The following is a 72,089-nucleotide window of genomic DNA, read 5'->3' as shown; positions in this document are numbered from 1 at the left end:
GTAAAATGGTTTAATAAATATAATACTATGTTCCGTTCCTCTAAATCTTTAATATGTTTACATTTGTTATATAGTTCACATGCATAGTTTTCTCTATTCAAATTTTTTAACTCTCTTAATTCTTTTTCTTGTATAAATCTCATATTTTCTATCATCCTCTCTTTAAAATTTTCCGTTTGTTCTTTGATTTTTATTACATTCTCTCCGTTATTAGAAATTCTCTTATCCAATTGTTTTATAGATTGTTCTATTAACTTTTGTTTTTCGTTGTTATTGTCCATTTCTTTTTGTATCAAATTTAGTTCGTTGTTTGTTTTCATCTGACTATCATGTAAGTGTTTAACATTTTCATTGGTTATTAATTTAAATTCCTCCAGTTTGTTGTCTTGTTGTTGTGTCACTTCGTTTATTTTTTCTTGAACAATTGTTTCATTATTTATTATTTTCTTTTTTAATTCTTCATTGTCACTCCTCAATTTACTTAAATTAATATTCATACATTCAAGTCGTTCAGTTATCACTTTTTAACCTTCCATAAATTTCTTTAGATTTTCTTCATTTCTGTTGTTAATTTCTTCTAAAATTCTTTGATATTTTTCTTCATTTATTTTCCGATTTTCTTCATTTATTTTTCTATTTTCTTCCATAAATTTAATCATCATCTCCTCTATAGATGTACCTTTACTTGCTTGTTCTTCCTCTTTTTTGTCTTTAGATGTCGATGCTACATTAGTTGTCGAAGGTTTCGGCATTGTTTCCTCACCTGTGTCCCCGATGTTGTGGTTCTACTCAAAGATCTTTCTTCCCTCTCTGTTTCGTCAGTTCTTGATAAAGTTCTTCCCCTAATTTTTCCTTTCTGACATCGTTATTTATTTATTTATATTTTAGTTTTAATTAATATAGTTTTTTTTTACACTAAGGATAACGATATTTATTAAATTGTCTTTTGAATTGTTTTTGTTCGGATTGTATTATCAAATTGTCTTTTGAATTGTCCCACGCCGTTGCCAATTTGTGTTGATAACGATTGTCAGTGAAGTATTTATAAGATAACGTTCGTTCTCAGGGTTCACTTGTGTGAGTTCAGTTCAAAAAACAAATTTATTTAAGATTAAAAAAATGATAATAATTTAATAAATTATTTAATTAATTACTTAATAAGGGTTTAATTTTATATCATGTGTCAAGAATAGATGTTGTGTTAAATCGGACTGAATATACTAAATATTGAATAGTCTAATTGACAAAAAAAAATTAAATTAAATTTTCAAATTCAAATTGATAATGAACAGTAAACAAACATCAAAGACTTATCATAATTAATTTGTTTTGTCTCTATCTCGCTCTGACTGGCCGTCTCTTTCTATCTTGGCTTCAATGTCCGAATCCTCTAACTCATCTGTTAAATTCTCGGTGTTTCCTCACTCTCACACTAGATGTCAATTTAAATCAATCGTTTAAATTTTCTTCTTCCGGGTTTTTCTTTATTCTGTTTACTGTTTCTAAGGTTAATGTTTTAAAGGTTCACTTCGAATTTTTAGACAATTTTATTCACTTGGTTAATTATTTTTTTAGAGTTCTAGTTTTTTTTTTTAATAATTCAAATTCAGTTTAGTTATTTCTTCTTCTTACTCTTGGTATCGGGTTATGTTTTTTCTTTAGTAGCTTTTCATTGTCGAACACGTTCACAACAAAACGATGCTTCTTCTTCTACGGTTCAACTCTAATTGTTAATGTTATTTTTTAGCGTCGGTTCTTCAAATTTTTCATCAAATGCATAACGACTTAGCTACTGGCAATCGTGGATTATTCCCAAAATAGTTAAAATTCAAGTTATATAAGGTACTATTGAAATTTTATTACTTTCCAGTGATATTACGGCATAGATTACTATTGATTAAGTGAAAGATCACATTAATAAGTCTTTTGAAAGAAGTTATATCGATAATTACATGAACAAAAATAAATTTTCAACTGACAGGTAAAAACGTAGTCATGCTTTTAAAGTTTTAACGATTCCTATCAGATACTCGTATCAGTCTGAATTACTACAATATAAATTATATTTTAAATCGCCCATCCAATATAGTGACTTTAATATTAATTTTAATAAGTAATAATTATGAAGTTGAGGTTGATTACAATGTTGGTTTCTTAAATTTTGACTGTAAGTACTTTTCATACATTTTTATATTTTCAATTTTAATATTAACTTATAAGATTTTTAAATTGTTTTGAATTTTTTTATTATATATTTCATTTCTTGTAGTTTATCTCTGAAGATGGGTTTTTAACCTAGGATACTTAACCAATAAAATATCGTCATTTACATAATCCGGGCTTCTGAGACCCGTTATATAAAATCACGTGTAGTCAGAACAGAAACAAAGTTATTGAAGTAAAACTTTATTTATTTATACATATGTACGTTACAAACGTGAGGTTAAATATGAAAGTGAACATTATTGTTAAAAAAACATTTTTGTTTATTGTGTTTAGGGATTAGAGAAGCATTTAGTGCACATTCTAATACTATGCTTATTACAGATATTATTTTTACAAGTAATACATAACCTATGGTACATAACTAAAGTATATATAACCATTGTGCTTTTACGCTCAATACTTGCGGGACATACTGAGCATCTTTTTCTCTTAATTGTTGCACTTGTGTGAGTGGCTGGCGGACCACATATATCAATAAATCTGCTCATACACTCCCGGACAGTACGCCGTAGGTTAGGGTTAGCAGATCTTCTCTGCATATGTGGTATCACTAGTTCCTTCGCTAAATCTTTCAAAAACATTCTGCGTTTGTGAGTCACTCCTATGTTGTAGTTTGGATGTTCCTTCGTAAAGACTGTATATGCATTGAGTGCTGCAACATCAATTATGTTGAAGAAAAATGTCATGGGCCATCGTTTACTTTGCCTCTTGCACGTGTATGTCGACACCATTTGATCCATGATGTCAACACTGCCCTTTGTTTTATTATAATGAGAGAAGATTTCAGGCTTCCTCTTAGCGTCGTCATTGATAGGTGAGTCGTGGTGCATGGTGCTTATTAAAATTACGCATTTGTTCTTTTTACTTGCGTAACATACCATGGATACGTTATTTTGAAAACAAAACAATGAAGAGTAGACTACGCGATCTTTTGAGGCTTTCATTTCTTTCGGAATGTCACGCTTATTCTGACGTAATGATAAGTAGTAGTGACAGATAAGTTGCTAGCGGGACACTAGTGAAGAAATTGTCTATCGTGAGATTGCGACCAGAATTATGAATGCCACGCACAAGAGTTTGTACTACTTCAAGCCCCAGGTTCTTATGTGGGGATTCTCCGGGCTGGCGACCAACATAAACTAAACCATCCAAAGCATAACCAGACGTAGATTCACACATCCAAAATATTTTAAGTCCATATTTTGCCGGTTTACTTGGCATATATTGAACGAATGTGCATCTATCTCTAAACCCAACGAGTTTTCATCAATAGTTACATTAGTATCAGGTATGAAGCAGGTTTTGCATTGCGGAATTAATAAATCCCAAATGTAGGACACCATTGCTAACTTATCGGTTTCCAAACGCGCTTTCCGGGTTCTCTTGTCGTCAAATCTGACGAATCCTCGTATTTCTTCAAAGCGAAATATGGACATTGTGGCTCGGTATACAGGATTGGCAAATTCATCACAAAAAAATTCTCTCGCATGAATAAGTAAACCACAGAATGCAAGAAATTCATCAACATCTTAAAAAATCCATGATTTAGAGGTATAATTTAATAATAAAGACTAAAAAGGCCTCTTCTTCTCTAAATAATATATTTATTATATTTTATCTACATGGTACCGGTTTCAACATGTTCACATATCATCATCAGCCAAATCTACAAAGCATCAGATCACAGAAGAAGAACAATAAAATGAAATATATATATTTTTTAAAAATATCTGAAAATATATAACTTACAGTCGTAAAAAAGGGTCACAGCGTAGGGACATACAAAATCACAAGTAAAATGAAAGTAAAACTGTAAAACTCTACAATAAAATAAACAAATTAAAACTTTTTATAAATTAAGAAGAACATTAATGAAAGCATACTCGATACAACTGACAACTAGTTCTCGATTTCGAGCGGAAAAACTTTATTTTATCGCAAACAGGTTATAAATATGAATTATAATTAAAACGAAAAAGAGTCGGAACTTAAAATTACGAAAATCTAATGTTTCAAGAAGGCGTACAAAGGCTTTTAAAAAAAGTTTCTATTTGATCATTCAGCAAGCGAAAATCTTTTTTATGCTTAACTTTATCGAATTCAAAACCCTCCAAAAAATCCATTCTTACACCCTTATCGCATTTGTGAAGGAGTTTCACATTTTCAAAGTTAATGTTATGTTCGGTCTCACTCATATGCTTAAATACAGGGTGCCCATTATGTATGGAATATAGTATATATCTTGGTAGATATCAACTTTACAAAAAAACATTTTATACAAAAGTAGTTTAATATTTTAGTTGCCATAATAAGACATCATTCAATTGTTTTTATTTCAGAAAACAAATGAGCAACGAATAACACTTGAAGTTTTTTAAATGGCAATGTACCCTTTCGTTAGGCTCATTTGACAGAGATTTTTTTTCTCTTTACGATGACGTAAAATTTTAGAACCCTTATATCAGAAAATGTTTTAAAAAAATGTAAAAACTTTAACTAATAACATTAATCTAGATATCCGAGATCGTCAAGTACCTCGAATTATTGGAGATGTACACTAATTTTTCGTTTATTGGTATGTAAATTTAATTTACGGTAATAATTCGAGGTACTTGACGATCTCCGATATCTAGATTAATGTTATTGATTAATTTTTATTAATAAACAATTTTTCATTTTTTTCCAAAATTTTTTGATGTAAGGGTACAAAATTTTTACGCCATCGTAAAGAGAAAAGTAATCTCTATAAAATGACATTTAAAAAAATTTAAGTATTATTCGTTACTCATTCGTTTTCTGAATTAAAAACAATTGAATACAGTCTTGTTATGGCAAATAAAATATTAAACAACTTTTGTATAAAATGTTTTTTTATAAAGTTGATACCTACCAAGATATATGCTATATTTCATACATAATGGGCACCCTGTATATTGGAAGTATTCCTGGTTTTGTGTACATATATTCTTTTATGTAGCTTCCTACCGGTCTGACCTATGTAAACAGCGGCACAATCACAACATCCGATAGAATAAACACCACTACAGTCTAAAATGTCTTCTTTCTGTTTATGATTGGCCAATATATCGCTTATCTGTCCATTAGACTTGAAACCAACATAAACACCGTATGATTGTAGAATAGACTTAGGGCCGGTTGTACAATATGCCGATGAACTTCCCGATAGCGTTATCTGGCCGATAAGTTAGTTTGTACTGTATTACAATGTACGGATATTTTTGTCGGGGAGATTATCGACAGGATAACTTATCGGGTACTCAGAGGTGCCGATAAGACGGTTATCCGCCAGATATGTATGATTATCAAGGTTTTTATATAACAACATTGACAAACCTTGTCTGTCGTGAAAAAGTTTGGTTAGTTTGTTATTATGGAAGGGAAAAAAAATAAACGTGCTACTAATTATATACAAGAGGAGTGTTGGCGATTAATTGAAATAGTAGAAAATCTAGCTAATATTATAGAAAATAAAAAAACAGATGCGGTTACTTGGAAAGAGAAGGTATGTAAGCTTTATTAACCAATATATTATCACTTGGTAGTTATTTATCACATATCTTGTATTTTAGAAAGCGGCGTGGCAAAAGATTTGTCAAACTTTTAATTCAACCGGCACGACAAACCGTACCTGGGAACAGCTTCGCAGTAAATACGAAACATTAAAAAAAGAGGCTCGTCAAGCCGTTGCGAAATACCGCACTGATGTGATGGGTACTGGTGGAGGACCATGTGAAGAAAAGTTAAACCCGTTACGTGAAAGAATTAGAAATTTGATAAAACTAAGCTGCGATGGAACACCATCACAATTTGATAGTGATTGTTTAGGTTAATTATTTACCAATTTTATAATATATGTGTTTAACTCTGTTTATGAGAAATGCATGTTTAATCTTAACTGTTAATTCTTTTATATCAGATGTCCAAGATGAACTGCAGAGCACAAGTTCCACAGACAAACGTTTAAAGCGTGATGAAGCTTTTATAAGCCCTAGCACATCCGTTATAATAGGTATTTTTATTTGAAATATTACTGTAGAACTTACATAACGCTATGATCATTTCTTTTAGATACAGAACAAATTGAAACTAAAAACCCATCAATTTATCCACACCCCAATACGCAAGGTAATTTTTAATGTTTTTGCATATGTAGATATTGTTAAATAATAATAATAATTAAATAATAATTATTTCTAGTTATAGATGCAGATGACATTGTGGAAGGAAGTAATAATTGGAGTCATTACTCTCCTGCCCAATTAAAAAAGGCCAAACATCCGGCTTTGCAAACCAGAAAAGGAAAAAGACCTAGTAAAAAGATGAATCTTTCTGCTGCTGGGCAAAAATTCAGCCTTGGCTAGACGCTAAAGCTGATCTAACAAATTTAAAACTGAAATTATTACAAGAAGAATTCAATGTCAAACAACAACGCGAAAAAGAACTGCATGAACAACAATGTCAAATTAACAAACAACTAATAGAAATAAATAACTTGACTATTAAAAAAACTTTACTAGATATAGAAAATATTTTGAATGTTTAAAGTAAATTATTTCACCTTTATCGTTCAAAATTCGTTGAAATAATAATAATAATATGATTCTCTAATACCACAGGTTTTAATTCATTCATTCATAACAATCGTGAAAAGTATTGAATAAACTCAGAACGCGCTGTGTAATTATTATTGTCTGGATTGCCACCATAAGCGTATCCATCTGGAACGTTTCCTTCTTGAATGCCTTCTAAAATGTTATTACGTATTTGTGGATCTAATGGCGGCTCATCTTCGCCATTTAATATAGCGAAGTTATGTAATACGGCACAAGCAACATTTATCGCTTGTACCCTTCCATAATTTAATTTCACTCCTAACGATAATATGGGAAATCGTCGTTTCCATACACCGTAGCTACGTTCAACAGAATTTCTTGTGCGAAGCAAAGCCTCTTGAAATAAATTTTCTTGTGGTAACGTAGGGTTTGGCAACGGCGTAATTAAGTAACGTGCTAATCTGTAGCCACTGTCACCCAATAATACTTTATTTTGGAAGTCGCCTCGCTCAAACCTGGCTTTTATGACAGAAGAATTGAAAATGATTTGATCGTGGCTTGAACCAGGCCATCGAGCCACTATGTCTCTTATACATAGATTGGCATCGCAAATTGTTTGCACATTAAACGAATAATATCCTTTCCTATTTCTAAAATTTTCCGCATGATCACCACCTAAAAATACATAGTACTTACTGACACATTAAAAGCAAATAGCAATAATTCATACCAGGTGACTGAATCTTGATATGTGTGCAATCAATTGTTCCTATAACCTTAGGAAATCTTGCAATTGCATAACATTCCTCACATATTCTATCTATTTCCTGGTGATCTTGCGGAAAGTAAATAAATTCGTTTTTGAGACTGGAAATTGCTTCAGAAACCTTCCTTATAATTCTACTTGCGGTTGACTTGTGTATACCACAAAAATCTCCGACAACAATGAGCCCACTCCCGGTAGCAAAAAAACGAAGCGTCAGTAACAACTGATTTAAAGGGGTTACAGCTGCATTTCTATAATACACAAAAAATATAGTACTTATAAACTTTGGTATTGAATTCAGTTATAGATTTTCTACCAATTTCTCCTTACCTGTCTGTGGGAGTTTCCAACCTATCCACAATTCGACCTAATAGGTACATAACACTTTTTTTTTGTTAACCGAAACCGTTTAAAAAATCCGTTTCATCCCACTGCGCCATGTGGTTAGGTCGTTCTTTAATTTCTTTTTCTTTTCTTTTATTTAAAAACACATTAACTAAAAATTCGTTTTCGGACTCACTGCTGATACTAGTATCGTACAAATTAAACATTTTTCGATATTTTTCAAAACGCTAATTGCACAATTTACACAATTGTTATTATTGTCAAAATCAGTTCAAATTTCAAAGAAAGACGTTAGCGTTACCAATGTACGGATCAAATTACTAGATCTGGGAAAAAGTACTACCAACAAAGTCTTTAGCCGATGGCAATCCTCCCGACAAAAACAGTTTGTACAACAGCGAATATCTTTATCCTCCCGATAAGTTTATCGGCCGGATAGTTATCAGACAGATTTATCGGTATATTGTACAACCGGCCCTTAATCTTGCAGTTGATCTTATTGTATGTTAGTGATCTAAAACTGTCAAATCTGTCTTTATCATAATTATAAAGAGGATCTTGCTTAATGATGTTTTTGAACAGTAGTCAGCTTGATTACACCACTAATATCACCAATATAAAATTCAGTAAAAATGAAATCGAATTACTTAACAAGGGTCATAAATTTGCTATTCAATCTCAACCTAACGTTCATTTGACTGCAATAGAGATAGATTGTGCAATTAATAAGCTACCCAATCGCAACAACATTAAAAATGACATTATTCCTATTTTAAAGAAACATGAAAAATCAATTCATAATAATCAGAAAGGCCCTAACCATAATATACATTATAAATTACATAATACTATAAAATCAATAAAACAGAAGTTATCAGATAATAATGCATTATACATAAAAGCCGACAAAAATGCCGATACTGTCATCGTTGATAGAGATGAATATTACAATAAAACGATCTCCTTTCTAAATGATAACGGTTATAAGGAAGTTAAAAAAGACATTATTAAAAAAACACAAGGATACTTTGAATAAACTAAGCCAAAATATATATTTTCTTACTCCTATGAACTCCTACATACCTCAATTATATTCACTCATTAAACTTCATAAAGACAAACTACCCATAAGACCTATAACTGCATGTTACAATTCACCCACTTCTAAAATTACTTCGTTCATCTACAATATTTTTAAACAAATTGATTTTCAACCTAAATAGTATACTATAAAAAAACTCAATACAACTAATCAAAAAATTAAAACATACTAACCCCAATAATAGTATCATATTATCGTTTGATGTTGTTGATCTCTATACTAACGTTGACACCAATTACACCTTAGACATTGTGGAAGATATTTTTTATACTCATTTTAAAGATAAAATCACAACATCACACCTAATTAATATACTTCATCATATTATTCAACAGAACTATTGTAGATTTAGTGACAAAATTTATAAACTTGAACACGATTTACCTATGGGTTTGTCAATATCCGGCAGTTTGGCTGAATTGTATTTAGATCACATTGAGAAGAACTTCATTATTAATCGCTTGAACCCTTATTCCAAATATATAGTAAAATGGATCAGATATGTGGATGACGTTTTTTGTGTTTGGAACGGCAATAGATCTGATCTTGATAATTTCTTGATTATATGAACAACATTCATACGAATCTTAATTTTACCTTAGAAGTTGAAGATGAAAATAAATTAAACTATTTAGATTTGACAATACTTAAAGGTGACCACTGTTTTGCCTATGACATTTTCAGAAAACCTTCTTCCCTAAATACTATAATTCCATACGATTCCTTCCATCCACACAGCCATAAATTAGCCGCTTACCAATCACATATTACTAGATTGTTGAGATACCCTTTAGATAGATCCGCTAAATTCAGAGAAATAAAGTTTATTAGTACTTTAGCAAAAAATAATGGTTATCCTCTCAACACTATCGATAAACTACTGTTCAAAAACATCATTAAGCAAGATCCCCTTTATAATTATGATAAAGACAGATTTGACAATTTTAGATCACTGACATACAATAAGATCAACTGCAAGATTAAGTCTATTCTACAATCATACGGTGTCTATGTTGGTTTCAAGTCTAATGGACAGATCAGCGATATATTGGCCAATCATAAACAGAAAGAAGACATTTTAGACTGTAGTGGTGTTTATTCTATCGGATGTTGTGATTGTGCCGCTGTTTACATAGGTCAGACCGGTAGGAAGCTACATATAGAATACATATATAAGAATATATGAACACAAAACCAGGAATACTTCCAATATATTTAAGCATATGAGTGAGACCGACAATAACATTAACTTTGAAAATGTGAAACTCCTTCACAAATGCGATAAGGGTGTAAGAATAGATTTTTTGGAGGGTTTTGAATAAAGTTAAGCATGTGTGACATCGCTAAAGATTCTGCCGTGGCACTGGCAGTCGCCGGAGCGTCGTGGAGATGTTCCGTCTGTAGATCTCCTCCGCCGCCCGCACGACGTACTTCCCGTTCTTTCATCAGCACATCTATTCCCGGGAGCATTGCGGCCGAACATGCTCCGCCTGTCTCTCTTGAAACAATTTTTGATATGGTCAGAGAGATGCGAACGGATATGCGTGAGATGAGCTCTAGATATGAGAATTTGGTCGAGTCGGTGGAGTTCTGTAGTCAGCGAGTGTCTGATATTGAGGTGACTGTGAAGCGCTTCCAGGAGCAGATGAAAATCATTGACAGACTGAACGCTGAACACATATCCCTGAAAAAACAAGTAACCGATTTGTCCGATCGTTTCTGATATGGAACAATATTCTCGCAGAAATAATCTGGAGATCCAGGGGGTGCCTGAGAGGGACAATGAAAACCTGGTAGAAGTGCTGGGGTCCATTGGTAATTTTCTTCAGGTTCCTGTATCCTCGACGGATGTGGACGCGGTTCATCGTGTTCCGCATGGTGCAGGGTTTCAGAATCGGGAGGCAACCCCCAAGACCATTATTGTGAAGTTCTGCAGTCGTCTCAGACGGGATAACTTCCTGGCCGCTGCTGCGTTGAAGAAACGATCAGTTCCTGCTGGTGTACGTCCGGGTCTCAAGATTGAGGGTGTTGCGGAGAGGTGTTTTGTTAATGAGCATCTCACGCCGCAGAACAAGATTCTATTTGGTCGGGCCCGTGGGCTGGCTAGAGAGAAAGGTTATAAGTTTGTCTGGATTCGTAATAATAAAATTTTTGTTCGAAAGGATCCAGACTCGCGTGCAATTCATGTTAAGAGCGATAAGGAAATCTCAATGCGGATTTTGATGTTATTTGCTTAACAGAACCCTGGCTCCACTCAGGTATCTACTCCTCGGAGGTTTTGCCTCATTCATACCAAGTTTTTAGATGCGATAGGCCAAACGTGGGTGGTGGCAGGTTGATGGGACGTGGTGTTTTGATCGGTGTTTCTGATGCGTTGGCTGCTGTGCGGCAGCCGGACTGGTTCGGCGGGGTCGATGCGGTTTGCGTTACGCTGCGCGACGTTGACTCCAGCTTGCACGTTTGTTGCATATATATTCCACCCCATGATAATGTAGCTCTTGCCTCTTTCATTGAGCAACTTGTCTCAATTATTGAGCGGCGTCCTGACGAAAAATTTTTGATTTGCGGTGATTTTAATCTACCAGAAATTACCTGGTCGCTTTGATGCCACTTATCGCTCATGCGTGGCTTCTCGTATCGGTACCGGCAGTGCTCGATCGTCCGACTTCCTAGACGCTCATTCCCTGTGTGGCCTTAATCAATACAATCATTATTGCAACGCGTTCGATAACACGCTTGATTTAATTTTAACAAATTTTCCCCTGATCTCAAACATATCTTTGAGTGATAACTAGGACCCGGTACTTTTGTAACGGTACGATAAGACTTACCCCCTCCACTTGTTCTCCTAGAAAATGAGTCGGTGGCGTCAAGTCAACTCACCTGATCGGTTGTTATTGACGACCGACGATCGGTTTTTTATTGCGCATCAATGTCAACATTGTCAACTGTCAGTACGATTTCACTGTTGTTCAAATGTGCAGTATTCGACGCTTTTCATCCGCATAATTTCGTCAAATTTGCTATTTATCTTTCTTTAGTTACCTTTAATTGGAATTTGGAGTTCTGTTTGAGTTCGTATTATTGTTTTTTTTTAAGAATTGTTTTTAGTTTCCCTTTGTGGTAAAATTGTTGTTCGGATTTGAAAATTGTTCAACAAATTGCCGAAAACAATATACCTTTAACTCAAGGAAAAATATGGTTCAATAGCTCAGTATTTTATTTATGCTCCACTTACAAGTTGTGATGTTGAAAGATCATTTTCTAGGTACAAACACATTTTAACGTCAACTAGAACGTCATTTACAGAAGAAAATTTAGGGATGGTTGTTTCAATATGCGTTAACAGCAATATTTTTATATCCGTATCCGATTTGTGATTGATATTACAAATCGGATCATGTTTGTTTGAATTAAAGTTATAAAATATATATTTTTTTAATATTTTCTAATCGTACTGACAGTTAACACTGACGTGTAATAAACCGATTGTCGGTCGTCAACAACAACCGATGAGGTGAGTTGACTTGGTGAGTGACTTGTTTTCTAGGAGAACAAGTGGAGGGGGTAAATCGTATCGTTTCGTTACAAAAGTTCCGTGCCCTAGAGATAACCCATTGGTTCATGAGGACATAGCGCACATAACCCTCGAATTTTCATGCACAGCAATTAATCAACCTAATTTGAACAATAAATCAAATGTTACATATAACTATCGTAGGGCAAACTTTGATGAACTTAACCAATATTTGACATCAATAAATTGGAACTCTAAACTGCGGCATGGCAGCATTGAACGTCTCTTGAATATTTTTTATTTTCATTTAAGGTACGCAATTGAAAAACATGTACCTAAATTCAAAGAAGGACCCGGAGGATACCCAGTGTGGTTTACACCTAGCACTATACGGGTTCTCGGTGAGAAGAAAAAGGCCCACAGGAGGTGGAAGTGGTATGGGAACCGGATCGATTATTTGTCTTTCTCCTTGTTGAGGGGTCGCGCTAAACATCTTATTAATACCGATTATAATAACTACATTCAACGTACAGAATCGAATATTACAAGTAATCCTAAGCACTTCTGGTCTTTCCTTAAGCGTAGGAGGGGTCTAAGTGGTGTTCCAGCGGTGTTGAAACTGGGTGACTATTTAAACTATTTATACTTCTTAAGTAGTTACTTCAGTGTATTTTAATAGAAATATTATGGATAATAAGTATTTGCTTTATCTGCTGTTTTTAGTACCCACTCTGTAGCTGATTTAACTAAATATTATCAGTATCTTAACTACTTTTTTTCTTGACAATAGAGTATGTATCTAATATGTTGACTAATAAAATAGTTCTAAAGGAGGGAATGATGTCACAATTTTTATAATAAAATATACCAAAGCCTCCATAAACTAAAAATTATAAAATAGTTCTTTTAATGTGTAATAATAAATATTTTATAGAAAACAATTGACTGTTTTAACTACTCTTTTCACTTAAAATAGGTAATTAATCTAGTATTTAATAGTTAACCTAAAGAATTATTGTTGATATTACATCTACTTTTTTTAGATTTTATATCTATACCTCTCTAGATAATTTAACTATATATAAAATGGTGAATATATCTAAATATAATAGGTATTAGGTAATGGTAAATAAATAATAAACATTTAATTGAAAATAAAAATAAATGTATTAAAACACAAAATAAATACGTATATAAACACGATCTTGAATATTGAACAAATTTAATTAAAAAGGAGGTGTTGGTTTTACAACTAATGAACCATCTTGAAGAATAATAATATTGATGAGTAACATCCTTGGAATTAATAATATCGGTCACGTCAGTGACAGGCTTGTCAACAAAAAAGCATAAATAGCGTTCATTGAATTTTCTCTGATTTAATTTGCTTGTTAAAAAATAAACCTTATCAATAAAAATTATATGTATAATGCTATGAAATTCCAAAGATGTATTCTCACTCTTTTTAATAATAACATCATTTTTACGGTACTTTGTGTTACATATTTCACTCCTTTCACAGACTAAAACCTTTTTCATTATGTCTGAATCTATGTTAAGTTTTATAAAGTCCACCACACAACGCAAATCTTTATATTCTCCTAACGGCATAACCGTAGATGATGTATTTTTAAACGACTGGAGATAAGTGGCAAAAGTAAATTGAGATTTTATTGCACTTGTTAAGAGTATATTTTTTCTGCTAGTCACAACATTTGTATATGATTTGATTTGTTTATGTTTTGCCTCGTTTCTCATGACCCAGAGCCTTTTGAATGGGCCTACTTTTCGAATCACACTGGGATAGTGTATAATGAAATGATGTTTAGGTGTTAATTCAACGTTGAATAAAGACATATATGTTTTATGATGTTTTTTTATTATACCCCTCAATTCGTTGAGTTTAGTTTTAGTCATATAATGCAAGAAGGCACAAGTCAACAAGAGTGCAAAGTAAAATCAGAAGCTTCCAAACTGGATAGCCTTTGGGAATTAAATCTCCAATTATAAGTGGAATGTAATGTATGAGACAATACGTTTCAATTGCCGACATTTTTAGTTTTAAGCCTTTGAAACATTTAGATGTGAAACTAGGAGAAATGTTACTTTTATCATTATGAGGATATTGAAAATTTTTTTCAGAATAAATATCATTTGCTATAAGAAATTGTTTCAATTTCTATTCTGATCTAAAATTATCAAATAAATTTATAACAGAAATAAACTCGTTACTTACTGTTGCAACACAATCGTGATTACAGCGAGCTAACCCATTGATAATTTTTTCAAACAATGGTTGAATTACTAGCTGTTGTATCTTGTTATTCTCTTAATTGTAACAGATCCGAACAAATTGAGAATAAAATCAGTAATGTTATCAGATTTGTTTGGTGTATTTGTATTATCTGTAGCTTTGTCCCATAAATGAACTATATTTGTCCTTTGATTTTCTTCGGTTATTTCAGATGGACTGCTGGGAGTACAGACAGACATATTTTTGCTGTTACTTTCGTGTATGTATAATTTATTGCTATTATGAAAATCTGGAGTTTGAGAGGCTTGTTGAAAATGCCTTACAATATGTCGTTTAAAAGAATATAAAGATTGAAACGTTTGTGGACAAACTGTACAGGAAAAATTGCACTGTGCATTTTTGCACCTGAATAAGTTAATAATTAAGTACCTACTCACAAATAAACTTAAATAAACAAATAATAATAATAAGTTTCTATTTACGGGTCAATTCGGCAATTGATGTTGCTACTGCGTTGTTTGAACTCCTATTGCCATCAATTTCATAGAAGAATTTCAACTTACACTTACGAGAAATTTAGACGTGTATGTTTTAAAACGTTCGGTTTGGATCCAGCTCATTACTATACGGCACCAGGACTTTCTTGGAATGCTATGTTAAAATTCACGAAAATTAAATTGGAATTGTTAACGGATATAGATCAAGTTCATTTCGTTAAAAAAGGTATCCGTGGTGGTATTTCCCAATGCTCCCTACGGTATGCTAAAGCTAACAATAAATATATGAAAAATTATGATGTCAATTCACAATCAAAATTTTTAATGTATTGGGACGCTAATAATTTGTATGGGTGGAATTAAACTTAATTGTTTGATGGCGTTTTTCTTTTAAAACTAATTTAATAAAACTGCTAATTTACACCATTATTAAAAAAAGAATCAATGACTAAAGCATAGCAGTGATCACTACTCGAGAAATAGCAAATCAAGAGGGACATAGCGTAGTTTATACTATTAACCTAGCTACTATGCGTCAAAAGTTGTAATACATTTTCTGAAGGTACTAAAACGTTAAAAAAAACGAAAATAATTTCTTTTTCAAAAATTATAAGCGATCGTGAAAATTTTGTCAAGTAAAAGTTATGTGAAATTATGTTGTCTACCAACTGAAGAAAAAAAAATTATAGATTTAAAAAAATAGCGTAGTTAGTACTCACATCCGGTATAACCGGAAGTACAAAGACAATGATTTCATGTCGTAATAATCCGTTTTAACAGCCTAATTATGGATTCCAAATGGTTTTCTTATACTACTAATAATAAAAAAAAAATATGGGGGTGAGCCACTTCTGAGGGACACCCGGTATGTTGGTTTTACGGTTTTAGAGCTGTCGAAATTATTAATGTACAATTTTTTTTACGATTTTTTAAAACCAAAGTATGGTGAAGGTATTTGGTTATGCTACATGGATACGGATAGCTTCACCGTTCTAATTAATTCCGATGATGTTTATAGAGACGATAAATTAAAATTAAATAAATTTGACATGTCTAACTACAGTCCTGATAATCAGTTTGACGTTATGTTACAAAATAAAGCGGTTTTAGGCCTCATGAAGGATGAGAATTGTGAAATTATGGAAGAATTTGTTGGTTTGAGATCGAAGGTGTATGCTAATAGAGTCGCTGATGGTCAGGTTACTAAAAAATGCAAAGGTGTAAAGAATGCTATCGTGAAACGCAAAATTACTTTTGAAAGTTATATTGAATCTTTAAATTCTAAAACCGTTTTGATTATTATTATTATTATTATTATTGCTGCCGGGCTGAGGAGAGCGGCCCCTCTCGTTACCGCGACCTATAAGATCTATTGTAACTTTAGCCCTCCAAAGGTTTAGGGCAAGTGTAGGTCCTTAATGAACCTTAGTATTGTCCTGAGGTCTTGAACCCTTATGTCGGTAGGTAACAGGGGAGTTTTACCGAAGACGTTGTGTCTTAGACGGCCTCTGGCGACGCAATTGCACAGTATATGTTCAGTAGTTTCTGACTCGTTGTTGCATAGTCGACAAGTTTGATCCTCAGCTTGTCCAATGTGGAAGAGGTGGTATTTTAGGGGCACATGGCCGGTTAGGTAGCCTGAAAGCGTTCTTAGATCCCCTTTGCTGAGGCATAAAACCTCTTTGGTTTTGTTTTGCGACGGAGTTATCATACGCTTCCCTTGTCTGTGACCTGGAAGTTCTTTCCAGCGTAAGGCTATCTTTGAAGCCTCCCAGTTGTTGATTATTTGTTTTAGGTGGCTTTTTTGTAGTCCACATCCAGGTTGGGATCCAATGAAGGGCGTGTTTGCTGCCTCTTTGGCCAGCTTGTCGGCCTTCTCATTGCCCTCAATGTTGCTGTGACCTGGAACCCACTATAGGGTAACATCATTGCTCCTAGCGAGTTCTCTCAGGTTGTTGGTACACTCTCTGATCAGTGCGGAGCCACATGTGTAGGCCTGAATTGTCTTTAAGGCGGCCCGACTGTCTGTGAAAATGTTTATGGATGCACCATTTTGTCCCTTCTGTAGGTTCAAAGCGGTGCAGAAGTTTATAGCAAGAACTTCTGCTTGGAAAATTGTTAAGTCCGAGCTGAGGGGCAATTTAATGTGGCTATTTGGTCCACTGATGCCCATGCCTACTCCAGATCTTACTGTCTTTGAAGCATCGGTGTACCAGGCTAGGGCTCCTCTTTTTAGTTGAGGTCCTCCCTTCGCCCAATCATCCCTGCTACTAAATATGACCTTATACGGTTGGTTGAAATTGTATTCCGTCGGCATGAGGTCCGTTTTAATTTCAATCAGGTGATTTAGACATGGGTCTTTGAGGATCTCGAGGTGTCCTCTGAGGTTACCCTGCATCAACTTGAGTGAAGAAACTGTTTTCAGTGATAAGGCACTTAAGGCTGCCTCCTTTTGTATATATATGTGGAGCGGTGTGAGACCGAGTAGGGATTCCAAAGCAGCCGTCGGACAGGATCTCATTGCACCCGTTATGTTAAGACATGCTAGCCGCTGGATTTGTGCCAGCTGTTGTTGAGCTGTCTTATGTTTTGTTTTTGGCCACCAAACCAATGAGGCGTAGGCGACCATGGGTCTGATTATTGCTACGTAGGCCCAATGAGCCATTCGTGGTTTGAGACCCCAGTTCCTTCCTAGGAGCCTGCGGCAGATCTGGTTTGCCATGATGGCCTTTTTCCTCACCTTATCTAAGTGTGAGTTCCAGTTTAGTTTACTGTCAAGTATAACCCCTAGGTATTTAGTTTCTGTTTTGAGGTTAATAGTTCTGCTTTCAATGGAGGGTGCTTTTATTTGTAGCTTCCTTCTCCGAGTGAAAGAGACTATTTCAATTTTATTGGGATTGATGCTAAGCCCATTGCTTCTGCACCAAGTACTGGTGAGTAGTAGGGTTTTCTGCATTAGCTGAGTTATGATTGAATCATATTTACCTCGGATTGTGATTACCAGGTCATCAGCATACCCTTGTATCTTAAATCCGTTTTTAGTTAGGGTGTTCATCAAGTCATCAACTACCAGGCACCATAATAGAGGTGATAGCACTCCCCCTTGGGGACATCCTCTTAGCGTCTTTATAGTCAGCGACTCGCCTCCCAGACTGGCTGTGATCTGCCGACTTTTCAACATGGCTATACACCACTTGATTGTCGACGGATGTATGTCTTTTACGTTTAGAGCCTTCTCTATGGATTCATATGAGGTGTTATCAAACGCACCCTCTATATCTATGAAAGCACAAAGGGCTATCTCTTTGGTTGCAATTGCCTCCTTGTAATTGTTGATTTTGCTTTCTGGTAAGCATGTTGGCTAGGGTGGAGTGGATTTGTGACAAGCACTCCATTCCTTAGGTATTGATCGATTACCTTTTCCATCCCTTTGAGGAGAAATGAAGTTAGGCTAATTGGTCTGTACGCCTTAGGGTCCGCGTTTGAACGCCTACCACCTTTAGGTATGAAGACCACCTTTACTTTCCTCCATAGAGTGGGTATATAGCTAAAGCTGTAGCTAGCTATAATAGGGATATTATTATTGGGAGAAGGTCTTCTAAGCCTTTTTGCAGAAAGATAGGCAGTATTCCGTCTCCTCCAGGCGATTTTAGGGGCTTGAAATTCGAGATAGCCCACCTTACTCTGTTGGGTGTGAAAATATTCCCAGCTGTGCTGCGAACCCTACCTGATGGACGGGTTATGTCCATTACTTCAGGGTCGGCATCTGCATGGGGGCAGACTTTTGAGGAAGGAAAGTGTGTACTCAGTAGGAGCTCCAACGATTCCTTAGCATCCTCTGTATATTTACCATCTTGTTTGCATAGGTGGCCTAGATCAGTGTTGTGATCAAGTTATATTCCGTTAAGGCTTTTCTATAGAGATCCCATGTTTGCTCGAGTTTGGAATTCCTGACTTTATTATATAGTCTTCTAACCATGACTCGCTGGTTTTCAAGGTCGTTATTCCACCAAGGCACATTGGATACATACGCACTATGTATGAGATTGTTTAGTTGAAAAGAGGCTATTTCGAGATCCTCTCTGCTTTCAATCTTTGTTTTGATTTCATCAACCTCTTCGCTGATGTGTCTACAAAAAGAGCACCAATCAGTGTGTGAGGGGATTCTGAATTCTGTTTGTTTTGTCATGTCTGCTACAATGACAAAGCGAATATGCTTGTGATCCGCTAAAGTGATTTCACGTGAAACATGCCAGTTTGCGATTTGCGAACTAAGGCGAGGCGTGGCTAGGCTTATGTCTAGCACCTCTTGTCGACTCTTGGTAACAAAAGTCGGTTCGTTACCTCTGTTGAGGATATCTAAATTTGTAGTTTGGAGGTATTGGTAAAGATACTCACCCCTTTTGTTTGTGTCTGAGCTGTTCCATGCGAGATGATGTGCGTTCGCATCGCAGCCCAGGAGGAGTTGTTTCCCCCTTTTATTGCAATAGTCGATGAGGTCTTTCACCTTTTGTGGCGGTGGATCGTCCGATTCACCGGAGAAGTATGCCGAGGCTACAATTGCCTCTTGCTTACCTCCCGGCGTCGGCAGTACCGCTGACATTGCAACCAGGTCCCTAGAGATAAACTGGGTTAAAGTTAGGCAGTTTAAAGGGGATTTAGCGAGTATCGCTGCTCTCGCAGGGCACTCTCCTCTGTGATAAAATAACTTACCTGCTTTTGTTGATAGTCTTCTGACTATTCCTCCATATACATATGGCTTCTGAATCAGCGCAACATGTATGTTGGGGCTGTGGAAGCTCATGACCAGCACGTCGGAGGCGCTTTTACAGTACTGGATGTTGGCCTGGATGAAGCCTACTCCCGCCATTATTGTTTGGCGGGTGCAATTTTGGGAGCGGCAGTTTTGCTCTTACCCTTTTTTTCGGAACTAACCTTACCTGTACCCTTCTTGGGGTCCTTGGCGGTTCCGGAAGTTCCAGGTGTTGGTTCGGGTTCTTCCTTCTGTGGCGTAGGCTTGCCGCTCTTTTGCCTCAGGGTGATTTTCCCGAACTTGTAGCTAACCTTGTAGTTAGTTCTTTTAAGGTTCTCTACAGAGGGATGGTCAACGGACAACGTAAGAAAGGCACTGCTGCCTTCGGTCGTCCTTTTGAGCACCCTCCATTCGTTGGTGTTGAGGCCTTCGTTTTGGCCTTTAACAATTTTTAAGACTTTGGGGTTTTTACTGAGGTTGTCTCCTCTTGATCCGGGCGGTTAAGCCAAGTTCCCCCGTGCTGGAATCCAGCACATGGTATGACGGTTGCTGTAAACAGCAGCCGGCGCCGTTACCCGTCCGTGCAAGTCCTTAGCCACGACACGACAGCTTGGACAGGGCCGTTGGAGTGCCATTTAGTTAGTGAATTCCCTTACCCCAAAGGAGTAGTGGAAGCCACACATCCAGTGGTGCCACGAGGAGGCAGACACTCGATGGAGCGCTTCCTCCACCCCCGCAGAAAGCCACACTAACCCACCCTAAAGCAAGCGTGCAAACTATTCTACAAGCAGTGGCTAGTAGCGCTACCAAACCCACCGTTTTGATTAGAAAGCAATTATCTTTAAATTAATTGCAATTATCGTTAGGTTTCCCACAGAACTCTACAATTTTTTTATGTAAGCTTTCACTACCTACCGCTAGGTGGCGCCCCCTTTCCGCGTACGGAAATATCTTGGGTTTAGTTCCACTACCAACCACTAGGTAGCGCGAAGTTTCTAGTAACTGTTTTAAAAAAGTCAAAAGATTTAGTTACTTTTCCAATACCAACCTAAATCTAGTAACTTTCCCCCCAGATTTAAGTTGGTCACTTTCCCTATACTTATAACATTGGACTGTGACGTCACAAGGAGCCGCTCCTCATCCAGAACCGGCATTAGTACCTCTTTGGTTAATTGACATGTATTAAATACCTTAATACCTTCCTCACCAATACTATTCAGCAATATCGCTAATTTTTCTTCATCAGTTTTATCATTATTCATTTGATGTTTTGAAACTACTTCACACTTTGCTAAATAATCTGAAGTACTTGATTTGTAACTCCTATTACAAATAATAGTTATTTATTGTGTAAGTGTTTTAGACAGCATTTTATTCACGCAAGAGTGTTTATTTTATTTTTTGTAGATGACATTGCATAAAGGTCATCGAAAATTAGAAGAAAAGCCTTACCACATAATGGTTTTTATTCAATTAATTAAATTTTCTACTTTCGTCATTAGCAACATCAATATCAAAGTAAAGATTTTCACGTATAATATTAAACTATAAATGGAAACAAAGCGTTTTTAGCATAATATTGGGAATCCCCCACTATGGCATTGAAAATTGAAACCTTTTTTTGTCAGAGTAGTGTTACATAAAAAAAAATCGTGAACATCAGAACTGGGTGTACGTGAAGAGAAAAGTCAATTAAAAGGAAAAAGTTAAATGTACCCTTTAATATTTATAATTACTGTGTTTGTCTTAATTTTTGTCTTTTCCACACAAATCTACAATCTGATGTTTCCTGACGATGTCCGCTAACAAAAGGCTGTCATCAATAAATGCAAGTTATTTTATTTATTAACCGTCTTTAGTCAATTACTAATTTCTTGTTGATTCATGATCACCATAAAGTAAAGCGGATGATTCAACATAACATGGGAATGTTATGCAGAAATGTCGTCCATACTTAAAACATACAATTGGCTGAACAATTTCTGTCAATAGAAAACTTGAATAACTAGTTTCTCTACAATTTATCTATAAATATTCCTATACCTATTTATTGTCGTTGCTCTCATATTAGGAAATTTATCAAAACATGCAGGAATAAATTTCAAAAATCGGCTTGGAACAATCTGCCATGATGTTCAATGACTTACACCCGTCGTGAAATGTAACTAATGACAACAATAATACAAACATGCACAAAGGTCCACAGCTTTCTAATAAAAAAAATGCATTTTGTGCATGTTTTAATAAATTTCCAAATATGAGGCAAACTACAATAAGTAGGTATAGGAATGTTTGTAGATAATTTGTAGAGAATTAAATTCCCTTTTTGATAGGCTAAAAAAATATGAGGCGTTCCATTTTAAATTTTCGACTTTTTCGATATTGAATATGGAGAAACAGTAATTCAATTTTTGACTACTCTGTGTAAGATACTCCGATATAACAAATGACAATCTATTTGACAGCATTTGAAGAGTAATCGTGCCAATGTAGATCTTTTTTGAATGAACGTTGGTTGAGACATGGGGTTTTAAAGAGCACGTTAAAATTTACGTTGAAAGCGGAAAACGCTCTTACAAAATTCTCAACTAAATCAGTAAATAATGTGGATCTGAATGGCAACGTTTTTTTCATCCCCCCAAAAATATTGTGCCCAAATATTAATATCATAAACTGCTGAATTTTAATTATTTTAATCATCAGAGTTATCTGATGGATACTATTCACGATTTCTTCTGGATCCCGTTGCCGCGCCGGCTTGGTAGGGTCATCATTGCAGCGATGCAATAAAATTCCTCTGCCTTTTCAACACCTTTTCCTTCACAAATTTTGTGGAAAATATATTGTGCAAAGTTTCCCGGGAGTTGAATCTTCGTATGACCCGACGTAGATTCGGGATCCTTAAAATCAATCGAATGGTTAACCTTTAAATCTAGATACCTGTTCCTTTCTAAACAATCGTGGGCTTTCCAATAATTCGAAATAGTAACAGGCAGAATCATTTTAGAATTATTGGTGCCAGGGTGTCCGCAGTCTTACGTTCATAACCGCCAAAAACCCATTGTCCTTCAACTCGGTGTCCTCGGTGAAATTTTTTTCTTCCGAATTTACTCTCATCAATTTCAACGATAAAACCCAGACCAACAGCAGCTAGCTTTTCGGGGTACAGCAGATACTTATCCAACAGAACTTCTCTACAAAACGATACCCAACCAGCTGCAGTCGTCAAGGACATTTTTTGTCTTTTCCACCCACAAATACACAAAGCCAAAAATTTACCTATTTTCTAATTTAGAACTTTCAAAAAAAGTATATTTTCGCAACAATACAGTTTTAGGGCCCTTTTTTTGTGTTTACGAATGGAAACAGGTCCATGGCACGCCCAAACGTAGCCATCAGCACCATTACTGCGATGTTGCAAGACAAGTGGAGTTTCACATAGGGGACACTTGTACTCGCCTTCCTAGGGAATGAAACCCCATTTCCTCAGGCGGTTATCTAAAGCTTCTACGTCCAGCGCATAGAGATGAAACATAGTCAATCTAGTAATCTAAAAAACAAATAATTAATATCTAAAATTATGGATCGGACATCCAACTTACCTCAGCTATTTTAAAAACATAAGTAAAGTTCACTAAAGTTAAAGGTGGTTAAAGAACAGAACATAGGCTAACATAGACACAGAATAACCAGAAGCACAGATTACTCGTGGATTACTCTGTGAACCAACGGTTCTTTCAAAATAACCTCACATTTACTTTAACGCTTATGCTTACAACCTGTGCAATTATTCTGTGTACTCATTTGTGATTTTAGCAATTCCGTTTTTCTTAGCGTTATTAACAAATAAATGTTTAGTTTTTAAAATATAATTATTAAATTAAAGGCTATTTAGGTAATAAATAAGAGATGGCGCTTTTATAAGCAAAGTTTCAAACCAACTTTTATATTCTTTCAAAATTCAAATTAATCTTAAGATAATGATTATTATTATTATTGCTGCCGGGCTGAAGGGAACGGCCCCTCTCGTTACCGCGACCTATGAGATCTAACTTTAGCCCCCCAAAGGTTTAGGGCAATGTAGGTCGGTCCTTGATGAACCTTAGTATTGTCCTGAGGTCTTGAACCTTTATGTCGGTAGGTGTCAAGGGAGTTCTACCGAAAATGTTGTGTGTTAGACGGCCTCTGGCGACGCAACTGCACAATACATGTTCAGCAGTTTCTGACTCGTCGTTGCAAGCTCTACAAGTTTGATCCTCAGCTTGTCCAATGTGGAAGAGGTGGTATTTTAGGGGCGCATGGCCGGTCAGGAAACCTGATAGCGTCCTTAGATCCCCTTTGCTGAGGCATAAAACCTCTTTGGTTTTGTTTTGCGACGGAGTTATCATAGGCCTGAATTGCCTTTAAGGCGGCCCGACTATCTGTACAAATGTTTATGGTGCAGAAGTTTATAGCAAGAACTTCTGCTTGGAAAATTGTTATGTCCGAGCTGAGGAGCAGTTTAATGTGGCTATTTAGTCCACTGATGCCGATGCCTACTTCGGATCTAACTGTCTTTGATGAATCGGTGTACCAGGCTAGGGCTCCTCTTTTTAGTTGAGGCCCTCCCTTCGCCCCCGCTTCATCCCCGCTTCTAAATGTGACCTTGTACGGCTGGTTGAAATTGTATTCTGTCGGTATAAGGTCCGTTTTAATTTCAATCAGGTGATTTAGCCTTGGTCCTTGAGGATTTCGAGGTATCCCCTGAGGTTACCCTGCATCAACTTGAGTGAAGAAACTGTTTTCAGTGATAAGGCACTTGAAGCTGCCTCCTTTTGTATATACAGGGTGATTCACATAAGAACCGACACAGAGCAGGGACATGTAGAAGACAATAAATTAAAATGATTTAACGCAACTTATCTCTATACTAAGTTGTACCCCTGAGGAGTTATAGGCCTTCAAAGTTGGGTCCTAAATTTTTAAAACAGTGAATATCTTCGTAATACGCTATAAGCTAGAAAAACCAAATTTGGCATACATTATGAGTATAACCGAGAGTATTAATTAGTAGCAACTTGAAACCAATTGAGACATTTCAAAGGGTTGGTTAGGGGTGATGGTCCACTAAATTTTGACAGATTTTTTTATCCTTTCGATGGATTTAATACATTATTACCTCATTTCATATGGAATTTAATTCTAAAACTTTTTTACTCTTATTATTTTTTAAAAAGCATTGTCGTTTTTATAAAAAAACTCAAAAAAAATTTAAGAGCCAACTTTGAAGACGGTGCCTCTATCGCTGAGTAATGTTTTAGGGGATCCGTGTCTGCAGATTATTTGTTCAATGATAAATTTAGCTACCGGTTCAGCCTTCCCACTTGGTAGTGCCTTAGCTTCTACCCATCGTGTTACGTAATCTGTTGCTACCACTATAAAGGTTTTTCCACTCGAACTTCGATGTAGTGGGCCCAATAAATCAATACCAACTCGCTCAAATGGTTGTCCGACTTGAATTGGTTGTAGTAAACCGGCTGGTTTTTGATTGGTTGGCCCCTTTCTAGTTTGACAATCAGGACATCCGCGGACATACTTCCGGATGTCATTCATCATACCATCCCAATAATAGCGTTTTTTGATTTTATCGTATGTTCGTGTAAATCCTAGATGTCCACTAATCGGATCCTTGTGATTCGTATGTAGAATCTCTTCACGAAGATTTGTTGGGATTACTAAAAATGATTCTTGACCGTGTATTTTGAAATTTCTTTTATAAAGAACTCCATCTTTTAATATGTAATTTTGAGCAACTTTTTGAATCGATGGACCTCCAACATTTTTGTCTGAGATGGCCATCTTTATTTCTTGAATTCTTTCATCTTCTTCTTGTAATTTTTGTAGATCAATAGATGTAGCTATAAATGTTGGAACCTCCAAGGCTTGTAGTTCGTCGATATTTGTCGCAATATTACACGGATATCTCGAAAGAGCATCAGCATCCTTATTGTGAATTCCTTTTTTGTGGATGACGTTGTAGTTATACTCCATAAGCTTTAGTGACCAACGTAGTAATCTCTTGTTTGGACTTTTTAATGAGTGTAACCAATAAAACGAATGATGGTCCGTGACTATAGTAAACATGGATAAACCCCACAGATAGGTACGTAATTTTTCAATTGCCCATACAGCAGCTAAACACTCTTGTTCAGTGATCGTGTAATTTCGTTCAGAAGCGGTAAGGTTGCGAGAAATGTATGCGACGGGGTGTAAGTCATCGTTATTTGTATCGGCTTGTAACAAAATTGCCCCTAAACCTTCTCCACTAGCGTCTATATGCAATTCAGTAATAGCATCTTGTCGAAAATGGTGTAATAGCGGAGGCTTAGCAAGTTTTTCTTTAAGTTTATTAAACGCTTGATCTTGATTTTCTCCCCAATAAAATTTTGATTTTAAACTGATTACTTTATACAATGGTGCAGCTAATTTTGCACAATTTTCAATAAATTTACGGTAAAAATTGCAAAGGCCCAAAAAACTTTGAACATCTCTAACTCGTTTTGGTGTTGGGAATTCTAAAATAGCATTAATCTTGGCTTTGTCAGGTAAAATACCTGTTTGGGTGATTGTGTGACCTAATATCTTTTGCTCGTTATTACAAAAGTGACATTTTGATACTTTTAAAGTTAGCCCGGCACCTCTAATACGACTAAATACGGTATTTAAATTTGTAAGATGTTCCTCAAAAGTTTTGCTAACTACGATTATATCGTCAAGATAAATCGCCACTAGTTTCCATTTTAAGTCTTTAAAAATTGTGTCCGTCAATCTTTGGAAAGTTGCTGGTGCATTGCAAAGACCGAAAGGTAATCTATTAAATTCATAAAGTCCATCTGATGTTATAAAAGCAGTTTTATGTCTGTCACTCTCCATTACTTCACACTGCCAATACCCACTATTTAAATCTAGTACTGTAAAATAAGTGTGACCTGCTAGAAAGTGCAGTATATCATCGATTAACGGAAGTGGATAGGAACATTTCGTAGTTGTAGCATTTAATTTTCTATAATCTACACAAAATCTGTATGAATTATCTGGTTTCTTTACCAGAACGACAGGTGACGCATATTCACTATCTGATGGTCTTATTACTCCTTGCTTGAGCATTTCGTCTACCTGTTCTTTAATAATGTCCCGTTCTTTAAAGCTAACTCTATATGGACGTGTTTTCACTGGAGGTTTATTTCTAGTTTCAATTTTGTGCTGAGTTAACTTAGTTAACCCCAGTTTCGACGAATCACACAACATTATGTCAGAATTTTGGTCAAGTAATGTTTTGAGTCTATCTATCAACGCTTTATCCAGCTCTTTATTAATGTTATAAACTATATTGGAACTTAACTCTATAGCTAAATACGAATCTATTATTTCCCTATTATTATTTAATTCTTCGAGTTCGGAACTCCTACTTCCATCTAAGTACCCAATAACACTCCTATTCACTAACTTACGTGGATTAACCCATAATTATAAATTTTAACATGCCCTTCCCCTAAGTTTTGAAAATTATCAACTATTTCTAAGTGGTTTTTTCCTAATAAACTATATCTACTGACAAATGTATAAAATTTATTGTTTTTCTCATGGTTTTCTGAAAACTCTATCATGCAACAAGTTTCACTTTGAGGTTTTAGTACGTAATCGTTCTTCAATTTTCTTTTTATTATATTGTTCCTATAATTACTATCTATAACATCATTCTTTGGTAAATTATCCCACCCGCAAGTGTTGTTGCTTTCGACATTTATGTCGGTTTCTAGAATTTGATTCGTAGAGCAGTTTTTATTGTTACAAATAACTGTTTCTATACTTGTATCCGAAAATAAAACGTTAAATATTTTTTCAAGTTTATTTGGTTTGAGACCGCCCAAATGAGTGGTGAACGCGACTTTACTGAAATTATTGTCTAACAAATATTGTTTTAATTTTTCTAAGGAATTTTGAAAAGATTCCCTGTTAAATTTATCTCGAGTTGTTGCTTTAATTATTAAATAACACATATGAAAACTATTATATGTTGCAGTTAATATATCACCAACATCCATCACATTATTTACATTTTTAATAGTTTTAAATATGTTTTTGAACTGTCTATCTTTTTTACTACACGTTTTTAAATGTGACGTACTAGTATTTATTAGACACCAATCTCTCGGCAAAGAAAACAAGTCAACGTCTTTTCGAACTATCCCAGCTGTTACTCGGGTTGTGTTTACTGGAAGGTCGCATACTTCTAGAGGACTCGCGATAACGAAGTTTAACCTCTCGGAATTTTGTTCATCTAAGACATTTATTTGCTGATTCGACGGTAGTAAATGCTCTTTAATTGTATTCTCGGAACCAATTGAAACTGTATTATTTTCAAAATTAATTTTAACGTTATTATCTTTCAAGAATTTACAACCTAATAACAGGCATGTAGGCAGGGTATCTATAACTAAAGCCGGAGTTTTAGTCTCTTTTCCAAAAATTATGATCTTAACATCAGTAATTCCAATGGGTGAAACCAATAAATTACCAATTGATCGTAAATTGGGCACTTGAACTGATTGTTCAAAATTTCTGACGCACGCTTTATTGACTAAATTATATTCCGAGCCAGTATCTATTATAATTCTTGTATATATGTTATTTACAAAACCCTTAATAGTTAGTATAGAACAGTTTTTCAGAGAAGTTATTATATGACTCATTAATTTGTCAGTTTGATTAATAAGGTAAGATAAGGAGGTCCGAGTATCCTTATTTTTTGACAGGACAGAGTTTAGGACCTCTGAGCGCTCTGTCCATGTTGGTTTAAATTATTTCTGTTAGTCTGACCTTGGTTATTCGAATTACGATATCTGCAAATCGCGGCAATGTGTCCAGGCTTTTTACATATATAACAAATTGGACGACCATCCGTTGTTCGTGTATTACGGAATTGCTGATTATTGTTAACTGGAGGTCTTCGCTCGTTATTTGATCGATACGAATCCGGTTTAATACGTGCCAACTCTGATTTTATTTCTTTCAACACAAGTTGCGTAATTTCCGTTGTCATATTACTTATTGTGGAATTTATTTCTTTTTCTTGATTTAAATTTATGTTATTATTAAGTGATTGACTTATTGATTGCAAATTATAATTATAATGATTATTACTACCCGATTCTGTTTCCGCTATAGTATCTATTAATTGTTCCATTTCGTTTAAATTTTTCGGACGACTAATATGCAACATATGTTTATAATAAGTGTGGATATATATATATGTGTCCACAATATAAATTAATATTTTAATAAATAATAATAATATGACTACACTAATATAACTACATTCACAGGATTGATAGGACTGACAGGATTGATTATTTTGAATGATAATAATATTAATTTTATATAGTAACGTTCTTTTTGTTTTGTACATGTCGTGTGCACAGCATGCTACAGCCACTTCCCCTCCTATAAAGATTAATAAAAAGAGGAATATGGTGGTTAAAGAAAAAATAAATCATATTTAAAAATTGAAAGTAACTTTTTTTTGAATTTTTATATCATGAGAATTGATTGCCTCGCTGTGGTGACAAGTTGAATTTTCTTTTAAAAGAAATGCTGGTTTAAGGTTGTTGATGTTAACAGCTACTTCCTTGTTATTTTTGAAAATTACAAAATATTTCGGAAATGTTTTTATCACTTTAAATGGGCCTTCATATCTTGGTGTTAAAGAGGGTTGAATCCCATTAATTTTGACAAAAACAAATTTTGAAATGAATAAATCTTTATGAATAAATGGTTTTTGGTTAGAATGAAAAACTGTGTTTACTGGTTTCAAACAAGAGAATGTTTCTCGTAAACTAGATAGCAATGGATCAGATTACAAAGGGTGTTGAATATTAACAAAAAATTCTCCTGGAAGCCTAAGTGGTTGACCGTATACAAGTTCGGCAGATGAACAACCTAGGTCTTCCTTTAGAGATGATCTGAGGCCTAGGAGAACCAAGGGAAGATCATTGTTCCACCTCGTAGTGTTACCTCTGGCAGTTATGGCTGTTTTTACAGAACGGTGAAACCTTTCTAAAATTCCGTTGCTTTGGGGATGGAAGGTGGATGTATGAATTTGACGTGTTCCTAGAAGGGTGTGAAATTTTGAAAAGAGTTTTGATTCGAATTGTCGTCCCTGATCATGGGTTATAGTGCTAGGAATGCCAAATCGGCTGAAATAATGCCGAAACAAAGTATCCGCAATAGAAGAAGAACCAATATCTTTGAGAGGAAAAGCTTCTGGCCAACGCGTGAAACGATCTATTACGGTGAGCACATATGTGCAGCCAAGGGACGGAGTGAGAGGACCGACCAAATCAATGTGGATATGGTCGAATCTTAATTTTGGTATCGGAATTTTACTAATAGGTGATTTTGTGTACTTTTGAACTTTTGTTTGTTGACATCGCAAACAGGTTTTTGTCCATAACTGAATGTGTTTTGTCATGTGAGGCCAAAAGAATCGTGTTTTGATGATGTGTGTAGTAGCGCGAATACCAGGATGTGTTAAGTTGTGAAATTTGTTGAAAATTGTTTTACGAAATTTTTGTGGTATGTATGTTCGAGGATTGTTTGTTGAAATGTCGCACCAAAGCTTTACATCTGAATGTGATGTTGTTTGTTGCGATAGGTTATATTTAGTAGTTTGTGTCTTTGAGTATTGTTTGTTTAGTAAATGTGTTAATTCTGTATCGTTAAATTGCGCGTTTTTTAAGGTTTGTGTGTCAGGGTACTGTGAATTTAGAGAATCAATATTTGTTCTGGACAACGTGTCCGCTACAATGTTTGATTCTCCTGTAATGTACCTGATATCTGATGTGAATTGTGTTATGTAAGTAAGATATCGTGTCTGACGTGGAGTTTTTTCTGTGTTAGAAAAAATTGTGTTGATTAGAGGTTTGTGGTCAGTGTAAACTACAAATTGATGTCCATGTAAAAAATGTTTAAAGAATTTGATACTAGTGTAAATTGCTAACAATTCTCTATCAAAAGTTGAATAATTTATTTGGCTTGAAGATAATTTTTGAGAAAAAAATGCTAAAGGTTGTGTTTTATTGTCTATAGTCTGTGATAAAACTGCTCCTATACCTTTACTTGAGGCGTCTGTCGTCAGTGAAAGAGTTGCTTGTGGTGATGGGTGTGCAAGAGTGACGGATTTTGATAAAAGTTCTTTGGCTGTAGTGAAAGAAATGTCGTGAAGGTGTGTCCAAGAGGTGATTGATTTAAGTTTTTGTGAATAAAGTGTTTTTGATAAATGATGTAAAGGAGCTAAAATGTTTGAGATGTTTGGTAAAAATCTGTGATAAAAATTTATCATTCCTAAGAATCGCTGTAATTGTTTTAGTGTGGTTGGTTTTGGAAATTCAGTTATGGCATTAACCTTAGATTGCGAAGGGCGAACGCCTTCAGCAGAAATTTGATGACTTAGGAAATTTAAATCTGTAACTCCAAAAACACATTTTGTTGGTTGTATATTAATATTACAAGAGCTTAACCTCTCAAACAATTGTTGTAAATGAAGATAATGTTCTTCTTCATTGCGACTGGCTACTAGAATATCATCTAGATATACGAATAGGAAATCTAAGCCAGATAGAACTTCGTTTATGAACCTTTGAAAGGTTTGTGCCGCATTACGTAAACCGAAAGGCATTCTCGTGAATTCGAACAGACCAAATGGTGTAGTGATAGCCGTTTTAGGAATATCGTCTTCTTCTACAGGAATTTGGTGATAAGCTCGTACCAGATCTAATTTTGAAAAAATTTTGCAATTGTGTAAATGTAAGTTAAAATCTTGAATGTGCGGAAGAGGATAACGATCTGGAACTGTGATGTTGTTGAGTTGTCGGTAGTCTCCACATGGTCTCCAATCGTTGGAATCTTTCTTAGGAACCATGTGAAAAGGCGACGCTGTAGAAGAAGAAGAGGGTCGGCAGATTCCTAATGCCACCATTTGTTCGAATTCATTCTTTGCGATGTTGTGTTTGTGCACGTCTAAACGTCGGGGACGACAAAACGGTAAGTGTGAGTTGGTAACAATTCTGTGTCGAGTGTTATGTCCAACTGGTTTTGTAAAGTCCGGTGTAGACGTTAATTTTGGAAAATTTTTTAAGAGTGTTGTATATTTGGTTTCAAAAGAAAAAATTTTGGGAGTTGGAATAGTATTTTTGACAATGGAACCAATTGAAAACAAATTGGTTTTCAAATCTACCAATCGCTTCTTTTTTATATCCACCAAGATACCAAATGCATGAAGGAAATCCGCACCAATGATTGGTTTACTAACATTAGCTATAGTAAATACGAATGGGAAATTCCTTCTTAGATTTAATGAAATTGTAAGCATTTTTTTACCGTATGTAGTAATTGTAGTACCATTAGCGGCAGAAAGGTTTGAGTTGGTATCTTGGTTACGTTTCGGATATAATTTGCGAGGTAGAACCGAAATGTCAGCTCCAGTGTCAATTAAAAAATTTAGGTTATTTTGATTGTCAAAAATGAAAAGTCGCGAACTGACAGAATTTACCGTAAATTGAGGTTGACTTTTTGTCAAAATTTTGAATTTGGAAAAATTTTGTTTTTCTTTTGAAACCTTTATTAGTTTTTTGATGTCGATGGAAAATTTTTGTTTTTGTCGGTGAAGGAATTATAAAATTTGCAATATGTTCCTCCACATTTAACCGCGTTGTCTCCAAATTTACGGTGATACCAACAAATAGTCGAATAATTCGTAGAATTAGATCTATTCCGCGAGTGACGTGACGAAGAACGATGTCTATCTCGAGAATTGTGAAAACAATTACAATTACAATTCTTCGACGTATTTGTTGATATGTTTTGAAATTGGGTAGTCAAAGAATTTATTTGATTTTCCAAATTTTTTGTAGTAGATAAAAGCCGATTCTAGAACCTCCTCTCAGAACCTCAGGTCAAGGCCAAGGCCAAGGTCACGTTGAGTGACCATGACCTTGACCTTGCCCTGAGGTTCTGGGAGGAGGTTCCAGAATCGGCTATTGCAAAGGGGGTCGTTGACCAGTAACCTTGACCTAAACAATGACCTTTACTTTGAGCTCACCTCAGGTCAAGATCACGTTTAGTGACCATGACCTTGATCAGTAACCTTGACCTGAACAATGACCTTTACTTTGATCTCAACGGAGACCTTGAAGTCAACCTTAATTGTGACCATTACATTGACCGTGTACGTGACCTGAAATGAAGGTTACACGACGTGAGGCCATTGAAAACCCCACTTCGGAGGAGGTATGCTTTAAATAGCAGATAGAAAATCGTGTTCAACAGTATTGAAGTAAGAGTGTTGTGAACATAAAGAAATTGAGGAACTTGTAGCTCCTATTTTAAGCAGTTTACATCGCTTAAATATAATGGCATCGAGAAATCCAATTAAAGTCATCGATATGCAAGGGTTTACTTTATCTTCGGGATTTCGAGTTAAAGAATTGGCTATCGGTGATGGTGAGTCGATTTCCCATTTCATATTTCAACCTGATATAAGTTATGAAAGACTCAATAAGCGAGAATGTCGACAAGTGCGTTGGGAGGAGAATAACTTACACCATTTGCATTACGAGAATGGATATGTGCCCTATAATCAACTGAAAGACATTCTGGAACAGCATACATGCGGAGTGGAGGTGGTGTTTGTAAAGGGATCTCAAAAAGAAAAGGTATTGAGAGACCTATTATCATCGGTAAAGCCAGTGATTATTAATTTACAAGATAATATATATTGCCCTTTGCTTTCGTTGAGTCAAAATTCTTGCGCATATCATTATAAATCGGAAAGCAGTTGTGCAATTGAAAATGTTAAATTAATTTTAAAATTTTTAAAAATGGATTTAGATTAGTGTTAAAATTTAAAATTTAAATAAATTAATTTTTATTGTACTGACTTTTTTTATTCAATTTAAATGTATCACATTCCTAATCCTAATATATAAAATGGAAAAGAAAAACAACCGAATTAAATTTCATTTAATTTATTGAACTCGTCTTTAATAAATGATAAACAATTGCATATCTTTTTAACGTATTATTTATGGTGTCAACTCGACGCCCCCGAGTTAGCAGTTCATGATGTTTTTTTTGGTGTACTCAAGTCGAGTGATGACTCTTCTCGGGTGCTCCCGGAGGAGTGGAGCATGACCGGGTTGGATTTACTTTGAGCTCACCTCAGGTCAAGATCACGTTGAGTGACTATGACATTGATCAGTAACCTTGACCTGAACAATGACCTTTACTTTGACCTCAACGGAGAACTTGAGGTCAACCTTAATTGTGACCGTGACGTCCCCACCTAAAATGATGTGCATAAATAGCAAGTCAGGTTCATAAAAGATTAGTTTCATTGAAATCATCCGACGTAGTGGTGACATAACAACGCAGAACAAGTAAGTCCATAAACACTTGTCTTACAGCAGAAGTATTAATGTTATATATACTTAGTGGGTTCCAGACAACAATATACAAAAGCACCGAAGAGAAGTCTCGAGGTTCAACAGGCGGTGTCCAAAAAAGCGAGCATAAGTCCAAAGGTGATAAAACCCTCGTTGACACCCGTGGCATCTGAAGAGGTGTTAAAACAAGAAAAGTTTAATACAGTTATAGAGTGTGGTAACAATATGCAAGCGGTCGCTGATGGAAAAGATTCGTTTGCAGACTTAAGCCCTTTTATTATGACGCAAAGTGTTAACGGTAATAATGAAGTAGTTTCGAGAATAGATAACATGGAGAGCTTAACCAACATGTCGGACAGTACAGTAAGAGCAAGTAGAGGTCCTCTATTTTCGGAAACAGTGTATGCACTAAATAAGAGCCGCACGAAATGTGTGGCAATAGGATTAAGTGCTGACTTACATTTTGAACCAGTGGTAAGGTTAATGGGAAAAGGTCAATGTTTAACATTAACGGAAAACGATTGGCACAACATTATTATGTATAAGTCAACAATCACAAACAGTTTTGCTAATCAGTCTCCGTCGCAGATAGTGTTGTGTGGTGTCAGTATATCGTGCGATTGGATGGAAAACGTTTGCAAGATTTTAAAGTTGGAGAGGGGTGGAGAATATGTATATATTGCATATGAATCGTTGCATGAGCTTTGGAACGTAGCAGATTTAGTAGCAACTCGACTGAAATTATTGAGAACTGTGAATTACAAAGCATATTATGATAGTGTTATAAACGCGTTAGCTGCAATGGATGGAGATGTGAAACGTAATATGTTAACGATGCTCAATGAATCGTGTTCTGAACAAATATGTATAAGTAAGGAAGTGATGTTGTACAATTTCGATAAAATCTTGTTGGATGTAGATTTGTTTAAATTATTTCACAATCAATAAAGACATGGGTAAGGTGCGGATTGATGAGAGTAAAAATGAGATGCATAGAATGTATGCATGGACTTATGCGTATAGACAATCACGAAAGTGTAATTGGGAGGAAATGTATTTAGATCGTCTTAGATTTAAGAATAGAATAAGTTATGTAAATGATATGTTACACCTGTACTTAAGCAGCGAATTTAGAAATAAGATTTTTCATGAAAGATTTAAATATGTAATGACTTAAAATAAATAAAATTTTTTTTCAAATGTGAGCGTATTATTAACCATCCAATATTCACCGAATAATGTGCGAAAGCTATTAAATATAATGGTATGAATGTTAGGACAGTGAAACAGTATGCATCGATCAAGCAAACGGTCTGGTCGAGGTATTGTGAATACATTAATCAATAAGCTTCCGATAGAACTACATTTGCCAGGTTATAATTATTGCGGTCCGGGAACCAAATTGGTAAAGAGATTAGTTCGTGGAGATCGGGGAGTGAATAAATTAGACGACGCCTGTAAAACGCATGATATTGCCTACGCAGCGACATCGAATTTAGCTGAGCGACACATAGCCGATAAAGAGTTGTATAAGACGGCGAAAGAGCGGTTGAGAAGTAAAGACGCAAGCTTAGGAGAGCGACTATCGTCGGCGTTAGTGTCAACGATAATGAAAGGAAAAACAATAATGGGTATGGGAATGCAAATTCGTGCCCTAAGACGTAGAGGGACAACTCGTCAGAAGTTGAAACGTGGCGGTAAGTTGTCGTTTACGCAGGCAATGAACTTAGTGCGGCGAGCGATTGCACAGACCAACAGTACGAATACAAAGGGAGATGTACAAGTGGGTTACAATCTGTTGAAACCTTATCAAGGTAGAATACTTAAACCGCGCGGAAAAATAATCAAGATTCCCAAGACGGGAGGTTTTTTACCCTTAATACTTGCAGCTTTGGGTGCTCTCGGTTCTTTAGGCGGAGGTGCAGCAGCTATTGCAAAAACCGTAAACGAAGCAAAAATAGCAAGGGAGCAGTTACAAGAAGCCCAACGTCACAATCGGGCTATGGAACCAAAAGCGATCGGCAGCGGTTTGTATATTAAACCATATAAGCAAGGTTGCGGACTAGTCATGAAAACGGTATCACGAAAATCAAAGCGACTAAAACGCCCCAAGAGGGCGAACAAAATTGGTACAGGAATGTTTATTAATCCATATAAAAAGGGTTGTGGTTATAAAACTGTAGCAAAAAACTAATAAAAATACCCCAACATTCTTTAACGGATGTAGAGTTAAGGCGATATGCACGAGCGCTTGATCTGTTAAACTTTCGTGGGGTGTACATGAGAAACAATTTACCGAAGAAAATCCGAAAACGAGAGAGTGGGATAATAAATCTTGATAATCGTACGGGTCCCGGTACTCACTGGACAGCTTACAACAAGGATGGTGTAAATGTTAACTACTTTGACAGTTATGGAGATTTACGACCACCGATTGAAGTGGAGAAGTATTTTATATCGGATGGGGGGAGAAATATTGTGAGGTATAATTATCGACGATATCAAAAAGAAGATCAAACAAATTGTGGACAATTGTGTCTGCATTTCTTAGATAGTTTAAATACCAAGGAAGTATCCGTGTAAGATTAGTCTTGAGAACAACAATGGAACAAGATACAATACATACAAGTTATACATTTACGCTCACCGGAAGGGGGTCGGAGTTGTCTTGTAACTTTAACCCACCGATTTATTTGAATGAACTCGGTACATACGAGTTAGCTCTTTTAAATTTCGAAACGTTCAATACGTTACCTAATATCGATTCAACAAACAATATTTTACAATATGAAGATCATATGGGAAATTTTACAGAGAATATTGCAATACCGCTAGGAACATACGATATTAACGATATTAACGAATACGTTAAAAAAACATTAACAGCGAGGAATATTCTCAGCGTGACTACACCGGGTACACAGATACGCATAAGAGGTAATAATAATACGCAACGTGCTGAGATAAAAACAAACCGGCGCATAAATTTTGCTAGCGATAATTCAATCGGTTCCTTACTTGGTTTTAACCCTAAAGTTATACCTAAAAACACGATAACAGAATCGGATCATATCGTGAATATAAATAAAACGAATGCATTACAAATTTATTGTAATTTGAGCTCCGGATCGTATACGAATGGACAACCCATGCACGTGTTGTATCATTTCTTCCCGAACGTACCGGCTGGTTTTAAAATAATAGAAGCTCCGCAACAACCGATTTACTTACCTGTTACAACGAACGTGATTAGTACATTAATAGTACGCATACTTGATCAGGACGGTCAGTTGGTAAACTTCAGAGACGAAGAAGTGACCGTGAGAGTGCACTTGAAATCGGTGTGAGTAGTAGGGTATTTAATATGGGTATAGTGTACGACGTTCGAAGAAAAGCACAGGAAAATCTGGGTGATAGAGTAATGTATAAAACGGTACGAAAGGATGTAAAACCTAACAGTAAGCGAAAATCAACTACCCAGTTAACACGCGTCAATCGTCAGTATTTAAGCAACTTAGGTTTTCAACTACTATAAATGGAGTCCTTAAACGTCACGGAGAAAATAAAAGTAGATAACTCGATTGTAAGTTACGAATATCATTCCCATCAACCGTTTGGTTCTACTAGCTTCGATAACAATGATGAAATTCGTATAGGCATACCCGAAATAGACAATTACACATTGCCTCATGAAAGTTTTTTGTATGTGGAAGGGAGCGTACGTAAACTGGATGCGAGTGGTAAAGCAACAAAAGATGCTAGTGCAACTGCAAAATTGATAAATAATCCTGTAGCGTTTATGTTCAGTGATATTCGCTATCTTATAAATGGTGTTCAAATAGATGGAGTGAGAAACGTGGGGTTAACATCATGTATGAAAGGATACTTTTCGTATACCCCTCACGATATAATAAAGTTGGCGAACGCAGGTTGGAACATGGGCGAGGATCTGCTAGGTCAAGTGGTCCCAACATCCCCTGTAACGGATGCAATAATGGATAAAAATGGAAATTTTGGATTGAGTGTACCGCTAAAGACATTAATAGGGTTTGCTGAAGATTTTAAAACAATTGTGATGAATGTGAGACAAGAGCTAGTGTTAATTCGTAATAATGATGATAATGATGTGCTTGTGAATACGGTAGAAGAACCGTTACAGTTAAAAATCGATAAAGTTGTGTGGAGAATGCCCCATCTAGCCGTAGGCTTACGAGAACAATTAGCTCTAACAAAAATAGCAGGACGAAATATTGATCTGCAAATACCTTTTCGCAGTTGGGAAGTACATGAATATCCTTCTTTACCTCAAACAACAAAGCATTCATGGGCTGTGAAAACAGCTCCGCAGTTGGAAACACCTAGATTTATAATAATTGGGTTTCAAACAAAGAAGAAAGGAAAACAGTTGGCGAACATGGCAACCTTTGATAATGTAAAACTCACCAATTTGACGGTATTCCTAAACGGTGAACGCTACCCATACGATAATCTGAACGTGGACTTTGATAGTAATCGTGTCGCAGTGTTATATGACATGTATACACGCTTTCAAAAGTCCTACTATGGGAAGGAAGGAGAACCATTACTCACTCCGAAACAATTTATTGAAAATTATCCACTGATTGGAATTGATTGTACATATCAGGCAGAAGCGCTACACAAAAGTGGGGTAGAAATACGGATAGAATTTACGACAAAAAATCCGATTCCTGATGGTACCACAGCATACTGTTTAGTTTTACATGATAAGGCGTTTCAATATTCTCCACTAACAAAAATCGTCAAACAAATGACTTGAGTATGGGGAAAGAAGGGTTGGTAGTGTGTAGTTGGATCGGATCCTGAGCCGCATCGCACCCGTAGCTCATCATCCGAAATGTGAGACTTCTATATTCAGCGTAAACAAAAAAAAGTCGTAGAGTATAAGTTGTGCGACAGATTTCTACGGCTGCATAGTATGGATAATCGTGTTGATGTACGGAAGCAAGATGTATTCAAATAAAACTCAATACATAATTCTCGATATACAAGGTTTCATGGTCAACGAAGATCAGTTCGTACCTAAAGAATTAGCATCATGTGATAGTAACAAATGCATAACCCACCACGTTTTTCAACCGAGTAGCAGTATAGCTTCATTACCATCTAAATATAGGAATACTGCAAACTGGTTAATGACACATCATCATTGCATCGACTGGAAAGTTGGTTTTATCCATCCAATGGAATTCGACGCCATAGTCAAATATCTGTGTCGGAATGTCAAGAAAGTGTATGTTAAAGGACCTGAAAAAATTAAATTTTTAAGACATATTATTTCCGCGCCGATATTTGCGTTGGAAGGTAGTATCTATAAACTTGAGATGGGTATACCGAGCTGTGCTTTTCACTCGCGACGAAGAAGTATGTGCGCTCTTTCCAATGTACGCCACTTACAAGAAGTTGTCGAAGAGGGGGTGCAAAACAAGGATGCGAAAGACAGTCGGTGACTATAAAGCAGAGACAAGTCGTAATGGGGGATAGTTAAGAGCTGGTTGCGATGGAACAAGTGTTCACTGTGTTTGGGTGTTGGCCACTTACATCTGCCAAGAAAGTGTACAGCGTAATGAAAAAATATGAACAAGATGCCTCATTTGCGAACATTCCAGCTCGTGATTTAAAATATTTACCAACACAGTATTATTTCGATAAAGTACCATCTATGGAATTACGAAGAATTTGGACCCAACTACCGTTCGCCTACCAGCAATCGAAAATGTTACAAATGAAGTTACCGTGTCTTGAACATTATAATAATGATTGTGCGGAAACTGATTTCGATGGACCACCACCACCTAAAATGCATTGTATTAAATGTACGTTAGAAAAGAAATAAATGTTATTTTTTTATCCATATTGATGAGTTTTATTTAAAGAAACCTCTTCACCTCCCCTTCCCCTTCCCCCTCCCCCTCCCCCCTCCCCCTTCCTTAAAAAGTGTGTTTACAATAATAACAGATTTTGTTAAAAACTGTGTTTTTCCGACCACGAAGAAATCGCCTTCTGCTAGAAAACCATTTGAAAAGTAAGTTACATCAATACAATTTTTATCGGTTTTCTTCATGTATGTTTGTGATGATTTCAGGTATTAATTGTTATACGCTGAGAAAAGTGGTTCTTCAGCGCATTGCAAACCTGTCAGACGTGATAGAAAACCATTTGAAAAGTAAGTTACATCAATACAATTTTTATCGGTTTTCTTCATGTATGTTTGTGATGATTTCAGACATTAATTGTTATACGCTGAGAAAAGTGGTTCTTCAGCGCATTGCAAACTTGTCAGACGTGAGCGAACGTATAATTTTAATAAAATAATCCAAATTTTTTGTAACCCTTTTGATTCCTTGAAGTCTTTCCCATTATGCTTCACTTAATTGGTAACAGCCACGCTCGTGCAAGCGATAATACCGATGGTATGACCGACCCACTGGTTGCCGTGCTGCCACGCAATAACGACAGTACGAATGTTGTTGAGTCAAGCCTACCGTCGTTACCATTATATTGCAGCGGCAACTTTGACGGTTTGAGTCGTACCATGCAGGATTTCACTACAGACCCACCACTGTACGAGCAAATAATGAATGAGCTCCGGTCACAGCCAGGGAACGACAATGGTGCGATTGTTACCACCAGTCCAACCTTGTCGTCCTACGGCTTAACTCGCATCAGTATGGAGATACGAGAAGAAGGAACATATCAGGAAGTTGTTGTGCCACCTGAACCTGCTACCAATCAGGCCGACGTGGTACAACCACTTCCAGATATTGTACATACGGATGTCACAAGTCAAGCACCTGCTGAAAACCAGGTGCTTGCGGCACCGTCTGTACCAGCGACGGAAGACGTATCCCAACCCTCCGATAGGATATGTGTTTCGCCTGTCTTCTCGAGTGGACCCATACGGTACACATCCCGCCGTATAAAAAAACGCGTCAACTTGTTGTCAAGGGGTTGCGTGAAACAAACTACCCGCCCAAACCCTTCTCCTGCTTCACAAGACTCCTGTAGATTGCTGCGCAACGCATTAGCCAAACCTCCCCGTAACACACGAAGAGTACCTACACTCGCTACAGTAACCAGACCTGCAACGGTGGTTACATCTCCACCAGAGGTGACCATCGACATCCGTGACAGCCCGCCAACTATCACAACTATCCCACCACAAAATGTGGTGTTCCCACCACCTTTACCTATCCCTACTATCCCGCAGAGGCAAAATCTTCCAGCTGTAAATACCGCACATCCCGACCCATGGGTTGATGCGTTTCTGCATTCAACAACCAACTTGGCAAGCAGTCTTTTGTCCCAAGAGGATTTTTTCATCTTGGGCTTGAAACCTCAATTGCAAACCAAAGTGACGACTTTGGAACATCATAAGCGCCACTTCGTGAACGCGTTGAATGCAGTAAACCAGAATCCCACCGTCTGCTTTGCTGCTTCTTCAAACATCCTTAACATGTACAACACCAAAATTAACCTGTATAAGTCCCTTCTCAGGCTGCTGCCTGACAACGGTTAATAGCGTTTTTTTTTTGAAGCTCGTTCAGTTTTTTTGTCTCTTGCAGTGTTAACGTTGCAGGAGTTGGCTATGGAGAGCGTTAATTCGACGATTTCCCGTAAAGACCGTACGTTGCGGTTAGTAGATGTTTTACCAAAGACTCTACTACTAAACGTAATGTACAGCTGGGACATATGCTTCTGGCGTCGAATATCCCGAAAGGGCGATCGAATCAATCTTGGGGAGGTTTGCTTCCCCACCGTGGAACGCTTTGGAAAGAAAATGTCGCAAGGCACCGTACATAAGTTGTTCCACGGTTCTCCGGTTGATTGGAGTTCAACTTTCGGAGTGGGTCTTCAGTATCAAGCAAGGTATGTTTTTTATGAATCACATTTGGGCAACCTTTGCTATCGTTGTCGACGCCGCCTACACCATATTAGTATAACGAACGTTTTACAACTGGATTGTCGTGTGAAATTGCGCTCGAAAATAAAGTATGCATCTTCTGAACGATTGCAGACTATTATTTTAAATAAAAAATATTGGTGTGCGATGTGTTGTCGTGTGTCTTTGTTTCGAGTCTGTTTTAAACCACAACTTGAGGAGGATCAAAGTACTGAGGAATTGTCGGAGGGATGTCTCAGCAACTAATATGTTGTAGGTGGTTTTTTCAAATTTGTACACCATCCTTGTATGATACTGAAAATCGTTCGAATTGATGATATGACAACAAGTTCGCTTCCTTTTCACCTTTTCCGCTCCCATGCTTTTGTTTATATGTATTATTAATTATTTATTTGAATATTTACCGTATCTACTTATTGTTACCGCTCCCATGCTTTTGTTAATATGTATTATTAATTACTTATTTGAATATTTACCGTATCTACTTATTGTTAATTTAATACTAAGTAGTGTAAATTGTACTGTGACTTACACTGCTTTATTTTGTTTAATCACATAACATCTGTATGTGAATAACCCACTGGTGATTCTACTACATCAACCATACAGATACTTTTGAAATCATGATAATAAATAATTTTGTAAATTTATGTATACCACGTCTTATTGTAAAATAAATATTGTGTAATATTACGCACGCTTTAAATAACTTTCAAACTCAATGTTAACAGTTTATATAGTTAAAGTGTTGTAAACCATTATTTTGAAACAATGATAATAAATAATCTGCTGAAATTTTTTGTATGCTACATTTTATGATAAAATAAACATTGTTTTCTACTACGACTTCATTTCTTGTTAATCTCCCGTTCAAGTATCACCCGTCAGCATGGTTGAAGACGTTAAGTTTGTTAGCCAACCTTTAACACTACCAATCTGTAATCTTCATAACGACTTCGCTGCAAATAAATTTAAACGACATAGCGAATTATTTGGTGGGGAATGTAAACGTGGTTTGATAATTGGTTCTTCGGGTGCCGGAAAAACAAACGTAATGTTAACTTTATTGACAGCTCTCAACGGGTTGCGCTTTTTGAATGTATATTTGTGCTCTAATTCACTCTACCAAATCAAATACGAATTTCTACGACAATTACTTAAACCTATCCGCTCTTGCGGCTATTATGAATACTCAGATGTCGGACGATTTCTACCACCGTCAAAGGTGAAAGAATATTCAATTATTATTTTTGATGATATTGCTCCTACAGAGCAACAGATTATCAAGGAATATTTTTCATACGGTCGTCATAGAAACGTTGATACTTTTTTACTCGCTCAAAGTTATAGCGCCATTTCCAAGCAGCTTTTACGTGACAATTGCAACCTTTTAGTTTTATTTAAACAAGATCTCACTAACTTGAAACATATTTACAACGATCATTTGCTAGGGGACATTACGTGGGATGATTTTGTCAGAATTTGTCGAACTTGTTGGGATACACCGCACGGTATATTAGTTATTGATTTAGATTGCGATAAAAATAACGGACGCTATCGGAAAGGTTTCGATGAGTACATTATACTGTAAAACCATTGACTTTACGACTGCATGCTCAGTCTCTGTGCGATCATTACACTATCACGTTGAACTATGAATCGTAATGTTGCACAACAGTTAATAGCTGCGCGAGAAGATGTTAAACATAAAATACGCACTTTGAAAGGAGATATAAAACAGAAGCAGTCCATTGCCGAAGCTCAACTCGCTCCACTGAAAGAACCTCTAACAGATATTTCCAAAAAATTACAAACTGTCAATTTATTAGCGCTCGACAATAAATTCGGGATAAAACGTGATTTATTTACCCCGAAAAAGGAGCAGTCACCAGATATCTCAGCCTTACTGGCTGACTTGCAGAAACCTTCTAAAGGACTTAAACTGGAAACTCCTAGAGTGAAACCTAAACGTAGAGTTACGTCAACACCCATTAAACCGGGAGCTAGCATGGATGTTTCACCGGAACTCGCACGGAGTCCGCAATTTCTCAGCGACGAAGAGGTGTTCGAGGGTCGAGATACTACACCTGAGTTTTCTGTTCGTGAGTCAGACACATCTTTAGATGTCTACGAGCGGGACGCTAGGGAGCAGTTGGCGCGCATGAAAGAGAATATGGAGGGAATGATGGAACAGACAGTTATTAGAGAAGCTTTAGGGCAGCTGGACCCCTTACCACGTACCTATGTTACGGGTTTAACAGTAGATGTAAATAACGAGTTCGATCAAACTTACGGTGTTCGTGCACTTACCGATGGATTGTATATCGCAAATCAACCAATAACGTTTGACGGGAAAAACATTTTGGTGGGTGAATTTACTTATACAGGAACACCGGGGTTATACGAGTTGTTATTCAAAAATAAACCGGGTAAATTTACTTTACCAGATGCGAGAAATTACAAAGATATCTTACAACGTTCGAATGTACATAAAAGAGATTATGACGCTTCAAAAAGTATTATAACTGATGATGAAAATGAAAAGTTTGTGAACATAATCAAACCAATTTCCTTGGGTCAAAGACCAAATGTGTACTGGGCTCGATATTGGCCAAAACCTAAAACTGGATCAGGTCACTTAAATAAGTTGTTAGTACCTGCTGCAATTAAAGAGTACGAATACTGGGACGACGTGAACGAATTAGTTGATCGGTTGCGTTTACTACTTGCTTCCGAAGCAGCAGGTCATACTGCTCATCATAACGAAATTATATCCCTCATAGAGGAATTACGGGAAGCGCAAGTCATTCGTTAAGGGTATATAAACTTTTTTCTGTTTCTGTGACGCTTCAGAAGCCAATATGCCTTTAAACCGTTTTGGTGAACATGGTTCTACATCTATCGATAAATTTGGTAAGCATGTTCACCACCATGTTATACAGAACCACATAGCAAGATCCGAAGTTCTACAACCTTCATCAACATTTATTTTAACTTTACGTGGTGATGGAGATGTTGATCCAAAAACAAAACTTTATAAAATCACAAACAAAAGTGGAATTACGGATTACATCAATTCTTTCTACGAAGGTATGATAAAAGATGTTGTAAAGTCCGCTCATGTTCAGTTACTTGTTAACGATATCGTTATTAAGTCGCTCCAGGGAGTCCAACTCAAACGCGGAGATACCATTAAGTGTAAAAATAATGCACCGATAGGAGGACTACCTTTTCTTGTAGAGTTGTTGATTGAAGGGGTTGTAGAGTAATGGTTAGTGTTAAGCGAGATCTCGTTAACGAACTACATGCACCTGCGAGACGACATTATCGGCGACGCCGCATTCTGCTTCACGGACTATTGGATCTTTATCAAGCTGATTTGGTTGAAATGATCCCATATGCGTCGGTCAATAAAGGTTACAAGTATATACTGACTGTTATCAACGCTTTTTCAAAATACGCATGGGCCTTACCACTCAAAACCAAAACTGGGAAAGAGGTTACTCAAGCTATGAAGGACATTTTGCATAGTAAAAAGAATATTACTCCGAGCAACTTACAAACCGATAATGGGAAAGAGTTTTACAATAGCGATTTTCAAAAATTAATGGAACAACTTAACATTAATCATTACAGCACCTATTCCACTTTAAAAAGCTCGATTATCGAACGGTTTAATAGAACCCTAAAAAATAAAATGTGGAAAGAATTTAGTATGCAAGGAAATTATCGCTGGTTAGACTTACTACCCAAATTACTAAAATCTTACAACAACACAATACATCGCACCATTCACATGAAACCTTCAGCTGTTAATCGACGAAATGAATCTGCTCTGTTAAATACTGTATACAATTCCATTAAAGTTGTCGACCCCAACCACCATAAATTTAATGTGGGGGAACACGTGCGAATTAGCAAGTACAGACACGCTTTTGCTAAAGGTTACCAACCAACTTGGTCCAATGAAATTTTCACCATAGCGACAGTTCAAAATACTAATCCCAGGACTTACCTTATTAAAGATGGTAGAGGAGAACCCATTCTTGGAGCATTTTACGACGAAGAATTACAACGTGTGAAACACCCGGATGTATTTTTAATTGAAAAAGTTCTTCGTCGAAAAGGAAATAAAGTCCGAGTGAAATGGTTGGGAATGGATAGCTCTCATAATTCTTGGATTGCAAAAAAGGATGTATTATAATTTTTACACTAAGAAAATAAAAAATTTTTTTTTTAATTTCGTTGATTTTATTTCAAGTAACCTTTTTAACAACCTACTTTCTACTTTATATACAAGTTTTGTGATACAAGCAAGTATTTTTTTTTTTTTACAAATTAACTGATCGCAATTTAACTAGCCATACATGTTTACGTTTAACAACTCCAATAAGTTGTCCAAAAGATCTTCCCTGCGTAGATCTTCAATAAGATAGTTTCCCCAAGCTAACGTATGACATCCATCCTCCATCACGTAACGTTTATCGTCATGTGCAGAGAGCGCCACTTTATTCTTTAGTTCTGTATACATCGTGTGATAGGAGGAGCGAAAGACATACATCTTTTTTCGCACAGAACCTCCATCTTCGATAATCCGTTTATATTCTGAAACACTTAAGTTTTTATCGATAACATACTTTTTCACACCCTTGGCACGCTTGACAACTCCTTCCAAAGTGTTAATACAATAAGCTTTAGCTCCTGTACCATAAAACGATGTTAATATCGTATTTGGGTACTCATCTTTCATTTTTCCAACTATCGGCGGCCCTGGAGGAATATTATGTCTGTTGTTTAACTTGTAATTAGAGGTATCGAACATCTCTATATTTTCTTTGATATCCTGGTATACATTCTCAGTAAATATTTCGAGAATTAACGAATCCGTATCTGTATATAACAATAATACGTTTTCACCATATTTCTCTTTTAAAAAATTATAAAAAAAGTTATAAATGACCGCTTTCGACAATTCCAGTACGCTAAACCCTACATACAGAGGTTTGTTATATTTGACCTCCACCTTCTGCATTTCAATGGCTGCCAAATTATGGCAGAAAATTTTCGATGACTTGAAAGTCGGCTTTGCGATAAGAGCTTCTGCACCGGGTCTCCTGTAACGATTCTCCCAATGTGACACTAATCGTATATCGACTCTATTTTCAACATTTTCCATCGTTTTCCCATACACGATATTATTCATTTGTTTATAATGATTTTTCCCAAATTCATTCGTAGCATTCATTCGTTTCTCAGAGTTAAAATCGATATATGGTTTCATCCACGGCGATTGTTGAAATTGCAATGCACGGTGTATTTTGGTTAGCTTAAGACCTTTTTTCACACATTCACGTAGGTTTACATAGTGAATTATGTATTTCGATTTATTTTGTAAGTTCGCAATCAACTTAGGATGCTTCGATCCGGGAGCGATTATGTTTTCGGGACAAAACGGTAGATCATCATGCTGGTTGTGTAACCTTTCGGGATACTCCAAATCCACTTCAAAGACATAACCAAGGTGTTCATCATCTAAACACTCCACATCTATATCTGCTATTTCTTGGTTCGACAACCATCGAAAACCGCCTGTTGGTAATTTACAACTCATTGCATACCCATACAAATTGGTAGCGTCCAAATATAGAATATATGATGATGGTTTTTCCGGGTTAAAATCGTCAAGGAACTTGTTGTTTGCTATTGCAGATCGTTTTACACACATACAGAGACCGCCTCTAATTCCTTTCTTAAAAAAGTGTAACATGTCAATGTCTGATAACAATTCTAATTTTACACCTGTCATTTTTAACAGAGCATCCCACCCAAACCCGGGCGCAGTATAATAATGGCAAGGATCCAGATTGTAATTCTCCAAAGATATTGTCCTGAAATTTTCAAAGACGTCAGTCAACATTAACACATCTGACGTCAAATACAGGTCACTGTATTCTCCCAACGTTGTACACTTAAATTTATTCCATACAGTCTGTGCTCTAGAGTATTGTTCCTTTGAAATATTACTTGAACTCAATATGTCGTAAAACTGTGTATGATCAGGCAATTTACTATACTCCAACTTTTCAAACGAATCTACGAACGAATATGGAAATACACCTTTCTGGCGCATCAATCTAAATTCTTCAGAGTCTTTGAATTTTTTTTTCACTTCCACACAATCCTTATCATCCAAATATGAAACCAACTTTTCCAAAGAACTCGCCATAAATCTAAACGAGTCGACGAATCTTATTTTCATAAACACTTTGCGTTTCTTTCCCTTGTTATCGGTTGTTTCTCCGACAACTATTTTTTTGGAAAAAGAAATATATTTTTCTTTGTTTTGTGCTATCACCTCTACTTCCTCCTTGTTTAGGGCAATACTTTTCACAAACATGTGGGCATCGTAATTCGACAGGTTGTGGAAAAACACAGGGATAAACATCGGTAATTTATAATTTATATTGCAGACGGAATGCGCAGGACCCCTATACAATCCTGTCAAGTGATCGTGATCACACACTTTCTCTTCTTTGTTTATTGGTTTATCACAAATGTGACATACGGAACTCAGTTCATGTACAAATTGGTCCAGACAGCTTAGCGGTATCATATCCTTTGTTTGCCTCAAATGTTGTTTATAGATCTCTATTACATCCTTCTCCAATCTTATAATAAATTCCAGAGCAGCGTTTCGCCCTCGGTATATTCGGAATTTCGATAAGTTATCATCGTAAGCACACTTAATGTAGTACGCAAACGCGTATGGTTCGTGTTCAAAACATCGGGCCGTATATGGTTTATTATCATCGTAAACTTTTCCTTCTTCGGGCGTTAAGGGTTTCAGAATCGCCTCGAAATCGGCGTACACCACAAACGGAACTTTCATTTTTTTTTCAAATCCTTCAAATTGTAAAACATTTTCCTTTTCTAGATGTCCGAACTTATTCACTTTTATTTGTTCGCTTGGTACTGTTGCTTTCACTTTTTTACAGTCATCCATCTGATGTCGTACCAACTTGTCTTCAGTTGAAAAGTATTGCAAACAACCCTCACAAATATATCTTTGATGTTCATGAGTCGATGATTGTGTATTTATCAGTCGAGATAAGTTTTTTATCCAACAATAGTGGTTATTCCCGAAATTGTCGCTGACTACTAATAAGTTTACATGACGCTCCCGTTTCTGTTTACATATACATACAGTTACAATATCATCTACCATTTTCTCTCCATTATACCAAGAATTTATACCATAGACGTTAATTGAAATGTTATTTTCTTCCTCAAATTTTGGTATGTCTCTGATGGGTACTGGGAATGTTACGCAGTCAAACTTTAATTCTGTTTCCCTATAATCTGGGTATGATGATATTCTTTGCGGTAAACCTGTGGGTTGGTACAGCGCGGATATCAGTGCCCAAGCAAAGCACTTATTATCGTTATTTTGCACGTTTATTACCGCTCTCTTCCCTTTTATGGATGTCGGTAAGTCGATGTAGCTCGATGCTCTTGTAGGATTAAACTTGTTACAGTTCACTTCAAGATATAATATTTCCAACAAGGTCCAACCTGCAGTATTAACGCCTTTAGTTTCGCATTTTACTACTTTTCTATTCTTATACTCTTACCTGAGTCCCGTTCTTGGAATTCCGACATTTTCACCATAATCTCGTCCATAAAGTCCTCGTATGTTTGGTACAAGTCTACGGCTACTGTTATAATTTTATTTTTTGTGTTGAATGATTTGATTTCCACTTCTTCCTTCGTATTTATGAAATACAATCCAAAAATTTCCGTATTCACTTTTAAACTACCATTTACATTCCTCACGGACTGTATCAAACTGATAACTTTTTCTCTAATTCGGATACTGAACTCCTTCATGTCTACGTACTTCCGTTCATGATCGCTCACTCTAAAACTACATATTTTATCTCCAAATATCGAATCTATTTTTTCTACACCATCATCTATTATTACGAAGGCTTTCTGTTTATGTTTGTTGCTGCGCAGATGTGAGGAATAACATTGTCTGGTTACGTGTTCATCACATATTTCACACACTATAACATCTCCTTGTTGATCCTCTTCCACCTTTCGACGTTTCCCAATACATGCTGTGCGTTGATGTCTCACAAGATTATCTGGTCTAGTAAACTCTTTGTAACACACGTCGCAGGTCAACATGTTCACAACACTCTTACTTCAATACTGTTGAACACGATTTTCTATCTGCTATTTAAAGCATACCTCCTCCGAAGTGGGGTTTTCAATGAACTCACGTCGTGTAACCTTCATTTCAGGTCACGTACAAGGTCAATGTCATGGTCACAATTAAGGTTGACTTCAAGGTCTCCGTTGAGGTCAAAGTAAAGGTCATTGTTCAGGTCAAGGTTACTGATCAAGGTCATGGTCACTAAACGTGATCTTGACCTGAGGTGAGCTCAAAGTAAAGGTCATTGTTTAGGTCTAGGTTACTGGTCAACGACCCCCTTTGCAATAGCCGATTCTGGAACCTCCTCCCAGAACCTCAGGGCAAGGTCAAGGTCATGGTCACTCAACGTGACCTTGGCCTTGACCTTGACCTGAGGTTCTGAGAGGAGGTTCTAGAATCGGCTTTTATCTACTACTCCTGTTGTCCTGTTGTTGTTGTTGTGTAATGGTAGTCACTAGTGCTTGACACGTTAACGTCAGATTTTGGATTGTTGTTAGTAATTCGTCGTGTGGTGGTGTTTTTGTCGTGCGATGTTTTTGAACTTCCGAGAGGTGTGTTAAGGTCGACGTCAAATTCATTGATTCCCACACCTTGTCGGCAATGGAAAGAATGTCCACAACGTCCTCTTTGCCAGAAGCGAGGAGTGCAACCGAAACAACACGAGGTAGTCGCCTTTGCCACAATTTTAATAATAAATTTGGACTAACCACCTGAGAACCACCAACCGTGGTCAACATCGCTCGATAAAAATCTGACGGTTTTTGATCTCCCATTTGCGAACCTAACAGAACATCGTCCAGCTGTTTTTCTTCACTCAATGATAACCTGTCGATTAACAATTTTTTGAGTGAAGAATATGGATTTATGTCTGGAGGGTTCTGTATGAGATCTACCACGGTAGAGATGATCTCAGTGGGTAAATTTTCCAAAAGAATGTTAAATTTTGTTTTTTCATGTTGGTTTAAATTATTTCTGTTAGTCTGACCTTGGTTATTCGAATTACGATATCTGCAAATCGCGGCAATGTGTCCAGGCTTTTTACATACATAACAAATTGGACGACCATCCGTTGTTCGTGTATTACGGAATTGCTGATTATTGTTAACTGGAGGTCTTCGCTCGTTATTTGATCGATACGAATCCGGTTTAATACGTGCCAACTCTGATTTTATTTCTTTCAACACAAGTTGCGTAATTTCCGTTGTCATATTACTTATTGTGGAATTTATTTCTTTTTCTTGATTTAAATTTATGTTATTATTAAGTGATTGACTTATTGATTGCAAATTATAATTATAATGATTATTACTACCCGATTCTGTTTCCGCTATAGTATCTATTATTTGTTCCATTTCGTTTAAATTTTTCGGACGACTAATATGCAACATATGTTTATAATAAGTGTGGATATATATATATATGTGTCCACAATATAAATTAATATTTTAATAAATAATAATAATATGACTACACTAATATAACTACATTCACAGGATTGATAGGACTGACAGGATTGATTATTTTGAATGATAATAATATTAATTTTATATAGTAACGTTCTTTTTGTTTTGTACATGTCGTGTGCACACCATGCTACAGCCACTTCCCCTCCTATAAAGATTAATAAAAAGAGGAATATGGTGGTTAAAGAAAAAATAAATCATATTTAAAAATTGAAAGTAACTTTTTTTTGAATTTTTATATCATGAGAATTGATTGCCTCGCTGTGGTGACAAGTTGAATTTTCTTTTAAAAGAAATGCTGGTTTAAGGTTGTTGATGTTAAAGAATTTATTTGATTTTCCAAATTTTTTGTCCTGTTGTCCTGTTGTTGTTGTTGTTGTGTAATGGTAGTCACTAGTGCTTGACACGTTAACGTCAGATTTTGGATTGTTGTTAGTAATTCGTCGTGTGGTGGTGTTTTTGTGGTGCGATGTTTTTGAACTTCCGAGAGGTGTGTTAAGGTCGACGTCAAATTCATTGATTCCCACACCTTGTCGGCAATGGAAAGAATGTCCACAACGTCCTCTTTGCCAGAAGCGAGGAGTGCAACCGAAACAACACGAGGTAGTCGCCTTTGCCACAATTTTAATAATAAATTTGGACTAACCACCTGAGAACCACCAACCGTGGTCAACATCGCTCGATAAAAATCTGACGGTTTTTGATCTCCCATTTGCGAACCTAACAGAACATCGTCCAGCTGTTTTTCTTCACTCAATGATAACCTGTCGATTAACAATTTTTTGAGTGAAGAATATGGATTTATGTCTGGAGGGTTCTGTATGAGATCTACCACGGTAGAGATGATCTCAGTGGGTAAATTTTCCAAAAGAATGTTAAATTTTGTTTTTTCATGTTGGTTTAAATTATTTCTGTTAGTCTGACCTTGGTTATTCGAATTACGATATCTGCAAATCGCGGCAATGTGTCCAGGCTTTTTACATACATAACAAATTGGACGACCATCCGTTGTTCGTGTATTACGGAATTGCTGATTATTGTTAACTGGAGGTCTTCGCTCGTTATTTGATCGATACGAATCCGGTTTAATACGTGCCAACTCTGATTTTATTTCTTTCAACACAAGTTGCGTAATTTCCGTTGTCATATTACTTATTGTGGAATTTATTTCTTTTTCTTGATTTAAATTTATGTTATTATTAAGTGATTGACTTATTGATTGCAAATTATAATTATAATGATTATTACTACCCGATTCTGTTTTCGCTATAGTATCTATTATTTGTTCCATTTCGTTTAAATTTTTCGGACGACTAATATGCAACATATGTTTATAATAAGTGTGGATATATATATATATGTGTCCACAATATAAATTAATATTTTAATAAATAATAATAATATGACTACACTAATATAACTACATTCACAGGATTGATAGGACTGACAGGATTGATTATTTTGAATGATAATAATATTAATTTTATATAGTAGCGTTCTTTTTGTTTTGTACATGTCGTGTGCACACCATGCTACAGCCACTTCCCCTCCTATAAAGATTAATAAAAAGAGGAATATGGTGGTTAAAGAAAAAATAAATCATATTTAAAAATTGAAAGTAACTTTTTTTTGAATTTTTATATCATGAGAATTGATTGCCTCGCTGTGGTGACAAGTTGAATTTTCTTTTAAAAGAAATGCTGGTTTAAGGTTGTTGATGTTAAAGAATTTATTTGATTTTCCAAATTTTTTGTCCTGTTGTCCTGTTGTTGTTGTTGTTGTGTAATGGTAGTCACTAGTGCTTGACACGTTAACGTCAGATTTTGGATTGTTGTTAGTAATTCGTCGTGTGGTGGTGTTTTTGTGGTGCGATGTTTTTGAACTTCCGAGAGGTGTGTTAAGGTCGACGTCAAATTCATTGATTCCCACACCTTGTCGGCAATGGAAAGAATGTCCACAACGTCCTCTTTGCCAGAAGCGAGGACTGAGAACCACCAACCGTGGTCAACATCGCTCGATAAAAATCTGACGGTTTTTGATCTCCCATTTGCGAACCTAACAGAACATCGTCCAGCTGTTTTTCTTCACTCAATGATAACCTGTCGATTAACAATTTTTTGAGTGAAGAATATGGATTTATGTCTGGAGGGTTCTGTATGAGATCTACCACGGTAGAGATGATCTCAGTGGGTAAATTTTCCAAAAGAATGTTAAATTTTGTTTTTTCACTGCTAATTCTAGTTAGAGTAAACTGTGCTTCAACTTGTCGAAACCAAATATCGGGATTAGAAGGCCAAAATGGTGGTAATTTCAGTTTTGAAATATTTTGCAATTCGTGTGCGGTATTGTCACCATCAGCAGGTTCATTTTTAATAAAAAATTGTCTAGAAAATACGTTTAGGTTTTCTATTAAAGTAAAGTAATTTTTTTAATATTAGTTTTTGTTAAATAAAAATTGTTGAAAATATGATTAATTTTTTGATTCCTCTTAATATTTAGTCCTATAGGAATGAAAAGTGACTTTACTCACCGGCACACGACTGTAAACAAAACGTTTAGAATCTTGATGGTTGCGGGACTGGGCTGGCGCTTGTTGTAACTTGATGGAATGACTTGACGTCTTGTTGTCAATTGACGTAATATGGCTTGGGTTTGTCTTTATTGGGTATGGGTAGAGCGCAGATTCAAATATTTCGTCGGGGGCAGGTTCAAGCTAATCTTCAGGTGCAGGTATAAAGTAATCGCTGGGGTTAGTTCAAAAAATTCGTCGGGGGCAGGTTCAATTTTCGAGGTCACCAAATTGTGGATATATATATATGTGTCCACAATATAAATTAATATTTTAGTAAATAATAATAATATGACTACACTAATATAACTACATTCACAGGATTGATAGGACTGACAGGATTGATTATTTTGAATGATAATAATATTAATTTTATATAGTAACGTTCTTTTTGTTTTGTACATGTCGTCTGCACAGCATGCTACAATAAGGTAACAACCCAACAACAATTCTATGCATTACTTCACATTCTAGCATTCCCGGATTAATTTCGTCGCACAAATCTATCACCGCATAATAGTATTCTAAAAGGGGTTCGTCGGGTCTTTGGCGTGTGGTCATTAATCTATAATTTAAGTTGTCTTCATAATTAGGTCCAATGAATTTACATTTAAAAGTTTTTAACGTATCTGCCCAAACGGCATTTGGATTGTATTTTGCAAAATTTCGGAACCAAACAGACGCAGTTCCCAACAAAGAATTATTAAGATAAATTAATTTTAAGTCGTCATTCCACACATTTGCTTGAGCTGTCAAGTGATATTGTTTTAAAAATTTGATGGGGTCATCTTTACGTGGATCGAAATATGGTGGTTGTGTAAATTTTGGTGTGATCGGAGCGCGATTTTGTTGTAATTGTGAGATTGTACTATTATGGGGTAAAAATGAATTAATTTGTGTAATATTACTAGGGGGAGAAACTATTGTAACTCTTTTAGTAGGATTTTGTATCCGACTAGTTGGAGTTTCATTAACATTTACATTAGACGGGGGTTCAGGCGAATTTTATGATACTGTTCTATTAAAAGCTCTAGACGTATCTGCATCATCAAAGGGTATTTCAACTGGCAATATACTACTTATGACATTACTAATAGAAACTAATGGTGGTTGTGGTGGCGGGATTTGGGGTCTCGTAAAAATTGGTTGTGTTTCACTTGGCACACTAGTTGAGCTAAAAAATGGTTCGCTCTCCAAGTGTGGGGTGCTCATTGTTAATGGGGGAGATCTAGGTGTTCGTCTACTTCGACTGAAAGCATTGTCTTCCAATTCTAACTGTATATCAGCTACACTAGCTACTCTTTTAATCTTTTTCGGTTTGGCACCTGTTTCCTGAGCCATAACGTAAAAAAAATATATATGAAAAAATTATAACAGTTGAATTTAAAAAAAATTAATTTAAATTTGGATCACTAAGCGCCTCCACCAAATGTTACGTTCGGGGGTTGTTTCTTATGCAGTAGGGGTTACTCGCTTGATCTTTGTTCTTTGTGAGAGGTATCGCGTAGATATTAAATAATTAAAATCTTACTTACCCTTTTATTTATCGTCGTCACCCTCCGCCAAGGCTATGAGTTAGGATGGATTGTTGCGGGGTTGAACAATTAAACTTCACTTATTTCCCAAAATTATGTTTAATCGAATACTACTTTCTACAATTGACTCTTAACTCTACGGTGGCCGGTTCGCGATTCTTTCATTGTCCCTCAATGTCCGCCGATCATCGGTCGCGGTAGTGTTGAACCCTTAGTTAGCATTTTTCATACGACTGATGTTCGGGGCATTGTCTTAAATCATGGCCGTTCGCGGCAATACAAAAGGAGACAGCTTCAAGTGCCTTATCACTCAAAACAGTTTCTTCAAGGACCAAGGCATAAATGGAGCGGTGTGAGACCGAGTAGGGCTTCCAAAGCAGCCGTCGGACAGGATCTCATTGCACCCGTTATGTTAAGACATGTTAACCGCTTGATTTGTGCCAGCTGTTGTTGTGCTGTCTTATGTTTTGTTGTAAGTACGAAGGCTTTCATGGCCGGAGTTAATTGAACTAAAATTAGAACTAAAACTAGAACTAACACTAGAAACTTTCGGGTTTTGCCGTGCGTCTTTTAAGAAAAAGTTTGAAGTTTCGGATGCCATGTTGCAACCTTCTTCAGAAACTGTTCGAAGTGAATATGTTTTGTTTTTGGCCACCAAAACCAATGAAGCGTAGGCGACCATGGCTCTGATTATTGCTACGTGGACCCAATGAGCCATTCGTGGTTTGAGACCCCAGTTCCTTCTTAGGAGTCTGCGGCAGATCTGGTTTGCCATGATGGCCTTTTTCTTCACCTTATCTAAGTGTGAGTTCCAGTTTAATGTACTGTCTAGTATTATTACCCCTAGGTATTTAACTTCTGTTTCGATGTTAATAGTTCTGCTTTCAATGGAGGGTGCTTTTATTTGTAGCTTCCTTCTCAGAGTGAAAGGGTCAATTTCGATTTTATTGGGATTAATGCTGAGCCTATTGCTTCTACACCGAGTACTGGTGAGTAGTAGGGCTGTCTGCATTAGTTGAGTTATGATTGTATCATATTTACCTCGGATTGTGATTAACAGGTCATCAGCATACCCTTGAATCTTAAATCCGTTTTTAGTTAGGGTGTTCATCAAGTCATCAACTACCAGGCACCATAATAGAGGTGATAGCACTCCCCCTTGGGGACATCCTCTTAGCGCCTTTATAGTCAGCGACTCGCCTCCCACACTAGCTGTGATCTGCCGACTTTTCAACATGGCTGTTTGCTCTATTTACATACAACAATGACAGGTGCTGGTCTCAAAAAGAAACAAATTAAATGTAAATTATAAAATTAAATATATTCTTGGAATAAATAAAATACAAAAAATTAACTTGAAATAATGAAATAAATTTGAAGTAGCAAAAAAATAAAAAATGTGAATGCGATGTAATAATTATGTGATACAAGCGTTGCGAAGGGTAGAAGAGAATAGCGTATATGTGCGTATATGCGAAATTAAAATGCGAATGCGTTAGTTACATACTGAGCGGGGTGGCGTGTTGCACGTGCGCACACGACCCCTAGCGGAGCGAACATACACCCGCCGAAAACGAATGTTTTTTACATTAAACGAATAATAATAATAAAGCAAATAAAATATGATAATAAAGAAATATGAGTAATTGAAATTTGAAAAAATTAATGAAAGTTAACAATAAAAAATTAAAAAGAATTAATAAAAGATAAACGTTTAAAGAGGTTAAATTAAGACTCAATCGGCAAAGGACAGAGTTTTGAAACAGGTCTCTGTAATACTCCTTGCGCAGTTTTAACGTTTACAACGTGCACAATGTGGTCCGGTCCCGGTAAACATTTTTCTACGCGTCCCAATTTCCAAGATAAATTTGGTTGTTGTTCGTTACGAATCAATACTAACGTTCCAGGTGTTATATTAGGAAAATTCATTGTCCACTTTGCGGTTGTTTGGTATATTCTGGAAATCTATATTGGAAATCTCACTAGTTATTGGTGAAAATGTAAGGAAGTGACCAGGATGTAAGTTTTCCTGATGTACGTGCTCAACAATTAGTTCGCTAAGACGATTTTTACTTGGCAATAAAATAGGATGCTTGGCATCATAACTTAAATCCGAGTATCTTAAGCGTCCACCCACTCTGATTAAATTTCCATGACCAATAAAGGGTGATAATTTATGAAAGGGTTTGGGATCTGGAAAATGCACCAGTTGCACTTGGCGAGCCATAAGATAAATTGCCGTTTGTGATTCCACCATTGATATTGATAAATTGGATATATTATTATTTATTTTTCGGCAACCTGCAACAAATCTTAAAACATAAGATAATATATTTTGAATCTTACTCAAGGAAGAATATCGCTCCATCAAGATAAGGATAAAATTGTCAATTTTTATTATTCTATTAACTGTAGCTACCTGTTTTTCTTCCGGTAGTTCCTCATCACATACTGACGTCAATTGATTGGGCCGGAAGTGATTACCAATGAGGTCCATTCCACCACAATTTACAGGCAATCATCTACAAAGGAAGCAATCCTCGAGACCCAGGATCAGCGGGATTTTCAGCCGATGATACATGGTACCATCGATCACCAGATATGATATCCTGGATATGACTCGTACGGTTTGCAACGAATACCTTCCAGCGATGTGGTGAGGATTTCAACCAGCCAAGAACGATCATTGAGTCACACCAGGCAAACACCTTGTGCTGGATATCACTCGATAGGATTGACAAAACAAACTTCGCTAGATCAGCCAACAAAATAGCACCACAAAGTTCCAGGCCAGGTAAGGATGTAGTTTTAAGAGGCGCTACCCTAGATTTAGCACAGATAAATTTTAGTATAATAGTATCATCTGGCAAAATAGATCTTAAATACGCCACAGCACAATATCCCACATTAGATGCGTCAGAAAATAAATGTAGTTCTGCGGATCCGTTCACGTTCAGCTGAATTAAACGAGGTATTTTTAATTGCGATAACATTGGTAACTGACTTTTGTATTGAATCCAATAATTTCGAAGCTTCCCAGAAGGTACATCATCCCAATCACATTTTTCCTTTATGGCGAAGAAAACCACGAGGATTAGAATAAATAAAATAAAATAATAATTACCGCAGCGGGGATCTCAAGTAGAGGCGTCGTACGTCCAGATCACCTAATTGCTAACACGATAAACGTATCACCAAAAGGCCCAACAACGCACGCTGGCCGAAGAATCTGCTTGAGGACAAAGGGTATCCGGCTCGAAAGACCAAAATTTGTTTGCTCTATTTACAGATAACAATAAAGATGGGAGATTATATATAGATATCCAAGGGAGATTTCATTACATCCTAAGGATTTTAAATATTTTTTTTGGAAAGAAACAAAGAATATACTGTAATAATAACCGATTACCAGTAGTTTAGTCTTGTTTGATTATCGTATTGATCGTAGAAGAGTTTTTTTTGAACAATTATAAAATAATGTTAGATACTATACGCTAGTGAATTTCGGTACATTTTATTGTTCTTTAATGTTCTAATCCTAAACTATCACTTGTAAAGTCGATGCGAAGTAATTTTAAAGATTCGATATCAGATAACCTCAATTTAAGTTTTTCAAAATTATTTATTTAAATCTTTATCTACCCGGATCAAACCTATTTAGAACGATAAACTTAACTTGGTTAACAAAGAAAATAATTAATATTTGTATGGAATAATGAAATTTGGATGAAAATTTACAAAATTAATTTGAACATATTGGAAAATTTATCGTTGAGATCAGAAGAAAATGAATGGATATTTGAAAATTGATTTAAAAGAGCATCAAAATTACTGTTGTAATTTGTATCTTTTTTATACACATTTTTGCTTTTTTTATTTGTATTTAAATTAGTTTTTCGATTTGTCAAGAATCATAGCAATAAGAGGTTTTTGTTTTGTTTTCGTTGTTGACAACAAGCGCGTCACTATCAATAAGATTTTTGTAAGAGCGTCGTTTTGAGTCGTGTCGTACCTTCGTTATAATTAATAAATAATTCGTTACAACAAAAGGCAGCAAATCGTTATTCGTTACGAAGATGTGTTAACCAGCGCTATAACATACGTTATATTATTCAACATGGTCCTTCGAGCCGGATTAAATTAATTATCGTCGTTTTTGAGATTATCATCAGTCGTGGTTGCCAAGCAACACAAACAGGAAAAATTTGGTGAGCTGGAATTCAAAGGAAATTCGGAAGAACTTTCGTCGGGACACGTTATCCACGGGCCGGAAGCATCCCCCTGTAAGTTTGAGCGTGTCGTAAGCATATAATCCTTTTTTTCCATTTCCTTTTCCCTTGCTTAAATTTGATTCAATTGCGTTGCGTTCATTTTACGTATTATCATGTCGGAAATAGAAACTTTAATAAAAAAACGTGGCATTGTCAAAGGCAAGCTAACAAATTTTTCAAAATTTATTACTAAATCGAAATTAGATGATAAGGGTAGTTTCGATCAGACGTGGGTTTTTGAGTTGGAACAACGGTACGATCGTGCACTTAATTTAATTAGTGATTTCGAAATCATTCAGGAGAACATTGATTTAGTAAGCGCCGACGGGGAGGTGCAAGCGTTAGAACGAGAAAATTTTGAGACGGCTTTTTACGCAAGCACTGCGGAAGCCAAACGTATATTAACAAATAGCAAAAATTCTCGCAATTCTTCTCTCACTGTCAGTCCTGCTCCGGAGCAATGCGTAAAGTTACCGGTAATTGATTTACCTAAATTTAATGGAAATAGCGAATCATGGCTGGAATTTCACGATATTTTCGAGTCATTGATTCATAATAATCATGCCGTAAATGACGTTCAAAAATTCCATTATTTGTTATCAACTTTAACGGGTGAAGCTCGACAAGTAATTGCGAGTTTAGAAATTACCAATACAAACTATGATGTTGCGTGGGATTTAGTTTGCAGTCGATATAACAACCCTCGAATATTAGTGCAAAATCATATTAAGGCACTTTTTAAAATTGAAAGAATTACTTCCGTTAACTCGAATGTAATACCCACTTTAATTGATAACATTCGCAAACATTTACGTGCATTAAACACATTAAAGGAACCCACCGATAAATGGGACACATTAATTGTCTATTTAGTTTCCACTAAATTGGATTTCGAATCAAACCGTGAATAGGAACATCAAAAAATACAGATTGATAAACCCACATTAGACGATTTATTGGATTGCTTAAAAGGTAGAGCTGATTTATTAGAATCACTTGAAGATAAAGGGGCGTCTAAATCGTTAGTTAAACATCAGTCAGCTACTAAAGCTAGATCATTTGTAGTTTCAAGGCAGATAGATGCAATAAAATGTGTTTTGTGCAAGGCCGAACATAATCTTCAACATTGCCCTGAATTTCTTCAACTTAACATACAAAAACGTATAGAGCAAGTAAAAAAATTGAAACTTTGTATGAATTGTCTTCGATTGGGTCACTTTATTGATCAATGTAGGTCGGGTCTACGTAAACAATGTAAATCTAAACACCACACCCTTCTGCATATCACATATAATCGTTCAGATTCGCAACAATCACCAACAAAACACAATTATAAACTCTCACATCTAGTTCATTAACAACTGTACAAACTTTATTATCAACTGTCACTTTACATGCATTTGATCGGCGAAATAAAAAACACACATTCCGTGCACTACTAGATCCAGGTAGTCAAAGTAGCTTCATAACGACAGATCTTCGCGAAAGGTTGCATCTCCCTGAAACAAAAACAAATATCAGCGTTACGGGAATAACTCAATCTAAATCTACAATTTCTAGTTCATGTTTGCTAAAAATACATTCGCATTTTACTAATTTTTCACTTCAAGTTACGTGTCTTGTCCTTCCAGTAATTACTAGTAATTTGCCTCAGTTCGCTATCGATGTTAATTCGTTAAAGATTCCTGCTCACCTACGCTTAGCTGATCCTGAGTTTTATAACCCAAATAGTATTGATATGTTACTAGGCGCAGATTACTTTTGGGAATTGTTGTGCATAGGTCAAATCAAATTAGATGATGGACCGGTTATACAAAATACAAGGTTCGGGTGGATTGTTTCGGGTACGGTTCAAACAAGCGCTGTGCCTTCTATCCAGTGCAATTTAGTTCAAAGCGCACAGTCATCAAAACTTCACGAACAACTCACGCGTTTTTGGGAAGTTGAGTCGGTGAACGTACCCATTTCGCTATCGAAATCTGACGCGTTCTATGAGAAACATTTTCAAGAAACGACCTCGCGAACGGATGACGGCCGATTCATAGTTACAATTCCAATCGATGGAGAACTTCATCAATTGGGCGAGTCGTACCACAATGCCAAAACACGCTTACTAAGTAAGGAGCGTAAATTCAAGCGATTACCAGAATCCGGTAATAAATATCGCGAATTCATGCGAGAATTCTCTGGATTATTCCATATGCGTAGGGTAGTATCACCGCAGGAATCAGATAAAAATAATTACTATAGACGCGTCGTGCCCTACATCCACCGGTTATTCTTTTAACGATCTGCAGATTGTGGGTCCTACTATCCAACCAGATCTATTTAGCGCTCTAGTCCGGTACAGACAATATAGCATAGTTGTAGTATCAGATATTCAAAAAATGTATCGTGCATGCCTCGTTAACACGATACAATTAAGGTTCCAACGTATTCTATGGCGCGATTCTGAAAATCTTCCAATAGAGGTTTACGAGTTAACCACTATTACCTACGGTACAGCATCAGCAAGTTACCTAGCGACTCGCTGTTTAAAGCAGTTAGGTTTAGAAAGCTCCGATCCAGTGATTGCTAACGTTATTAAGAATCATTTTTACGTAGACGATCTTCTTACGGGAGCGGATTCAGTTGAGAAAGTTATGTACATTATTGACGGAGTATCACTAACTTTGAATGCGGGCGGTTTCAAGCTACATAAATGGGTTTCTAACAATCCCGCAATATTACTTTGTGTATCAGATAGTAGAGCGGAAGATATAATAGACATGGGACGTAGAGAAAATACGCGTACGTTAGGTCTGATGTGGGATCCTCAGAAAGATGTCTTTAAATTTAACGTTAGCAAAAACACAACTGTTCAAAGTTTTTATAATTTAAGTTAATTAGTCGGCCGTTCCGTATTTTATTCGTTATTATTATTCAGTTGTTCTCACGAGTTGTTGTAGTTGACATCAAAAAGCGTAATAAATCGTTCCGTGTAATTTTCGTTAAAAAAGTAGTTTTCAATCGTGTTAATAGATACACACGTTCGATAGAAGCTCTTCGGCTTTTATTTGCTATTCGAAGAGATACTTATTCTACAAGAACAGTAAGATTTTTCCTTTTTTTGACAGTTTTTTTTAACACACGCGTTTTTAAGTAACTTTCTATAAGCGTCTCAGATTTTTCCCGCGCCGGTCTCGATTATTTCTTAACATTTTTTGGTCCTTCGAGCCGGATATAACCGGAAGTGCGGAGAGAAGGCGAGATTTTTTGAGACGTTTTGAGTATTTTTTCGATTTTTCATTTTCGTTATTGTGTGTTTACGTTACCATGGCGACCGCTCGTGAAATTGACTTAAACCCGATTTTCGAACGGCAAAATGACATTCACGGGTTAATTTCTCGGACAATAGATAATTTGAAAAAGCTCGCGATCGCTAAACGTACTCGCGGGAACTTTCAAAGTCGTTTACAACGACTTGAGACTAATTGGGATGAGTTTAATAATGCTCATAAACAATTAATTCAGTATCGCGACAAGTATTCGGATACGATATATTTCACCGAGGACATTTTTTCTGAATGTGAGGAAGCTTATTTCGATGCTAAGGGGACATTGCTTGATTTGTTAAATCCTCTTCCGCTGTCTCCGACCCCGGAAGTTGATACAAAACTAGTTTCAAACGTCAGTTATTCGTCATCGCGTTCGCGTCATTTACCGAAAATTGATCTTCCAACTTTCGACGGTAAATACGCGAATTGGGCTCAATTCCAGGACTTGTTTTCTACGATGGTCAATGACAATGAAGACCTTACCGATGTCGAACGTCTTCAATATTTAAAAATGAGTTTGACCGGTGAACCCGCTCAGTAATTAAAAAACATTTCTGTTACCGGTGATAACTTTTCAAGATCGTGGCAAATATTGATTGACTGGTATGAAAATCGACGGTTATTAATTGGACTCAATTATCGATTTTATTTTCCGCGCGTGCCGTAAAGAGTGATTCTTCTAGCGAACTTAAACGTCTTGTCGGGTAAATTAAAGAAGCTTTCGGTGCCTTAAAAGTATTGAAGTGTCCGATTCAGCATTGGGACTATATTCTCGTATATTTAATCGTACGAAAATTAGATACAGACGCTGTTAAAGAATGGGAGAGATCGATTGGAAATCATCGCGATCCGTCAACGTTTGATGAGCTTGAGGACTTTCTGATGAACCGTATTCACACCTTGGAAGCTGTCGAAAATCTTCAATCTAGCCGTAAAGTGCATTCCATTTCAATGGGTTCTAAAGTCTCTAGTGTAAAAGCTCATAATGCTTCTTCTCCTGTAAATGGTTGTGTTATGTGCAATTCAGCGCATTACATTTCATCATGTCCGGCTTACCTTTCAAAAAGCCCGGCAGAGCGGCAGGATATCCCGGAAATTATGTTTCAATTGTCTTGGTTCACACACCGTCAACAAATGTCGCGTTTCTAAACGATGTCGTGTTTGTCGCAAATCTCACCATACGTCTCTTCACGACGCGCCACGACGCTCAACTTCAACTAGAATACAATCTTCAGTTGAACCTTCAAAGTCAGGAACAGTTTTCGCGCCCATACAAGAGCAACCGAGCATCACCGCTAATGACTTAACCGTATCGAATCATCTTTTACATTCGCACCACATTCATGCTCCGGTACTGTTGGCTACAGCTTTAGTGCGGATTGAATCATCGCATGGACATTCCGTCATCGTTCGAGCCCTTATTGATCAAGGATCCGAAGTTTCTTTCATCACCGAGTCACTTGTACAACAGCTTCAACTTCCGCGAAAACCAGCAAGTATTCCTATTTCCGGAATTGGTTCGCAACGTACAAGTATTTCAAACGGAATTGTTACAGTTCAATTAAGTTCGCAATTCAATCCATTTCTTTCATTTAACGAAGAAGCGTTAATATTGCCGAAATTAACCGCTTATTTACCTCAAAAATATTCTGCTCAGTTACCGATTGAGCTACTGAATTTACAGTTAGCCGATTCAGATATCTCATCATCAAAAAGAATTGATTTGATTCTTGGTGTGAGTTTATATTCTAAAATTCTTCAAAATGGTGTTAAACGAACTAGTGATGGTTCTTTGATTGCCCAGCAAACCGCGTTTGGATGGATTCTTTCCGGCGTACTGTCGAATCAATCACAATCAAACTTCAACCCGTATGGTTTTCAGTGTTCGATAGATCGTGAATTCGCGGATTTAATGCAAAAGTTCTGGACGATAGAAGAAGAATCAAGTTCTAAGCCGTGTTTATCTACCGACGAAATTGATTGTGAGAAACATTTCGTCAATTCACAATCGCGTGACAGCTCTGGACGTTTTATTGTTCGTTTAATCGTCTGGCGTGAAAATCCTTCGGAACCTCTTCAAAGTTACGAATTGACAACGGTAACGTACGGACTTTCATGCGCGCCGTATCTCGCAATTATTCGACAGTTAGCGGAAGAACATGTTGAAGAGCAGCCTCTCGGTTCTTCTGCTCTTTTTCGCGACACTTACGTGGACGATATCATTTCCGGTGCTAATGACATTGATGAAGTTCAAGAATTAATCTTCCAATTAAATCAAGTTTTAACGGCGGGCGGTTTCCTAGCGCGAAAGTGGATTTCAAATGTTTCAAAAGCGCTCGCATATGTTCCTTCAGACCTTCTATCCGATACAGAAACGTTGCGTGTTCAAGATGACAATTCCCCTCGCGCATTGGGTATTCTTTGGAACAATTCGACCGATGACTTTCTATTTTGTTTCAATAATGACGATTTTGACTTTCGAGAACTTACTAAGCGTAAAGTTCTATCATTCATTGCGCGTTTATTCGACCCCCTCGGGTGGCTTTCTCCGATCATTGTAACTGCGAAGATTTTTATGCAAAATTTGTGGACTTGCAATCTCGAATGGGACGAAATCCTTCCGCATGACCTTTGTGTTGATTACGCCGGACCTTTTCATTTGAAGCATCTTCGAGGACGTGGTAGTAAGACGTATAAAGGTTATCTTATTCTGTTTGTTTGTTTAGCCACTTCAGCCGTCCATTTAGAAGTGGCCACAGATTATTCAACTTCAGGATTTCTTGCTGCGTACAAGCGATTTTCCGGAAGAAGAGGTATCAGTGAATGCCTCTACAGCGACTGTGGCACGAATCTTGTTGGAGCTGACCGTGAGCTGCGTTCCATGTTTTCTTCAGCGTCCAAAGAATGGAAAGAAATGGCTAGTCTCTTGAGCGGCGACGGCATCCGATGGAAGTTCAATCCTCCCGGAGCACCACATTTCGGTGAAAAGTGGGAGGCCGGAGTAAAATCCGTTAAAGGCCATCTTCGAAAAATTGTCGGATCGACACTTCTTACGTATGAAGAATTCAACACCGTTTTGATTCAAATTGAGACCGTGCTAAATACAAGACCTCTATGTTCAATATCTGACGATCCGAACAATTTTGATGTTCTGACTCCGGCTCACTTTCTCATCGGTAACGCTCTCACCGTTGTTCCGGAGCCGTCCGTCTTCAATGAAAAGATATCGAGACTCTCTCGATGGCAGCTTCTTCGTCGTATGGTTGAAGATTTCTGGAAGATTTGGGAAAAGTTTTACTTACAATCTATGCAGAACGCTACGAAATGGTTCAATCAACAAAATCTTCCTCAAATTGGACAGCTTGTACTCATCCGAGATGAAAGATTACCTCCGGCGAAATGGTCTCTAGCAAGAATTCTTCAAATTCATTCCGGTGCCGATGGCCACGCTCGCGTCGCAACGCTCAAAACCGCAAATTCAACGCTTGTTCGTCCGTTCGCTAAGTTAAGCATTTTGCCAGATTGTACAAATTAGTAATGTTATTCAATTGCAGTTATTTTTTCACATTTCATTTCAGTTGCATTTAATTCAGTCTTTTTATTGTTAATTTCTTTCTAAATATTTTCTTATTTTATTCAATGTAAAAGTTTGTTTTCCTGCGGTCATTTTTTCTTATTTAGTTTGTAATCATTTCAGTTAGGGTCAATTTTCAAATTATTGTATATTTTTTTTAAATTTTCTGTTGCCATTCGGCAAGGCGGGCGGTAATGTTTAAAGTTTTTATAATTTAAGTTAATTAGTCGGCCGTTCCGTATTTTATTCGTTATTATTATTCAGTTGTTCTCACGAGTTCCGTGTAATTTTCGTTAAAAAAGTAGTTTTCAATCGTGTTAATAGAATAGTCTCGATTATTTCTTAACAACAACTATGGCACGGGTTACCAAACGATCTATTCTTTCTGAGATAGCTCAAATCTTCGATTCGTTAGGGTTATTGAGTCCTGTTATCATAAGGGCCAAAATTATCCTTCAACACATTTGGCAGGAGGGATTGGATTGGGATGTTTCACTTCCAAATCAAATTTACACACGTTGGTGTGAATTTCGTGACATGTTAGTTCTATTAAATTCCATTGAAATTCCACGTCATATTTCGTTAAAAAATGCGAATGAATTTGAACTGCATGGATTTTCAGATGCATCAATTAAAGCATACGGAGCTTGTGTTTACTTACGAGCTACTAATTCTTATAATGATTATTCGGTTCAATTAGTATGCGCAAAATCCAGAGTGGCTCCAATAAAACCTACTACGGTTCCGCGATTAGAACTGCTTGGTGCTTTGTTACTTACCGATCTTGTTAATAAAGTTAGAACAGCTTTAAATCTACAAATTAAAAGAGTAGTGTACTGGACGGACTCTAGTGTTCTGATAGGATGGCTAGGAACTGATCCTAGTAAATTACATACATTCGTAGGGAATCGCATTGCGCGAATTCTTGACTTATCGAGAGCGTCTGATTGGCGGTACGTTTCAACCGAGCACAACCCCGCAGACCCCGTTTCACGCGGTATAGACTCGGGAGCCCTCGCGGATTTAACAATATATTGGTGTGGTCCTGTATGGTTAAAGCAAGATGAGTCGTTATGGCCACGTAGAACGTTTCGTTCTGAAAGTTTACCGGAAATAAAGGTTAACGTTCTAAAAGCTACTATAATTGAAGAATGCGTTATTCCGTTCACGCGCTTTTCGACCCTATTTCGGCTACAACGTGTAATAGCATATTGTCTACGGTTCATTAATAATTGTTCAAATAAATCTGATAAACGAACGGGTTCTTTAAAATGTTCGGAATTGAATGAAGCGCAAATTTACCTAATCAAATGTAGTCAACGAGACTCATTTCAGGATGAAATTAATCATTTGAGTGGCAAGGGCAGTTTGCCGCAGAAAAACGAACTAACTAATTTAAACGTATTTCTTGATCACACTGGTATTATGCGCGTAGGCGGTCGATTACGCAATTCGTCTTATAACGTTGATAAAAAGCACCCGATGCTACTTCATAGTAAACACGTGTTAACGCGGTTGATCTTCGAACACGAACACGTACAACTTCTTCATGCAGGTCCGCAACATTTACTAGCTTCAATACGGGATCGGTATTGGCCGATTGGGGGGAGAAATCTTGACAAAAAGGTAATCTTTAATTGTATGCGTTGTTTTCGAGTAAAACCGCGGGTGTCGCAGCCTATTATGGGCGATTTACCATCGCAACGTGTTACTCCAGCACTTCCGTTCAGTACCACCGGCGTCGATTACGCTGGCCCGTTTCTTTTGAAAGATCGGAAAGGTCGTGGTTCTAAAAGTTCAAAATGCTATATTTGTCTATTTGTATGCTTTATAACACGTGCTATACACCTTGAATTGGTGTCGGATTTGACTTCTGAATGTTTTATTGCAGCACTGCGGCGTTTTGTTGGTCGCCGTGGAAAGCCGTCTCAGATTTTTTCGGATAACGGTACCAATTTCGTCGGCGCGAATCGCAAGCTTCACGAGTTAGGAACGTTCCTACAAGGTTCCAATCAATTAACCGATGTGATTGAGAATGAGTCGATTAATTGGTCATTCATTCCCCCTAATTCGCCTCATTTCGGCGGTTTATGGGAGGCAGGCGTTAAAGCAACCAAATATCATTTAAAGCGGGTTGTTGGCAATGCAATACTTACCTTTGAACAGTTTTATACGCTGTTGATTCAAATTGAAGCTATCCTAAATTCTCGCCCTTTGTCACCCTTGTCCACGAATCCCAATGATTTAACACCCTTAACTCCTGCGCATTTCTTAATTGGGAGAACGCTTTCGGCCCCACCAGATCCAATCCTGGATCACGTCAAGTTAAATCGGCTGTCCCACTATCAATATACGCAACGAATTCAGCAAGACTTTTGGAAGCGTTGGTCAAAGGAATACATTTCGGAACTCCAACGCCGTTCCAAGTGGTCAACTAAAACAGAGAATCTTAAAATTGATGAATTGGTTGTAGTAAAGGATGACAACTTACCAACATTGAAGTACTTATATGGTCCGTTCCTGTTCAACTCTAAAAAAACAATTCATCCTGTTCCTATTAAAGAAAAATATCCGTTCCTGTTCAATAATTTCGAAGAAACGATTAAACTCGCTCATGATCAAGTAAAGCAATTGGTTCCGTTTCTGGTAGAAACCATCATCACTAGAGAAGAGAAAAATTGGTTCCCAATCCTGAATCCAACTGTTCCTGTCATGAAGAAAATATTTTGCTGAGTTTGACCTCCAAAGTTCGCATAGAAACAAATTGGCTAAGTTATTTTTTTTTATAATTTATTGTTTTTGTTGATACATTTTTTTAAAGAAAAAAACTCTTTTTACCTTCAATACGAGAAGTTCTTGATAAGTTCAATATAAATTTTGAGATTACGATTACTATTTCCTAATTAATTTAATATTTGACGAGTTGTTTAAGACCATAACATATCCGAGTTGATAAATATTACTTCGAATTAACTAATTTAGAATATTTGTTTATATAATCAGTAAATTTTGTTAATTTTGTCGACAACATTTCAATTTGATTGCACCTTAAGTTGTGCACATGTTTGTCTTGACAGTGTTATCAGAACCTGCCTTTAACCCTGAGATAATTCGACAATTCTGTTTAAATATTTAAATTCTTTTCAATTTAATAAAAAAGCAAATTATTATAAAATTTAGTAATGTTATTTTCATTAAAATAATTCTTTTCAAAAGAAGAGGGACTATTTGCGGTCCATTTGGAAAAACATTACAATACCTTACCTTTCGGACCGGTGATCAAGACTTGGAGTAAAGCTCAGATAGAATAACATATTATTATTTTGGTTACTGAAGAATTTATATATAACATTTTTTTGTATCTGATTTTCCTTAAGAAAGAATTAAAAGAATATCTCATTCTGTACATCATTTTTTTTATCATTTCAATTTATTTTTGTGAATTCTTGTTTGGCGAGATTTTTTTTATTCTATTTTTACCGTTATTTTTTTATATATATAATTTTTGATTTTACGTTGAGCCAAACCATACGGAACCATACGGAGTCAGACGCGGGTTAACTTTTCATTTTCATTTTATCAGTAGTATAGATTCGTCGATTCAAGAACCTGCGTTCTAGGAGGAGGTTCTTGAATCGGCAAATTTTTTGGGGTCAGAGGAGGTTCGATGAGGAGACGAGGTTCTTGAATCGGCGATTCTTTTAGGGGTCGGAGGAGATTCGATGAGGAGAGAAGGAGGTCAATTAACTTGTGAAGATCATATTATTTTGACGAAATTATTACAAATTTATCTTTATTTATTTATTTATTTAGATCATGTTATTTTGAGAAAGTTATTAAAAATTTTATGCATTTTTATGCAAAGGTATACGGAGTTTAAAAATATATATGTATACAAACGCACTCGATGCATCCTCCTCCTCCCAATAAGTTTCAGGAGCGGTGAGGGTTTATAAACGCCTGCGAAATGTGGTATTGACGTAGTTCTTTCATAACAAGTAGAAGTGTACAACATTAAATTGTAAAATGGTCGTGTGTGAGGATTGTGGAAAAAGTTTTACTCGAGTTGACAATTTAAAAAGGCATCAACGATTATCTTGTATTGGCAAGAGAATCAAGCTTGACGCACCGCAAATTCCAAAAGCAGTAAAATGTGAGGCTTGCGATGATTATGTAAATAGACAATGTTACTCTGCACATTTACGAAGCAACGCACATAAGCGTAACGCTTTTGTTATAATCGATGACGGAGTGGAGAGAATAGCTGGAGCATTCGGCGATAAAATCGTCAGTTATCGAATAAGTGTTCTTTTGTGGATTTGGATGAATTTTCACATGGAGTTCGAGGAAAAATACTAAATCTGATTCAAAGAGCAATCGATATTCACCAAAATGTAAAATTAAATATGGAGTGTTTTGGTTTGTATTTTCTACAATCAAAGGAAGACTGTGAAATAAAATCATTCAATACGAAAAATAAGGTAGTATCATTAGCGTCGGATCTGTATAAAATATATAAGGAATTTATTGATGAAATTTCATCAAAAATGTCAGAATTCCAGGAACGAGATTCAGGTAAGCGTAATGAGACATAACATACCTATGCATTAAAAAATAAATGTTTCAATCTTTTATTTAGGATGGACTTTAATGCAAATCCTCTATATGGAGTTAAATTTAAACAAA

General features: G+C 36.4%; 7 protein-coding genes across 8 annotated transcripts; 6 read left to right on the top strand and 1 right to left on the bottom strand.

The window, feature by feature from the left end:
* Positions 1-4,978: 4,978 nt before the first annotated feature.
* On the top strand, positions 4,979-8,435 carry LOC111419802 (uncharacterized). Its single transcript, XM_071194609.1, has 4 exons — positions 4,979-6,072; positions 6,164-6,256; positions 6,316-6,372; positions 6,445-8,435. The coding sequence occupies exons 1-4, from the start codon at positions 5,955-5,957 to the stop codon at positions 6,606-6,608; spliced, it is 432 nt and encodes a 143-aa protein (XP_071050710.1). The 5' UTR covers positions 4,979-5,954; the 3' UTR covers positions 6,609-8,435.
* Positions 8,436-38,049: 29,614 nt separating this feature from the next.
* On the top strand, positions 38,050-39,312 carry LOC139432727 (uncharacterized). Its single transcript, XM_071201491.1, has one exon. The coding sequence runs from the start codon at positions 38,050-38,052 to the stop codon at positions 39,310-39,312; it is 1,263 nt and encodes a 420-aa protein (XP_071057592.1).
* Positions 39,313-40,485: 1,173 nt separating this feature from the next.
* Positions 40,486-43,302, top strand: LOC139429113 (uncharacterized). 2 transcript variants are annotated; one of them, XM_071194607.1, is made up of 3 exons: positions 40,486-40,578; positions 40,639-40,719; positions 40,780-43,302. In XM_071194607.1, exon 3 carries the CDS (start codon positions 40,915-40,917, stop codon positions 42,070-42,072), a length of 1,158 nt encoding a protein of 385 aa, XP_071050708.1. In that variant the 5' UTR covers positions 40,486-40,578; positions 40,639-40,719; positions 40,780-40,914; the 3' UTR covers positions 42,073-43,302. The 2 variants fall into 2 exon arrangements, with proteins under 2 accessions (XP_071050708.1, XP_071050709.1); XM_071194608.1 differs by lacking the exon at positions 40,639-40,719.
* A 3,511-nt stretch (positions 43,303-46,813) lies between these two features.
* Positions 46,814-50,646, bottom strand: LOC139432726 (uncharacterized). The gene is made up of 2 exons (XM_071201490.1): positions 50,088-50,646; positions 46,814-50,028 (listed from the first exon to the last, which is right to left on the bottom strand). The coding sequence occupies exons 1-2, from the start codon at positions 50,644-50,646 to the stop codon at positions 46,814-46,816; spliced, it is 3,774 nt and encodes a 1,257-aa protein (XP_071057591.1).
* Positions 50,647-62,899: 12,253 nt separating this feature from the next.
* LOC139432725 (uncharacterized) lies at positions 62,900-63,397 on the top strand. Its single transcript, XM_071201489.1, has one exon. It carries the CDS (start codon positions 62,900-62,902, stop codon positions 63,395-63,397), a length of 498 nt encoding a protein of 165 aa, XP_071057590.1.
* A 430-nt stretch (positions 63,398-63,827) lies between these two features.
* On the top strand, positions 63,828-64,370 carry LOC139432724 (uncharacterized). Its single transcript, XM_071201488.1, has one exon. It carries the CDS (start codon positions 63,828-63,830, stop codon positions 64,368-64,370), a length of 543 nt encoding a protein of 180 aa, XP_071057589.1.
* Positions 64,371-67,757: 3,387 nt separating this feature from the next.
* On the top strand, positions 67,758-70,136 carry LOC111418491 (uncharacterized). Its single transcript, XM_023051034.2, has one exon. It carries the CDS (start codon positions 67,758-67,760, stop codon positions 70,134-70,136), a length of 2,379 nt encoding a protein of 792 aa, XP_022906802.2.
* Positions 70,137-72,089: the final 1,953 nt, after the last annotated feature.

The sequence above is a fragment of the Onthophagus taurus genome, chromosome 2, assembly GCF_036711975.1.
Source record: "Onthophagus taurus isolate NC chromosome 2, IU_Otau_3.0, whole genome shotgun sequence".
Taxonomy (NCBI): domain Eukaryota; kingdom Metazoa; phylum Arthropoda; class Insecta; order Coleoptera; family Scarabaeidae; genus Onthophagus; species Onthophagus taurus.
This window is presented reverse-complemented; position numbering and strand designations above follow the sequence as displayed.

Excerpts from the sequence above, each read along its gene's own strand:
- LOC139432724 (XM_071201488.1), top strand. The coding sequence starts at position 63,828 with ATGGCGACCGCTCGTGAAATTGACTTAAACCCGATTTTCGAACGGCAA.
- LOC139432725 (XM_071201489.1), top strand. The coding sequence starts at position 62,900 with ATGTATCGTGCATGCCTCGTTAACACGATACAATTAAGGTTCCAACGT.
- LOC139432726 (XM_071201490.1), bottom strand. The coding sequence starts at position 50,646 with ATGTTGACCTGCGACGTGTGTTACAAAGAGTTTACTAGACCAGATAAT. Across the intron at positions 50,029-50,087 it reads ATTCCAAGAACGGGACTCAG|GTTGGACCTTGTTGGAAATA; the intron begins GTAAGAGTATAA and ends TTAATACTGCAG.
- LOC111419802 (XM_071194609.1), top strand. The coding sequence starts at position 5,955 with ATGGGTACTGGTGGAGGACCATGTGAAGAAAAGTTAAACCCGTTACGT. Across the intron at positions 6,073-6,163 it reads ATTTGATAGTGATTGTTTAG|ATGTCCAAGATGAACTGCAG; the intron begins GTTAATTATTTA and ends CTTTTATATCAG. Across the intron at positions 6,257-6,315 it reads TAGCACATCCGTTATAATAG|ATACAGAACAAATTGAAACT; the intron begins GTATTTTTATTT and ends CATTTCTTTTAG.
- LOC139429113 (XM_071194608.1), top strand. The coding sequence starts at position 40,915 with ATGCTTCACTTAATTGGTAACAGCCACGCTCGTGCAAGCGATAATACC.
- LOC139432727 (XM_071201491.1), top strand. The coding sequence starts at position 38,050 with ATGGAGTCCTTAAACGTCACGGAGAAAATAAAAGTAGATAACTCGATT.
- LOC111418491 (XM_023051034.2), top strand. The coding sequence starts at position 67,758 with ATGGCACGGGTTACCAAACGATCTATTCTTTCTGAGATAGCTCAAATC.